This window comes from Zootoca vivipara, chromosome 7 (assembly GCF_963506605.1).
Source record: "Zootoca vivipara chromosome 7, rZooViv1.1, whole genome shotgun sequence".
Taxonomy (NCBI): domain Eukaryota; kingdom Metazoa; phylum Chordata; class Lepidosauria; order Squamata; family Lacertidae; genus Zootoca; species Zootoca vivipara.
The window spans coordinates 72,991,845-73,063,933 of record NC_083282.1 but is presented as its reverse complement, the minus strand read 5'-3'; the positions used below and the strand labels follow the sequence as shown (position 1 = coordinate 73,063,933).

At 44.6% G+C, this 72,089-nt stretch overlaps 1 protein-coding gene and 1 non-coding gene across 2 annotated transcripts; both read left to right on the top strand.

Moving 5' to 3' along the window:
- The first annotated feature begins 5,866 nt into the window (after positions 1-5,866).
- On the top strand, positions 5,867-5,940 carry TRNAI-AAU (transfer RNA isoleucine (anticodon AAU)). Its single transcript has one exon. It is a non-coding gene; the product is annotated as a tRNA-Ile (tRNA).
- A 10,681-nt stretch (positions 5,941-16,621) lies between these two features.
- Positions 16,622-36,202, top strand: MAFB (MAF bZIP transcription factor B). The gene is made up of 3 exons (XM_035123601.2): positions 16,622-18,367; positions 31,880-31,941; positions 34,769-36,202. Exons 1-2 carry the CDS (start codon positions 17,397-17,399, stop codon positions 31,890-31,892), a joined length of 984 nt encoding a protein of 327 aa, XP_034979492.1. The 5' UTR covers positions 16,622-17,396; the 3' UTR covers positions 31,893-31,941; positions 34,769-36,202.
- The last annotated feature ends 35,887 nt before the right edge of the window (positions 36,203-72,089 follow it).

Here is a 72,089-nt window from a genome sequence, read left to right as displayed (position 1 = left end):
CCCCAAACTGTGGCCCTCCAGATGTTTTGGCCTACAACTCCCATGATCCCTAGCTAACAGGACCAGTGGTCGGGGAAGATGGGAATTGTGGTCCAAAACATCTGGAGGGCCGAAGTTTGGGGATGCCTGGACTAGACCATGTGAAAAATGAACATAATATTTTAGCTGCAGTTCACTCATTTTCAGCTTTGTATTCTTGGTATAAAAAGTGTGCCTAGACATTCCATTGTTGCGCCCATTACCAAGGTTTAAGCTGCCATTTAGCTCCTAGCTTTCATATCTCCATTTCGAACACTGCTCCTGATTACAGGTCTCACTATCATCCTTCTGCTTCTGATGTTCAGGCTATGAATGCCATTGCTTATGATGCCCAGATGCTGGAGGATGGAAGTGGAAAGCAAGGGGAATGTGGGTGGGGGACATGGAATAGATTGGCTGGACTCTGAAACACCTGCATTCCGTGTTGCAAGTCCCACTTGTGGAATTATTTACGTATGTTCCTGTATGTCCTTTCCCCCCCCCCCACTAGTTCCACTTTTATTTCATCTCACTACCGGGAAGTCTGAGGAATAGGTGGCAACATTGCTGCTATATATAGAGAGAGGTTGTTTTTTTTAACCCACCTGTAAGCAACGATATTCCCACAAAAAGAGTGATTGCAAGGTGGGGCTTGGGGAGAATTAAATGAGACAGACAGAAGTAAGTGATAACCTGTGCAGCTAATCCAAGCAGTACACTGCAGCCTGCAAAGATCGATAAGAACAGGCTTAATGGACCATCTGCAGCGGAAACCCATTTTATGCCTCCTTTTCTCTGAGAAACCACCAACCCCAATCCCACAACACTTCTGGTTTAGCATTAAAAACAGCATGGACTAAACAAGGGGTAGTCAACTGGATGCCCTCCGGATGTTCCTAGACTCCCATCAGCCCCAGTCAGCATGTCCAATAGGTAGGCATGATGGGAGATGTAGTAGGACTTGGAAGCTTCCATGTCCACTCCCAGGCAAGGCTCCATATCATGACAGGTGGTGGGATGGGTGGGTATACATTGTCCCCTTAAAGGTAAAGGGGCCCCTGACCATCAGGTCCAGTCGTGTTCGACTCTGGGGTTGTGGCGCTCATCTCGCTCTATAGGCCGAGGGAGCCGGTGTTTGTCCGCAGACAACTTCCGGGTCATGTGGCCAGCATGACAAAGCTGCTTCTGGCGAACCAGAGCAGCGCACGGAAACGCCGTTTACCTTCCCGCCAGAGCGGTCCCTATTTATCTACTTGCACTTTGATGTGCTTTCAAACTGCTAGGTGGGCAGGAGCTGGGACCGAGCAACGGGAGCTCACCCCGTTGCAGGGATTCGAACCGCCGACCTTCTGATCAGCAAGTCCTAGACTCTGTGGTTTAACCCACAGCGCCACCTGGGTCCCCTGGGTCCCACCTGGGTGGGTATACATTGTCCCCTTAGCCATATGCTAAGTTGCCATTCAGGTGCTACCTAAACTACAAACCCACATCCATAAGAATATAAGAAGGTCCCCGCTTGTTGTTGTTGTTGTTGTTGTTGTTGTTGTTGTTGTTTAGTCATTTAGTCGTGTCCGACTCTTCGTGACCCCATGGACCATAGCACGCCAGGCACTCCTGTCTTGCACTGCCTCCCACAGTTTGGTCAGTCTCATGTTCGTAGCTTCAAGAACACTGTCCAACCATCTCGTCCTCTGTTGTCCCCTTCTTCTTGTGCCCTCAATCTTTCCCAACATCAGGGTCTTTTCCAAGGATTCTTCTCTTCTCATGAGGTGGCCAAAGTATTGGAGCCTCAGCTTCACGATCTGTCCTTCCAGTGAGCACTCAGGGCTGACTTAAGAATGGATCTTCTTGCAGTCCATGGGTAGGTTTGATCTTTTTGCAGTCCATGGGACTCTCAAGAGTCTCCTCCAGCACCATAATTCAAAAGCATCAATTCTTCAGCGATCAGCCTTCTTTATGGTCCAGCTCTCACTTTCATACATCACCACTGGGAAAACCATAGCTTTAACTATACAGACATTTGTATGCAAGGTGATGTCTCTGCTTTTTAAGATGCTGTCTAGGTTCGTCCTTGCTTTTATTCCAAGAATCAGGCGTCTTTTAATTTCGTGACTGTAGATCAGACCAAAGGCCCATCTAGTCTAGTATCCTGTTCTCACAGTGGCCAACCAGACACCTATGGAAACCCCACGAGAAGGGCTGAATGCAAAAGCAGCCTCTTCATGGCCCCAGCAACTTGTATTCAGGCCCATACTGTCTCTGACATGTAGGTAGAATAGTCTTATCCTCCACAAATTTGTGCTGGGAAATCCTCTATTTGTAATTTAATTGCAGACCAGAGGAGGAGGGCTTGGTCATGGAAAAATCTCATGGAAAAATCCTAGGAAAGGGGGGAAATCCAGAAATGACATTAGAGTAGGCACCAGGTGAGTCTTTCTCTGGCGAGAATGTTCCATAACCCAAAGAGGGCACCTCCTGAAAAGGCCCTTTCTCTTCTAACCCATCACAGCCACCGGATTCTGTTGTTCAGCCACTGTGGATTAGGATCAGGGGAGAAATTCAGTTCAGTTTGGATTTTAATGCAAATCTACCTAATTAGCATTATCTGAAACAATATGCAAACCAAAACAAAACTTGCCCTTTAAAGTTTGCCCTTCTCTGAATTTTGTTGTGCCATTCTTCAACTGAAAAATATATACAGATAAATTATGCAAAGGAGTGCAAAAAAAATGCATCATACTAGTGAAAATTCATTGCCAAAATGTGCATATCAGGCAAAATTGCATACAAAAATGTGTACATTAGAAGAAATTGACACTAAAGTATTGACAAGTTTTCATATTTTTTAAAAAAATTATTTTAATTGAAACTAAAATAGAAATATGGAGAGATGAGGTTTAAGACTAGAAAATATGAGCAACAAAGTGAAACCAAAAGGAGAAAGAGAAGGGAATGGAGAGAGAACAATGGGACAATTTGTAGTGGGCCCAGAAGAATCCTTGACTTTGTTCATGTGAATTACTGGGCTGAACACAGTCAGTTAGAAGCTCTCCCATTGTTTGAACCAATCCTCTAGAGCAGGCATCCCCAAACTTCGGCCCTCCAGATGTTTTGGACTACAATTCCCATCTTCCCCGACCACTGGTCCTGTTAGCTAGGGATCATGGGAGTTGTAGGCCAAAACATCTGGAGGGCCACAGTTTGGGGATGCCTACTCTAGAGTTTAATTAAATTGATCCTGACAAACTTAACTCAGGGCATAGAACCAAAGAGCCAGATGTACATGTGCATGAGGATAAACACAGGCAGCCTGAAAAATAGAGCTCAACCATCTTGATTTCTCAGTCTCCCAATGGTTCCCCTTGATCATAGAATGTAGACTGGGAAGGTAAATGTGCCCACTGTCTTTTGGAACACCCATGGCAGATTCTCTCTTGGGGCAATAGCAGGTTTAAGAAGAGGGTATGAGGACTACCACAGAGAGGAGAAAGTTTCAACCCTCAGTTGGGTCATCGTTCCATCATAGCCTATTCTTTAATCTCCCCCACCCCACCACAGAACATAAATTACACTGGTTTTCTGCATATCCACCCATCCATAATAAAATCTCACCTGTTCATTCTTGCACAGCCATGACTGTTTCTCAGTTTCATAAAGGCATCTCAAAGGGTTTCCCCCTTTTGGACATCATATTTCCATGATAGGTTATTGCAAGCACAGCTGTATGTCTGAGAGTATGTCTACAGTCACTGGTGCAGGTAGGTAATTGTGGACTCTGGACTTTAGAGGATGATATGTATTGCTACACTTCAGGGCTGACCCAATACACTTTGGGACCTGAAGCAAACCACAAAATGGCTCCTTCCCCACACCGGGGAAGAAGAGATGAGTAAAGATCCACATCAGGTACAAGGGGGGGATTTACATCAGGATCTGCTGCCCCTGTGGATCCTGATGCCTGAGGTGGTCACCTCTCTTGGCCTCAAGTAGGCTGGCCCTTCTACACTTCCTTAAACAGGCGCTTGCTGCATTGGGGGGCCCTGAAGCTTATTCTACTGCATGGGGGCTCTGGACATCTGCCCCCAAATCCTGACCTAGCAGCACCAGTGTCTAAGCATGGAGGGGGCAGTTGCCCTGGGCACAAAATTCTTAGGGGTGCAAAATTTCAATACCTGGTGCTGCATCAATAGAGTTATGTGCTTCCGGTGCTGAGCTCTGTTGAAAATGGCTTCTCTATCTGAATCAGGAAGTGATCTGTCTGGACAATGGAACAACTCTTTTTTTTCTTATCTTTGCAGCTACAATTAGGCAGTTGAATGTGCATGCATACTCCATTCCCCCCTCCCCCCTCCCCCCAGCCCCGGGCACTATCAACCCATGCTATGCCACTGGTGTCTGTCACTAAATGCTTGGGGGGGGAGTGATCTGTGAGCCCCCCAATGAGTACTACAAACATCCAAGGAATGAGGGCCAAATCGACACATTTGGTTGTCTTGTCTGACCACATCCAGAATCAGCGTTGTACTTCCAGTGCAGCCACAGTCTCTTCCTCCTAGATATCATTTAACAATGCCCATAATTTATATACCCAACAAATTCAAGGTAGCCTTTTGCAAAAAAGAAAAAGAAAAAAGAAAACATCTGACCCACTTTTCCTTCTCATTTAGGCTCCTTTCTAAATATATACTGGGAGGGAATGAAGCAGAGTCAGGAGAATTGTGCTTCATTAGGTGAAAAGGGAGCTATGTGAGAGTATAAGGTGGGCACCCCTCCCTCTTTCCCCCATTGGGGACAATAAATCTGATCCAACGCTCTCTGATCAACACCAATGCGAAAATTGCAAACCTGTCCAGTACATCAAACAGGAGTTTGAAAAACACTTTGTATGGGGGGTGCTAACTGTGCATCCTTCTCCTGCGACTGCACTGATATTAAATCTGGAAATAGCTCACAGAACAACCACCACCACAAACACATAGACACAGAAGCTGTCAAAACAGAAACCAAACAAAATCCCTAATGGGGACTTGGGGTGAAAAGAGCAAAATAAGAAGAGTAAGCAGCATAGGTTTATGATTATACAGTATTTAAATCTTTAGGCAGCAGATATGGGGGTTCCAAAATTCTCTCTGTCTAAGCAATTTTTGCAACCAATGAAAGGGAATTGTTAATCAGGCTGAGTGCAAAGGCAATTTCCAGAGGACACTATACAATATGATATGGACTTGCCATTTGTTCTATGAGCAGCCTGCAGGATCTCTGAGTTGCCCTCTGCTTTGATTTCTATGTGCTGTGAAATGATATAGAAAAGCTTCTTTGAGATCCTAGAAAGCTTGCAAACTTCTTCCAGAAGGCTTCTCAGCAAACCTATGGTCAAAGACTTGGAATGATCCAGCGAAGCATCCAATGCAGTTTTCTTTCACTTCTAACGCAGGGCAAAATCAGCACACAAGGTGCTGAACAAATTAATGGAGGACAGATCTAGCAATGGCTTTTGCTAGTCATAACAGCTGAGACAGAAACTCCCTTGATCAGAGATGAGCTCCATGGTTCTGGTGGTCCGATGCTGGGCAGACAAAAGGTGCTACCGTTCTCAGGCCATCTTTGTCTGCCTCACAGATCCCTCTACCCAGCCCACAAGGCCAAGATTTAGCTCAGGACTGCAGCTTAAATGAATTTGCATGGAGCAAGTTGGAATTCTCCAGCAAAATACTTCAATTTGTGTCTGCTCAAAAATCAGACACACACAAAAATCAGACATATTCTCCAAAGCTTAATGTTCTCAGCATTACCAGTTTTAAGTTGTGCAAGACATATGATTGTTTTTTTTTTAAAAAAAGGCATGTTAGCCTGGTTAGCTCAGTTGGTTAGAGCATGGTGCTAATAATGCCAATGTCGCAGGTTCGATCCCCGTATGGGACAGCTGCATTGCAGGGAGTTGGACTAGATGAGCCTCAGGGTCCCTTCCAACCCTACAATCTATGATTCTATGTGTAAGAGGACCATGTTTGCGCCAGAATCGCTGTCTGTGGACAAATGCCGGCCTGAAAGCGAGATGAGCGTTGCACCCCATAGTCGCCTTTGACTGGACTTAACTGTCCAGGGGTCCTTTACCTTTTTTACCTTTTTACTAGTATCCTTAAATTTGACTAAGATTTAAAAGATTGAAGTGTTTTTAATGGAATATTCCAAAAAGGAAAGTCTCTGAAGTGAAACTTGAAAATGCTCAAAATTCAAAATATCACTTTTTTAAAAAATCATTTTATAAACAAAAAACAGAGCAACAACATGTCAGACAAGCACTTGAGAAATCAAAAAGTCTTTATTAACATTTAACATGCAATTAAAGCTTCCAAATAATACTGAGAGTTGTCATTTATCCCCTGAAGTGCCTAGTGTCCTTCATAAACTACAGTTCCCAAGAGTCTTTGAAGGGAGGAATGTGATTTAAATGTGTGGTACATTCACAGCCTGGATAAACTATATTTCAAATGGAATAATTGAGGTGACCTGGAGGGCTTCACTGGAGAAGTAGTTCCATAGCTGTAGCACCAACACTGAGAAAGCACCAGCCTGGTTACCAAGAGAACTAACCATAAGGAATTTAGTAAAGGTTCTTGAGATGTCTATTATTGGGCCAATTCTAGTTTAAAGTTGCAAGCTGTAATGTCACCCTGGAGTCTTCTGTAGAAATTTTTAAAAATATGGATTTGTGCATGATATTTCCTCATGGGAAATATCCATGAAAATGTGTCTACATGAAAAGTTCAGCTTCTGTTGTGTTGCTTCAAATGTCATTCTCCAACATTGGCTAACTGAAACAGGCATGCAGCTGCAGACAAACATAGCTGTCCTTGTTACAGGCTTCCCACACACCATAAATCAGAAGGTCTTGTGAAGAGGCAATCTTCCCTACAGTGTGAAGAGTTGGAAAGGTGTGAGAGAGAGAAAGAGAGAAACTGACCATCATAGGTTTTCTTCTGTTGGACATACAGCATTAAAAGTCTATAGTTCTATACTGTAAAAGAAAAGCTGCCATTTGGTGGATCATTCCTCTGCACAAATGGAAATACAGAGTTTGTAGTCATGTCAATAAAAGATCTGTATGGAAACTGTTGTTATAGTTGTTATAGTTGAGCTGCTGGTCCTAATGGTCACACATCTTTTCTCATCAGTGTTATGAACCATATTGATTCACGTGCCTTAAGAATGTCAGGTGCAAAATGTTTGCAGACAGCCCCATCCACACTGCCCAACTAAAGGATTTGGGTGTAAGCTGCTACAGCCCCAGTGCTTTTCAAGGGGAATTGAAGGCCTCAAATCCAAAGCCTTTCACTTAAAAAGGATTGTGGACTGGGCCGAGAATATAAAGGTGTGTGCTTATGCGTCCATATTCATCTATATTAAGAGGCACTGACTAGCATTTTTCTCTTACTGGGGATCTACTGCAGCTGATTTTTTAAAAAAATGTTAAAGATTTTCCCCTAAATGTTAAGGAGATGGAACCATGAGGACTAGAACCATTTTTAAATGCAGCTAAAATGTGAAGGAGTGCTGCAGGAGACTCTTGAGAGTGCAAGAAGATCAAACCTATCTATTCTGAAGGAAATCAGCCCTGAGTGCTCACTGGAAGGACAGATCCTGAATCTGAGGCTCCAATACTTTGGCCACCTCATGAGAAGAGAAGACTCCCTGGAAAAGACCCTGATGTTGGGAAAGATTGAGGACACAAGGAGAAGGGGACGGCAGAGGACAAGATGGTTGGACAGTGTTCTCGAAGCTACGAACATGAGTCTGACCAAACTGCGGGAGGCAGTGCAAGACAGGAGTGCCTGGCATGCTCTGGTCCATGGGGTCATGAAGAGTTGGACATGACTAAACGACTAAACAACAAAATGGGGAAATGAGAGGTGTCTCTTAATCAAAAATATTCCTCGTTTCCCTGATTTCATTTGCAAGATTCACACATGTGTGTTGTGTTGTGCCTTAAATGGCTGTGGTGCCATTATCCACCTTCAGCCTTTTGAGAAATCTAGGCAAATGCAATAATCTAAGCAAATGCAAAAATAATGTTGCACATACCTTAGCTTGTGGCAGCTCCTTGAGTGAGTGTAAAGCTAATATTTCTAATTATGGGTGGAGGAAGGACAGAGGAAGAAAAATCTGTGGGGAGATGTTTCTGATCATAGCTTAGTTCACTCAGGGAGAGCCCAAAACAGTTGACACCTGCAGAGGAACCTCCTGGAGGCAACCCAGACTCCCAAATGAACATATATGCCTGAACAAACAAACAAACAAACAAACAAAACCAACAGCAAATCTGGGGGTTTAAGGTGCACTTTCTAATTAAGCTTAAGCGCATTACGCTAATGAATTCATCAGTTACACACAAGCGATATTGCTGTGCCTTTAAATATCTGCTTGTGGGGGGGGGGGGAAGCTGTAGAAGCCTAATATTGTTCATCCTCGGTTCATTCTGGACAATGCGAACGCCTCGGGATAGCTGGCCTTTTCTTCTCCCTCTCTTCCCATAGGGATGCTCCACCTGCGCGCTTGCAGATGGAGATCTGGTGCTGGGTCAGTAAAAAATAGTAAAATGTAAAAAAGCACGTGGATGATTCGTTTACCACGAGACATGACAGATCCTACGCTGGTTGAAAGGGTTCTGTCCGACCTCAACACCATAGCAGCCAAGTTTTCCCTTTTCTCGCGAGGAAGCCTATTCAGCATAAGGGAAAATCCCTTTAAAAAAGGGATAACTTGGCAGCTATGCTCAACACTTCCAAGGATGCCATCGGGCTGGGGGTGTCAGCAGGCCAAATCAAGGAGGAGGAGGAGGAGGAGGAGGAGGAGGAGGAGGAGGAGGAGGAGGAGGAGGAGGAGGGAGACAGAGAGATTTCATACCTAAATTCGCGGGCCATGATGTATCCGAAACGTGAAAACCTCCACATTCCCACCCACCCCGTCTTATATACGCACAACATACACTCTTATCTACAATTGATTATTAACCAGAGCTGTTTTTGCTTTACACGGGAAGCTTGGGTGAGTGGGGGGAGAGACAAGCACAGCAGAACACGTCGGTTGCTTACACAGGTTTTGAAATGTACAAAGGCAGCAAAAAGTGAAACCTTCCTTCCCGCCCTGAGATCCCCTCCCCCCCCATTTTCCCCTGTTCTCCCCTTTCCCCACCTCCCATTATCAGATCTTGGGAGACGCAAAAATGTCTCTTTAGGAACAAGTTCCTGTTCCAATCAGAACACACGACACACTGCAGACTCTCTCTCTCTCTCTCTCTCTCTCTCTCTCTCTCTCTCTCTCTCTCTCTCTCTCTCTCTCTCTCTCTCTCTCTCTCTCTCTGTGTGTGTGTGTGTGTGTGTGTGTGTGTGTGTGTGTTATCTAAATGGAATGCGTGTAGGTAAGTAACAGGTTAGCAAATACAGAGGTGTGCAAGGAGGGAAGGCGCGATAAGTACTGAGTTTCATCATCAACACATTTCAAACCACGTTCCACTCAGCTGAAGGAAACAGATTCCCCCCTCCCTCGACGTGATTTTCAGCTTCGGGGTGTTCTTAATTGTTCCTTTATTTTTATAGACTTTCGCCTTGATCCTGACTCAGCACGTGGTCTGGGCAGTGAAATGAGCTTCCCAGTAATTCTTGTTAAGCGCCTCTGCAAAATACGGTAAGCTGCCTCGTCAAGGCACCGAGATCTACAGGTACGTCTCCGCTGGAACTAATGTGGGAGACAACTTTGCGCGTTGGGAGCTAACCGGTTGCATAGGAACGGAGAACGTACTGAGTCAGACAATTGGCCTATTATCAAGCTCAGTATTGTCCACACGGACCGGCAGAGGCTCTCCAGGATTTCGGGCAAGGCGACGTGCCCAGCCCTTCCTGAAGATGCTGGGAGTTGGATACTGGACCTTCTGCACGCCAAGCAGATGCTCTGCCGCTGAGCCACGTCTCCTCTCCAATTTACTGAGACATGATTGCCACGTCCCTCCGAATTTTCAAAGGGGTGGGGAGTCAGAAAGAATAGGAAGCTGAAGAAGCAAGGAGACGTTTTGCATTGATCCTAAACACTTTTTTCTAAATAAGGAGGAGGGTTCGAGGGACTGTGCTCATTCACACAGCCTCGTTCTCCTTACGCGCACCCGCAAGCGCATCCGCGCACACGGATCTATGCGATGAAATCCATTAGCCTTTTTTGACCTTTCCAGGGTGAAACCAAAGTGGTGGTTTCAAGATCTGTACACTTCCTTTAGGAATTCAAAAATTAAAATAAAAAATAAAAGTCACCCTTTACTAATCTGAAACTTGGACTTAGTCTCAAATTCGCTGGGTTTAACCTGGACGGTGCCCTACAGAAGATTTAGATAGAATCATAGAACTGTAGAGGTGGAAGAGATCCCAAGGGTCATTCTAGTCCACCCCCCTGCGATGCAGGAATCTCAGCTAAAGCATAGATAGATAGATAGATAGATAGATAGATAGATAGATAGATAGATAGATAGATAGATAGATGATAGATAGATAGATAGATAGATAGATAGATAGATAGATAGATAGATAGATAGATAGATAGATAGATAGAAAGGTATAGATAATCCGGAATTTAATCACCATCAACTGGGACTCCGGAGTAAGGGGCGCTTTAATCCTGTCTTTTGCTCTCTTTTAGAATTGCCTGCGTTTCTTTCTCGAAGGCCAGGCGCTCGTTTACTTCGGAGTCTTGCCTGGTTAATTGTTTATTGAACCTCTTTACTGGGGACGTGTGCGGAGACCAGAGTACCACGCACACCTCTCCTGCGTCCCAGCCATGTCGGCAGCTAGAGCATCCACAGATGGTCCGGCTGCGTTACTTAGGTGCAAGCTCTTTCGCGAGAACTTTCTGGCCAGCAACAAGTGACGCTGAGGATCGAGCCTTGCCTGTCCCATATCGCATTCTCCCTCGGATCCGGCTTCGCTCTTTGCCACCGCCAGTGAACCAGATTCAAACCGGGGTCATCCCGTGCGCTTTCACGATGAAACTCAGACGGGTTTCACATTTCGGTCGAACAGGGCTGTGGATCAGGTCGCTAAGCGAAAGGCTTCTGGTAGCGCCCAATGTACAGCTCCAACCTCGTAAAAGGGATTTAGACTGCAATCCTTAATCCACTATTAAATCCTTAATCCATTTACTGAATCCACTACTGAATCCTTAATCCACTTCTCAAGGTAGTGGGACTTACTTCCGAGGAAACATGCACAACCTTGCTTTTCACGGCAGCTCCTCAATTTTAGCAAATCTTTCTTATCCCAGTGAAATCAGTGGGGTTGGCTTCCACCAGATGTATTATTTTCCATCTGTGTGGTCTTTCCAAGTAAGGGCAATATCTGCTGGGAAATTCTCCTGCGCAAGCACCTTTACAATGAATTTGCTCCTGCTTTCTTGCAGCTTCCATGGGGGGTGAATCGAGCAGCGGGGAAGAGGGAGAGGACTAGGTGTCTTAAATCCTCTATGTGTTCATTTGATTATAGGATGCGTTTAACCATGCTTAACTTCCTTGGAAATAAGTTCGAATAAAGCCCAGATCCTAAACTTATTCCACTTGGAAGTAAATCTCAAGTGTGACGTGTGTAGAAATCCCCAGAGTCCACGTTCACAATCAGGGTGCGATCCCCACCACATTAAATTCTGCGGCCAAACTCTCCCTCTTCCTCTCTCTCTCTCTCCGTCATTGTAAATAGCTCTGGATTCGCCAGAGTGAGCACAAGCGGATCGCTTTGAAGCGATTGCATTGCGATGGATCTTAAACTCGCGCCTAACTCTCCCATTGTGCTTAATTTTGACCGGCTGGATTGTGCACGACGTACCGTATTTGGGATTCTGGGGTTCCCTTAAATTCAGGTACTTCTGCTTAACTGGTTTATGGCGACTCTGCATTCCCTGTCCGTCTCTATTTCTGACCAGAGAATAGTCCTTCCTGCTCATCACGTATCCTGCTACTGATGAAAACTTTAGCGACCTTAAATAAATAAATAAACTCGCCCACTAAACTAAACCAGCCTTTAAATACGAAAAAAATCGACGGAGCGCCTGAGCTCCGCTTTTTAACAAACCCGCGCTTTTTGCTTTGATTTTGTCCCACATGATAGCACGTTTTGTAGGATGTCTCTTAAACTGTTAATGGGGAGAGATAAAAATGGCTATTAAAGGGGGGGAAGCGGGGCGGGGGTGGTGGTGTGGGAAAGACTCCTTTGGTAGCTGCCTGGATAGTTTATGAGGACCGAAAAGGGCTCAGAGAAATGCCCACGGAGGCGCGTTCGTTCCGGGGTAGAAAGAAAAAACAGGGAAGAAAGTGATTGCTCGCGGTGGGTGGGTGGATTGGGGGCAGGAATCAAAGATTAAGCAAAGCAGCAAAATTTTCTCCTAGGGAAACATCCGCTCAGCCTTTTTCCCGCAGCCTTTCAGAGTCTCCACCTCGCAAAAGGATTAAGTAACAGACTCTATTGTTAAAGAAGAGCAAGTTAATGCAAGGATCGCGCTCTAATATTAGCTTGCACAGGGTGGGGAAAGAGGTTGGATGCGCGGAAAGGGGTGTCCGGGGGGGGGGAAGAGGCTCTCCTCCCATGGACCCTTGGGTCAACAGGATCCTTGCTGGGGGAGATTACCCCACATCCAAAAAAACAACAACCCTGTTTCTGAGGTTGCAGACTCTTCTGCCCCCCTAAGCAAGGGAATAATGGAGGGAGCGCGCGCCTTGCACTGTATTCCACATAATGCGCATTCCATATAAAGTGCCGCGTGAGCGAAAACGGCAGAGCATCCGCGATGCCTCGCCAACGAAAGGGACTTCGGTGGGGATTGCAACCCGCCCTTCCTTCTCCAGAAACGTGCAGCGAGGTGCGTTGAATTATAAATGCTTAAACCGGATGCAGGGGAGAGAGAGAGGGAGGGAGAGAGAGAGAGAACCACTCTCACTCTCTCCATCATAATCATAATCATCTCCATAGAAAGTGTGGATAAAATAACTCAGCAATCTGCAAGGGCTGCAGCAGGGGTCCTATGCGGAAGGGCCGCGTGGGGAGGGGGCAGCAGCTTCCTTCAGGTAAGGAGAAGGGATCAGATGGCTTCTTCTTCGGGATGAGGAGCTGCTTCACGGAGCAGTTGTGCCTTGGTTTGATCTCCTCTTTCTGCTTTCCCCCACCTTCGGATGGCGGCAGGCCGCCAACTGCTTACACTGGAGTAGACACCTGGCTCTTTGTATTCCAAAGAAAGGGTGTGTGGGTGTGGGTGTGCAAACACACACACACACCAACCAAAATACTGGTGTAACTGGTGTAGGCCGCAGCTCAGCGGCCCCAATCCAGCGGCCCCGGCTGACGTGGCAAACCTAAACAGAGAGATAAACACGATAGGTTAGGAAGGAAAGCAGTCCCCAGAGTCTCAGTGAGACTTACTTTTGAGTAAGCGCAGTTGGGGATCGCGCTGTGGAAGCCAAACAGTGAAGAAAGATCCGGCAGAAATTTTGCTCCCCCCCCCTTTTAAGCCACAAAATTAAACAACGTCAAAATGTTCAGAGGGTGATTTACTCTCCAGTAAGCGCGGGTGCGCTCCTGTTTATACTTCAACTCCACTGAAATAAGGGCGACCGGACTCACTTTGAAATAAACTTGCTTAGTAGAACGATGCCAGGCTGCTATAGCAAGCTTGCTTCTGGTTTATCTTAAGGCCCCAATTCTAAAGACACCGTTTTACAAACAAGTCCTCCTCGTTTCTGCGGCTTTTACTTCCAGGTAGGTATGCTTAAAATCGGAGGACGGCGGGAAAAACTATCCTGGTTGCGCCGAACTCAAAGGCATTCGATATGAATTAATTTACACGTCTGCTATTACACGTCTGCTCAGAAGCCCATTGAATTGAATGGGGCTTTGTCAATTACAGTTGCAGCCTGAAGCGCGCCTTCGTGCTGGATTGTGGTTATAATGTAACAGCCCGCATTGATTCTATTGCGTTCTACTTTCACGAAATGAATTTGGGCAGGGGGGCAGCCCCAACCCGCTTCTCCCACCCTTCTTCTGTGATTTGAGTAGACCCGGGGATTGAGCGACCCAGGTCAACCGCCCGGCCCCAGCGGAATCCGAACTCAGGACCTCCCGGTGCTTTTAAACCGAGAGCAGTCCATTCATCAGAAAGCAGCATGAGCGATTTCCCTCGGTGCTTGCGCTCTCTTCTGGTTAATGTGCACGTCCTTGTTGATTGCGGGGGGGGGAGGGGCGGCGCGGAGAGATTTCTCTCTCCCTCTCTCTTCCTGGATACGATTGAACGGAACAGGAAAGCAAATCTCAGAGAACTTCAAAAACAAGGAAGGGGAGCCGCGGTTCAAAACTGCAACCCTCTAATTGCTTGGGCGTCTAAGTCCGGATGAATTTTGTTTTACCAGTTACGAGTAACGAGGCAGAGGATGTTTACCGAGGGTTCTTGGGCCAGGCACGTGGAAAGATGCAAAGCAGTATTGATTTTGCCTGGGTGTGTATGTTTTATGGAGAATTGCATGTTCTGCAGATGCCCTCGTTCGTCTAATTTTCTCTCCACACACTTCAAATAGCAAGGAGAGGAGAATCCCTAAATTTTGCAAAACAAACAACAAAAAACCCCACCACAATTCAGCTGCTGCTGTTTGATTTGGGCTACCATAGCACGCAGAAAGCTTCTAACTTTACGCCTGCATCCTCGTCCGCCTGCATATCTCTCTCTCTCTCTCTCTCTCTCTCTCTCTCTCTCTCTCTCTCTCTCTCTCTCTGACACACGAACACACCTCTCTTCCTTCCCGGAGAAACAGATAGAGTTTATTTAGGTGGATACAATATCCTTCTCGCAGAGGCTGGTGGTCACCTGGCCCCACGGAAGCCTCTGTCCTAGCTTTCCAGGGGGCTTTCTTCCCCCGTGCCCTCATCTCCCAGCCTCAGGAGGTTCTTGCAACAGGCTCTCCCCTCAAATCCCACCACCCTCGAGTTCCAGTCCAGCTGATTGCAGTTGAAGAACCCCAGTTCCAAGCGAGCAAATTCAAGGCAATGAGATCCGTTGGCATGCCCTGAAATTCCTTTGGGAAGAGGCCTGCGTGGAAGGCGGAGGTACCGGTAATATAAAGCCAGCGACGGTCACCCTCGTGTTCTTGTAGTGCCTGGGCATCGCATCGTACTTCCATGACAGCTGGAGATTTCTGGGCTAGGATAAACTAAAAAGGAAACTGCACTGAGCTACTATCCTATTCAAAGTTTTGATCGCATTTTTAAAAGAAATGGGGGCGGGGCGAGGAGAGGGTAAAACCTGTGTGCATCAGTAACTAGCATATATCCTCCTCTGAATGAAAAATATCAGAGGTCATAGAACATTTGATCAGTCAGAGGGTGTGTGTGAAATACCCTTTCTGTGAGAAGACGGCAAGTGGGTGAAGAAATAACCCAACAGTCTTTGGTGGAAAAGGATCACTTGGATTTAAAACGCCGAGGTCCTCCCGATACAGATTTCACTTCGGTTGCCCCTGCCGTTTCTGTTCCTCATCCATACCGGTAGATGCTTTCGTCAAATTCGCCTCCTGCTCTGATCATTTCCCCCTCTCCTTTACAGATGGATGCTATACTCCATATGACCACTTGGGGTCGCGCTTTATGCCTGTTTGGGGCAGAGCTGCTGAAAAGAGAAAGAAGAGCGAGCGAGCACCTTAATCTCCCTTAATCGTTACAAAATGTTCAAACAAAAACAGTGGTCCAAAAAAAGAAAGAAGAAATCTTGCAAAATGTGTTCTTGCATGCAGTCACTCGCGGAGAAAGGGAAATCACAGGCCTATTCCAGGAGTGAAATGGAGAGTTCTAGTTCCTCCCTGCCCCCCCCCGTCCTGTAGAACTCATCCACCACTGCAAGGATGCTCTTTTTTAAAAATGATCTCTAACTTGGGATCTCGCTCCCCCGCTCCATATAATAAAGGCAGCTAGTCGAGGCCGTGCAAAACATGTCTGCAACCCCCTTCCTTCCCATCCTGCAATATGCATGCATGCACGCGCACACACCTCACCCGGGCTTTGCCATCTCTTCCTTGTGCAATAAACCCCATCTCTTTCCTAGGCACCATAAAAACAGGGGGAAAGTTACAGCCCTTTATTGGCACTTTCTCTTATTCCCCCTCCCCCGCGAAGCAATTCTTTTTTTGTTCCCTTTCCTATAATGGGACGGTGCGTGTGACGGGCTGGTGGGGGATTTATTAATTAAGGATAATTAATAAAGGTGTGTGGATCTAGGGCCGGGGGAGGGTGACTCGCAAAGCCATAGAGAGGCGCGGGAAGAAGAACCTGGTGGAGAGATGAAAACATGAAAGGCCCCCCCAAGCCCGGCCGGGAGCTCGGCTGCGCTAGCTGCTTCTCCAGCTGCGAGTCAGCTGACTGGCTGCGAGCTGTCAGCCGGGCTTGGGAGCGCGGGCCCCGCCCCCCGGCTACCCCAGGAACTCCGCGCCCGGGCCGGGGTTGGTCGACGCGCCCCGCCGGCCCCGCCCCTAGCGCCTGAGTGTCAGCCAAGCGAGCGGTATAAGTAGCGAAGAGCTAAGGCGCGCCGAATCACAGCTGTTCAATCGGCGCTGGAGGCAGCGGCCGCGAGCCGAGCGCAGCTTGCCGAGGAGTGGGCTGCGCGTGTGTGAGAGAGAAAGAGAGAGAGAGAGGGTGCTGCTCTTTTTTTCTCCTTTCCCCTCCTCCTCCTCCTCCTCCTCCTGCTCTCTCTCCTTCCCGGCCTCTCTCCCATTTCCCAGCGCGATCGCAACTCTGCACACAAAAAGCAGCAACTGCAACCAGCCGCCCTTCTCTGCTGAGCAGCAAAGCGAGCGAAAAGTTGCTCCAGGTCGCGAAGGGAAGCCGGACTTACAAACCAGAGACTGAATCTTATCCTTGCAGATCGCCGTCTCTCTCTGGGAGAGGAAGGAGCGCGCGCACGTACGAACAGCTTCGAAGGATTTCCCTCCCCGCTGCATTTTTCCTTTTTAAAAAAACCTGCTCCTTTTTTGCCAGCGGGTTTCTGGCAAACAGGAGAAACTGACAGCTCTCTCTCTACTTGCATTGCATTGCATTGCCGGCACCGTTAAGGCGAAGGAGAACGAAGACCCTCAGCCCCCTGAGGGAGAGAGAGAGTGTGTGTCTCTCCGGCTCTGGCTGTTTCCCGGACTTGGCTTGGCTGCGGCGAAGCGGCGGAGAAAGTTTCTTCCGGGCTGGCTGGCAGCACGGAGGGTTGGAGCGTGGAGTGAGCCGACGAGGCGGTGAGATCCGTCCTCCTCCTCGTCGCCGTCGCCGTGGTCCCCTCTCCTCTCTCCGGCGGGAGAGGAGGCTCTTCCCCCCGCGGAGCCCAGCGCAATGGCTGGCGAGCTGAGCATCGGCCCCGAGCTGCCCACCAGCCCCCTGGCCATGGAGTACGTCAATGACTTCGATCTGATGAAATTCGACGTGAAGAAGGAGCCCCTGGGCCGAGCCGACCGCTCGGGCCGCCACTGCACGCGCCTGCAGCCCGCCGGCTCGGTATCGTCCACCCCGATCAGCACCCCCTGCAGCTCGGTGCCCTCGTCGCCCAGCTTCAGCCCCACCGAGCAGAAGACGCACCTGGAGGACCTCTACTGGATGGCCAACAGCTACCAGCAGATGAACCCCGAGACGCTCAACCTCACCCCGGAGGACGCGGTGGAAGCCCTCATCGGGTCCCACCAGGTGCCCCAGCAGCTCCAGGGCTTCGAGAGCTTCCGGGCCGCTGCCGCTCACCACCACCACCATCACCACCAGCATCATCATCACCAGTACACCGGGGTCCCCCACGAAGACCTGTCGGGCAACGGGCACCCTCACCATCACCACCACCACCACCCTCACCATCACCAGGCGTCGCCCACCCCTTCCAACGCCTCCAGCTCCTCCCAGCAGCTCCAGAACACTCACCAGCCTCACCCATCGTCCTCGTCTTCGTCCTCCTCGTCCTCCAGCAGCGTGGAAGACCGGTTCTCCGACGACCAGCTGGTGTCCATGTCAGTGCGGGAGCTCAACCGGCACCTGAGGGGCTTCACCAAGGACGAGGTGATCCGCCTCAAGCAGAAGAGGAGGACCTTGAAGAACAGAGGCTATGCCCAGTCTTGCAGGTACAAGCGGGTCCAGCAGAAGCATCACCTGGAGAACGAGAAGACCCAGCTCATCCAACAGGTGGAACAGCTCAAGCAAGAGGTCAACCGGCTGGCCAGAGAAAGAGACGCCTACAAGCTCAAGTGCGAGAAACTGGCCAGCAATGGCTTCCGAGAGGCCGGATCCACCAGTGACAACCCGTCTTCTCCCGAGTTCTTCATGTGAGTCCTTTAAAACAAAAACAAAAAAACCCACCAGCCAACCGAGATATGTTTCTCCCCCCACCCACCCCCACCCGCTCCCCAGTTGTCGTTCCCCCTCTCCCATCCTCTGACATCTCCATCCATCCTTACCCTCTTGAGCTGAGAGTCAGAAGAGCAACCGAGGGGCCTGGGAAGGGGGTGACGCGTTGGCCTGTTTAATCCGTGACTCTGCTAATCTTTGCAGATCCTTGTCTTCCTCTAGATGAGCTGCGAAGATCCAAGCGGGAGGGGAAGGGTCGCAACTTTTTCATCTTAATTGGCCAGAGACAGAGATGTGTAGAAGGGGAGAGAGAGAGAGAGATGGGGCGGAAGGGGGTGGGGTGGGGAGAGAAAAGGACTGTTTTAAACAAACACACACGCAAAATGTTTTATACGAATCGGTTGCTTGCTTGTAGAACTTTAACCTGGACTTTTCAAAGCAAAACGATGGGCACTGGACAAGCCATCTAGAATTACCTGCTTTGGAGTGGTGGTTGTTTTATAAACGGAAGGAAGAAAACAAGAGAGAAGGGAGGAAAAGACCCAATTTACCTGGAAAAAGAGGAGAGGACAATATATGCAGCCTCCTCATATATTGCCTGCCTATGAGAAAGTGACAGAGTTCAGATGGGACGTTGCCATGAGAGAGAGAGAGGGAGGGAGAGGAAAGAAAATAAAAACTCCTCGGTTTTATTGCCTGCTTGATTATATAGGGGATAAAAATACGGAAAAAAATCTGCATTAAAAATATTAATCCTGCATGCTGGACATGTATGGTAACTTCTATTTTGTACCATTTTTCTTGTTTAAACTTTTCGCATGTTGTTGATCATCAATCATAGCTTCTTTTTCTGTTCCTGTTCGGTTTTTTTCCCTTTTCAATGAGTGAGGAAATGTCACAAGTATATATATATATATAAAGCCCTCTTTTTTAACTGCTCATGCAACTGTTTCTCTATATTTCTTTTAAAAATAAATAAATCAGGGCTCATTCCATCAGGAATTGTCCTGGGCATGTCCCTTTGGAAAGAACAGGGCTGCTCTTGGTGGATTGGGCCCCCTGTTAGCTTGTAAATATATATCAGCCATATCAACCGGCGCAGGGGGCAAATCACAATAACATTTCAGCAGGCTGGCTTTTGATGGTTTTGGTCGTTCTTTAGGGAAATAATAAATTTACACACACACAGGAGGGAAAAGAGAGAAATTCTGGGCATTTTGCATTCAGAAAGCAACTTTGTATATTTGGTGCACTTTGAAAAGCTGTAACTTTTTTAAAAAAGTTTTTAGTTTTCATTTTGGTTTTTGTTGGGGCAGAGAAAATGACAAGCCTAACCTCCACCCCAATGATCTTACTCTAGAAGTTAATTCTTCCCAAATCAGCGGAGTTGACCTCCCGATCTATGCGGTTAGAAAGGGCCAAGTTCGCCCTGAATTAAATTGGACTTTACTTCCAAGTATGTGTAGTGGTGTGTCCTTCAGAAAGCGAAAAGGAAAACAAGTAGCCCAGGCAGAATATTATTAATGTGTGACAACGCTTGGATCCCGTGCTGGGTCTCTACTGCAGTCCCCAGTAATCTTCCGTTTGGGCTACCTGAATTTATCAGACACTCAGGAAAAGTAAGAGATTTTACAACTTGGCGATTACTTCTCCCCGCCCTCACAAACCCCTAGCAACAATTGGCCGCTTCACTTCTTAACGCTGAGAGATGCGAGTCAGTTTCAGTGGCTGCGTCCTGCGCAACTCACGTGCTCGCGCTCTGATTGGAGTTAAGTTAATCAGTGTAAGAGTAGGAATAGATTCTGAATGCATTAAAAAACCACACCTCTCTTTTATTTTATTTTTAAATATTGTTTTGGAGGCAGACACTTCGCTTTTTCAAGTATATTCTTTTTTGCAATGTTTAATCTGCTTCTTCATGCAGCCAGTGAGAGTTTAGCCAAATTTCTTCGCAAATGCTAATACTGTAGTTAATAATCTGGAGTCTTATGGGTGTGTTTATTACTTTTTCTTCTTCTTCTGGTGTTTTTTTCCTCCTGCAGGTCAGTAAAAGGATTTTATGTTGCACTGACAAAAATACCAAAATGAAAACCTTTATTTTTTAGTTTTCTTTTAGGGTTTGCTGGCACTGCTGGCCGGATGCATTTTAAGTTTGTATTAGTTTATAAATTAACAGTAATACCAAGAATCGTGAAAAATGAAGAGCATGGTGCTTGCCGTTTTAAATATTGTGGATATTAATAGTCATGCATCAGGAAAAAAAATACACCTCTGAGCTTTTTGGGTTTTTACGGATTCAACTGTGTTGAAGTCGCAACATTGCAGCAGCAGAGAGAGAAAAAAATATTGTTTTTATTTCATGTAAACGTTCTGAAGGGATCAATTTAAAATCCTGCTTATGATATGAAAAATATTAAAAAACACCTCTTGGTCTTATTGTAGTTTTATTCAGACTGGTTTCTGGTTTTTGTTTGTTTATTAAATTGTTTCATATTTTTGCTTACTAATATCATTGAAATGGCATTTTCTTTGGAGGGGGTACTTCTCTCACTACTTGGGGGTTGAATCCGTGGAACAATATATTTGTGACTGTTATTATTATTTGGGTCCAGATTCACCAAATCAGGGAACTGCTAGAACTCTGTACTTCCAGCCCGATCCATTATCAAAATTCTTATTTTTTTATTAAAAAAACCCCCTAACAATAATACCTGCTGTCTGAGAGAATGTGTATTTTCTCGGAAGTACGTTTTAATGTGTTAAAAGGGGATATCTTCCACATAAATGCCCTAAGACACTTAGTCCCAGACACTTGCTTTCAGAGGCAGCATATATATCACTGTGCCTTAACCTGTATATGATAGATCAAGTTGAGGCCAAATGATGATTTCAGCAATATCGTTGCACCAAGATGTGTTTTAGTCTTCATAATATTCTAGTTTGTCTGGAACTGGAGCTCTCATTTCTTCTTCTAAAAGCATGTAACTTGGAAGCGAATATCTTTGATTTTAATGAGAGCTTCCATGGGGAAACTGTTCAGGCTCAGGATAGAACATGGAGGTTTTGTGGCTTGCTTTAGTGTCCAACCTTTCAGTGTCCTTAAATGAAGGGGCCACAGCATTGGGGGGGGGGAAGAGATGCCAAGACCACGTCCTTCTGTAAAATGGACAGGCCTCTATGGAACTTTGGCCTGAGCTCAGCAGTACATCCCCCTGGTCTCAAAACACCCAGGGATCGGGAACTTTTCGCTCTCTGCAAAGATCTGTTTACCTGTGTTGTTTCCAAAGAGCCCCAAACTCTCCATGCGGTTGAAAATAGTTGCTTTTTCAATTGGACTGAAATCCTTCGGCCTGTCTTACTGCCCCCCCCCCACACACAGAGAGAGTGCGCTTCCACACCGCAAGGCAGCTCCGAGGGGTGGCGTAGGAAAGGCTCGCAAACTTCATCACATCAGGCTTTGGGGGGGGGTCTCTCTCAGGTGGAGGAAAGTGACCTGCGGCGATCGTGCTGAAACACAGGCCCAAGAGCTTAACAAAAAGTGGGCCTTGTGTATCTGTGTGTATACACAGAGCGCCATTCGAGTTCCCCGGGGAGGAATGGGGGGCCTCTTTGTTGTTGTTATTTATTAGTATTCAACAACCCGCACGCCCCCTCCCTCCCAGGCAAAACCAACTGCGAATGCATTCGTAAAACAGAAAGCGCCTATCAGAGCAACGCTGACCCAGAGAGTCCCGGGGGGCTACCCCTTGGACCGTCCTTCGCTGCATCCTCATTTCCCCACAAGCCAAAGTCAGAGCTGTGCATTTCCTGATCTAGCCAGCTTCACCTGCCTCCCACAGACCCGTCCCTCGGTTCCCAGGAGGTGATCTTCGCCTCCGCCACTCGCCACCGCAGCTGATTCATGCTTTCACTCCTCTTCTGTTAATTCACTAAGTTTAGGCTGATGGTGGAGGTGACTAAAAGAAAAAGCCGGCGGCGGCGGTCGATGTCCTCTCCCTCCTTCCTGATACAAACAGCTGAGTCGCCCAACGCTCAGAATCAGCGCAAGTGTAAACTTTTTCCAAAACAAAAACCCAACCATACAGAATTTAATTTGAACCGATTTAGGTACGCTCGAGGTGAGCCGAACCTTCCATCTTACTTCCATGGAAAGTGTAGGAAGAAAGGGGCGGCCATTTACGCGGAGGTAAGCTCTGTGGGTTTCTGGGGAACACGATAAAAAGAAAGAAAGAAAAACCAGTCTAAAACTCGGAAACGAAGCCTCGCTGAGTTGAACTGGGCCTGGCTTCCTGGTACGCGCCGTCGGGCTTGCAAGCCTCAGCAGGCTGACTAGGGAGTCAGCTCCCTTGACCAGCGTGAGACAGAGAGCCAGGAAACCTGATATACACTTCCAAGAGAATGTACGTAGGATCTGGATGGCAAAAGCTTTCGGATCTAGGCCTTCTGCTCTCAAATGACGGGCAAGTTGCGCAGGTAGGGAAGTGTGTGTGTGTGTGTGGTTTGGTTTTTAAACAACTTTCCACTCCTTTTCAGAACTCAAAGTGGGAAAGACCTACCGTATTTCTGTTATTCTTCCCGAAACTGTCCTCTTGTTAGAAAGGCAGAGATGGGGTGAGGGATCATTATAATCATTATAATAAGGCGTGCGTGACAGAAGGGGGTCGGGGATCAGTTAAATCTGTGAGGAGGAGACTCCCACACCGACCGCACTTGCAAGCGGAAGACAAATGGAAGCTTTGCCTGAGGGGCGATCATCCCCACCAGGCAGCGAGGGTTGTCAGTATTCGTAAGAGAAATCCCAACCCCGCACTGGCTGCTAGAGAAGGCGGAGAAGAGCCGCTGCCAGCCCGCAAGAGCAGCACGGTCTTATGGAGGAGGGGACTAGCGAGGGCTTCATTTTTCTCCCCCTCCCCACTTGCCAAGGGAGGCACGCTCGGCCTGTCGGAAGGCCTGAGCGGAATATTGTTCGTGGGAACTGCCATCGCATATTAATGTTCTCTCATGCATGCACGGAATAAATCACTGCAGCTAATTGAGCAACAATTTTCCCCCTCCAGGAAAACAGGCCTCAGAGAAGTACAAGGAGGTTCCTTTTGAGGCGCCCGGATTCCCATCAAATAACTGTGTCAGTGGGAAGGTTCAAGGGCAGAGGTCCGCTGCTGTAGGAAGTGCCCTGGCAGCAGCACTCGGCGCTCTTAATAAATGTTAATTTAGCGGATTTTTAAAAATTGAGAAAATCAAAGTATCAACCTCCTCTAGTTAGCTTGTGGGATTAAAAAATGAGTGGTGGCGGTGCCGAGGGGGTAGAACTTTAGAGCAGAAGGCGTCAAGGGTCCCGCTTGGAAGAACGAGCAAGGAGACCTCCTAACGTAGCGCGAAGTCATAGACATTATTATACCATCTAAGGAGGAAGGCTGGCGTAAGGACGTTAAAGTCAGAGCGTTTGAATTGCCTAATTGTAGGAGGGCTAGGAACATGGACAGCCGCATTATATGCCAAGCTAGATCACTGGTCCATCTTCTAGATCAGGTTTAGTGATCCTGGGATCACCTGGGATCTCTCGCATGCAAAGTGTGTTGCACTAAGGCACAGCCCTGCTAAAATCGCTTTGTTTTTTGGTGGTGTCCCTTTTTTCTTTTTCTTTTGAGGGGCACTCAGTTCTGGGCCTATGGCAGTGGGCGCAAGTTGTCTACTTGCTGACAAACGGAGCCTGGAGGAAGCAGGCACATCTTGCAGAGATGCAGTTACAGTATAACTCCGACCTCTGCAAATGGGACAGAGGGCGAGTTTCTTAGGCTGCAACCCTGCGTGTTCCAAGGCTATCAGGACACGTTGATGTACGCAAAACAGCGACTCTCTCTTCCTCTCCCCCTCCCTCCCTCCCTCCCTCCCTCCCTCTGTTTATGCAGAGGAGGCTAAACATGCGCGCACCCCCCCCCGACTGCAACCCTATGCACTATTGCTCAGAAATAAGGCTTACTTCGGAGTAAGCATGCATAGAATTGAAGCGATGCGCACATTCTCAGTCTAGGGGGTTGTATCAAAACAGACGCCCCAACAAGGTTGTTTTGAGATCAGAAGGGAAGTGAAACTTCATGCTGAAAAGGACGGAGGAGGATCCCCCCCCCAAGCTGCTCTACAAATTTCACAAGCTTTGTTGCTATAAAATCACATACAAACACACCATGAACACTTGTGGAAATTGGGGAAATGACCCTTAAAAAGGAATTTAAACATTCGCATTTTATGGAGACGACCTGGTAGCTTTAGCAGGAAAGAAGGAAAGAAACCCAACGCAGCAAATGTGAAATGCTTGTGTGTGTTTGTGTTACTGGATAGAAAGTGCACCAGAAGTCATTGCAGAGAGATGGGGTGGTGGTGGGGAAGAGGGCGCACTAGCAGAATGGATGTCTGATCACAGGGACCGGATGCAATAGATAAGATGCAGCCCCCAACCTGAGCATGTTTAACTCAGAAGTAAGCCCTACCTTATCTAATGGAGCTGACGCGCTATTAAGTAAGGCCACTGAATTCAACCGGGCTTGCTTCTCTGAGTAGGAATGGTGAGGTTTGCGTGGAATGTATGTATGCCAAATGGCAGCCTAAGATTTCTAGTGGGGCAGCTATGGCATGGGAAGAGACATACAGACTCAAATAGACAGACTGTAGCTGACACAAGATAGGCAGACGCCACTGTGTACAGATAGACAGGCTCACAACTCGGAATACAGACACGCTTTGGGTGGGAAAGATATATAGTTGAATAAAACTAGGGTGGCTTGAAAGCGCGGGGAGGTGTTATCCAATCTGAGGTTTCTCTCTTCCCCTACCCCACCCGATTTTCCCTGTGTGTGATTTTCCTCTGCACAGAAGAGAAGCAGATGAATTCAGTAGCAGAGCAAAACTGCAGGCCGCCTCTTCTCATCCCCCACAGGTTTCCTGCATAGGGACAGAAGTTCGGCCTTTTCTCTCGTTGCCTGGCCTGGAGTCTCTAGCTGGGTTGTCCTGTCCACCGTCTTTTCACTCAGCCATTTAGCCTACTCCACAATTTATTCTCTCTCTTTCTCTAAGGGCGTTCCGGTATATATATTTTTCCGTATGTCTCGATAGGTTCTCAGTTCAGAAGAACAGTTGACACAAGCATCAGCCGGAAAGAGGAAGGCAATTTTCTCTCTCTCTCTCTCTCTCTCTCTCTCTGTGTGTGTGTGTGTGTGTGTGAGAGAGAGAGAGAGAGAGAGAGAGAGAGAGTGAAATGTATGCACACCCACCCACACAAGGGCTGCCCTTGGGCCCAGTGCTTGCTTTTATATTATTTAAAACCAAACAACTACGATACGTTCCGGATTAAGCTCAAGCTTTCAACACCCACTGCTGAAACTCCACGCATGTGGTGGAAGCTAAAGATGGTAACTGAGGGGAAGGCGCTTTTTGCACAAGCTCGGGAACGCACGGCAGGAATACGCAATCTGCACATAAGCCTCGGGGACGATTTCCATTAGCTTGTTAGCCTCACACACAACCCCCCCCCCCCGCCAATATTTCCAAGCAGCTTGCTTCCACCTTAGACGGGCTGCTGATCTCGATGAACTCTCGGTCCGAGGCAGATCAGATCTCTCCTTGCGGACTTCTTAGCCCCCCCCGCTCCCTGCACAGCTTGACCCACGCGCGCGTTCATTTCCTCTCGGCTATTGATTGACAACAAAAATAGGAAGTGTTGTGCAGAGAGGAAGAAAGTGGAGTAGACAGGGAAGCGTTGGCCAGGGAAAGTAAGATGCAAGGGGCGCCATACGGTAGGGGGTGGGAGGGAAGAGAAAGGCTCAGTCACCTCCTCCTTTGTTTCAGATCACGCCTAGTGGTGATATCTCAAGAGCACTTGCTCCCCGGTTATTCTCATGCGGCACACTAAAGTAACCTTCCCCAAGAGAAGATCAAGAAACGTTGCTATGAATTTTGTTTCTCTCTTTCACCCCTCGCAACCTGAAGGGGGACTTCTGAAAGGAGATCTACGAGTCCTGCCAGAATCTTTATTTTGAAGAACTGATGTAGGAACATAGGATGTCAGACCACTGATCTCTACCCTGACCAGCAGCAGCTCTCCAGGGTTTCAGACAAGGGCCTCCTGGAGATGCCGGTGTCTGAACCTGGTACCATCTGCATGCAAAGCCACTGAGCCACGGCCGTTCCCTGTAGCCCTTCCCCTACCGTAGATCCAGGAAGGCAACGTCACCAGGCCACACTGTCCACAGAACGCAGAATAGAATGCCCCAAACATTCTGTAGGAGACGCATCGGAATTATGATTTAGGACCCATAAATTAAAGAGGGATAAGGCCTCATCCAAGCTCTTACTCCTATATGCAGTGTCAGACCTGCTCCAACGCTGCAATTTAACAATAACACACACATGAAGTGCGAGAGCGAGAGCGAGCCTTGGCCCATGTACAGAGTTCTGCCACTAACCGTAGCCAAGCCTTTCTGGGGATTAATAGTAAGGATCAAGTTTCGCCGAGCAGCATATGTAACTTCCAGGCAGGCTTCAATCTACGAAACACACACACACACACACAACTTCTTGGTGTAGAAATTAAATGCTGCTGCCCTGATATGGCCAACAAGCAAGCCATATTTTTCTGTTTTTATAGAAGCCTTCTTTGCGCAGGGTAAAGAGCAATCATGGTTATTAGTGTTCTCCTTTTATATATCAGAAACTGGGGCCAAAGAAAGCAAATTTTCCTCTGGACCGAAGTGTGAGGAGCAATGAGCGATGCAAAGGCTTGTGTTGTATCAGCCTATTGCATCTACAAAGGCATTGACTATGCAGTGGAAGACAAGCCTAGCAAACGTGTTTGTTTACTAGGAAGTATGTCCTGCTGTTTTCAATGGAGCCAGCTCCCAAGTAATGGTGCGCAGGAAGGCGGTCTTACAGCCCCAATCCTTTTACTCAAGCCCTACTCATTTTAAGCGTTTATCCTTATTTCCCAGGGTTGCAAGCCTATGCGCGCTTTTTTTAGGAGGACATCAGCGGGTACTATCTCTGAGTAAGAGCACTTATGACCGGGCTACGTAACTAGGAATCTGGATCAGCGCCCCTCCTCTTTCACGTCGCCTTTGGAGACGAAATATAGCCAAGCTATTCCACATTAGGAACTAAGCCCTGTAGATCTCAGTGGAGTGTTACTCTTGAGTAAGCATGCATGTGGCTCAGGAAGCATTACAGGACCCGATCTCGGAGTCAGTGCAACCTTCCCCCATCCCGAGGTGGGGTTGGGGTAGCCTATATAGTTCCTGGCAGAAATACAGCCAAACTCATACTGAGGCCCCAGCTCCTTCTTAAGGCGCTTGATAAGATTTCGCTACCGATTTGCAACGAACACGTGTCTTCCACTGACTCGAGTTCGAATCCCACCAACACCAACAGTTGTCACTTAGTAGTTCCATTCATTTGCATCATGGTCCGAGATCCCCCCCCCACCAGCAAAGCTTGATTTGTCCCTAATCCAATTTGCCTGTGACCTTTTCTTTTTCTTTTAAGATATTGTCATTGTAGTAAGAGCTGCATGCATAGAAAAAAAGTACAGGAGGTTTGCAGCCTCCTCCCAATGTGGCGTCTGCATCTGATTCTGCTCCTCCTGCATTCTCGAGGTGTGGTGCAGCCGCCGCCGCTACCGAGACCCCTTCAGTGCAAATCAGATTATTTTGTTTGATCTTCCAGTTTTGCTGGAGCTATTGCTAACCGCTGTAGAGAGATTTGCATTGCTCCCGGTTTGCTCTCCCTGCAGGGCAGAGAAGGGAACGACTAACAAGGTTTTGCCCCAGAATTAAACAAGAAGAGCAGGAAACGCAACGGGGGATCGCGATGGAAGGGGGGCGTAGCAGATGATGCCTGCGCCTGGGACTATAGAGGATCCCACTGGAATCATTTAAGACAGGCCTGGCTCAAAGTCAGATCACTTTTGGAATTGGGGCTTAGCAAATATATACACATTGAGAGAGACTTGTGAATGAGCTCTACTGGACTGAGTGTGACTTAAGTCCAAGCAAGCCAGAATGGGATCGGGCCGCAAGTTTATGCGCTCCTCCTTGGAAGTAACCTCTATTGAACCCAGTGGGACTGCCTTCAACATATGCACAAAACCTGCTTTATGGCTGCAATCGTTTTGTACACATACAATCTGCATAATATTTATTTTATAGCCTACGCAAGGAAATCTCACATAGAATGATTGGAAGGGACCACGATGCAGTGCAGGAATTTTTATTCTCCCAACGTGGGGCTCGAACCCACGACCCTGAAATTAAGAGTCTCATGCTTTCACCCACTAAAATTCTTATAACACTTTCAACCCACTGCCGCACTCAATGGGACTTTGTCCCTGAGAAGTGTGTGCAAGATCACAGCCTTACTTGGCAGTAACCGCATTAAATTCAGTGGGACTTCCGAGCAAACGGGCTTTAGATGTGCAGGAATGGGTTTGCGTGTGTGCAAATAAACTTAGTCCAACATGATTCATACTCAGAGTGGATCCACTGAAATCAAAGGACTTGACGTTAGTCATACCCAGAGCAGACCTATTGCAACCATTGATTTCAAAGGGTCTACTCTGAGCAAGACTCAGTCGGATCTTACCCCCGATTTTCGGTGTGTGCGCTCACCATAAAAACTCCGCAGGAAAACATCTCCCCCCCCCATGCACGTCTGATCAACTTTTGCAATCCAGTAGATCATGCACAGTACTGGTTAGCCTTGAAGGAGCCAGGCTGGCAACATTATTAGGATGAACTGGGGATTGCGAGATAACCGCTCCCAGCTGTGTTTTAGGTTTTAATGTGATTTTTAAAAACATTTTTTTTTAAAAAAAAAAATTTTAACTTGGCGAAACGCCCGCATAGTCGCTCGAGCAAGCTGGTTCCGCGGGTTGATTGACAGCGCAAGGTCACCGAGCTCTTCTGGGCGATGGGTGTCAAGTTTCAAGAGCAGACAGATAAAGCTGCCGGAAAGCTCTTTTCTCGCCCTCCCCCTCCGCCCTTTCCCTGCTTCTTCTCGCCTTGTTCTTTTTGCCATGGCGGAAGAACCCTCTTCAGACCAAAAAAGCAAGGACAACGGGCACTCTGCCCTACCTGCGCAGTTTATGCGTAGACCTTGCTTTTTTCCTGCTTAGCTGCGACACTGCGAAAAGTTGACCAAATCCCAGCCGAGCTGTATAGCTCAGGAATTTTGTCTCCCACCTTTTAGAACCAGGGGCTTGCAAGTTTCTGCTGCTTGCAAGCAGCAGCTGCAAATGTTTCAAACACAGCAGGTAAGGTTTAAAAAGTTCAGATCCATTTTGTATATTTAAGGGAGGGATTTACATCCCCCCCTTAAATACATCAAGGGTTCAATCCTATATAGATGTCTGCTCAAAACCATGTCTGACTACATTCAGTAAGGGAGCAAACTCAGACAAGGGGGTTTAGAATTGCAGCCCATCGCCAATAAATGAAAGAAGAAAGTTAACCTTTATTTTTTAAAACAAAATAAAAAAAATCCTTCCAGTAGCACTAAGTTTGTAATTGGTATGAGCTTTTGTGTGCATGCACAGTTATCTGAAGAAGTCTCTAAGGTGCTACTGGGAGGAATTTTTATTTTGTTTTGACTATGGCAGACCAACACAGCTACCTACCTGTAACTTTATTTATTTTTTTACTACATTTGCTCCTCTCTCCCCCCTTTATGGTTAAGGGTAGCCTTAGGCTCTCTCTGTGTAAGTGTCACTCAGTGCAAGTTACTACTGAGTAGATAAGCATGCAGGGGGAAATGTCCCCCCCCCCCGGAGGGGACAGAAAGGGCAAGATTGTGGGCAAATTGTGTCTCACAGGTTAACATATCTGTGAAAAAAAGCAGTGTGTATATATTAATGACAGGAGTTCATTATGACAGGGGAGGGTAAGTGGGGGATGAGCTCCTTGTTGTGGGTGTGTGGTTGCCCCCTGTCTCCCCCCCCCCACATAGACCATGCATGCATAGGTTTGTACTGCACAATTTTTGCTTTCTCTTTGACTATATACCTCCATGAATTAGTCTCTCTCTCTCCCCCCCCCACTCCATTCCAATACATTCTGTAAGGTGGACTTCTAGAATGCAACACTGGCTGGCTGTTTTATATAAGGCGGAGGGAAGGTTTCTGTGCTTGCTTTTCTCGCCGTTTAGAAAGGCACCTTAAATAAATGATACGCTTCTTGGACCAAGGCAGGAGCAAACCTTCTGCACAGCTGTGCTCTTGGAATGGAGGAACCCTTTTCTATGCTGCATGCTTTCCTCTGCACAGTGGCAATTCAGAAGTGTTAAAGGGATAGAACAAGGATATACAGCAAACCCATGCTTGACAATGATTTCCTGATGTTTCTGCTTCGCACGACCATAATTAGAATACTAAGTATATTGCAATTACAGAAGAGGGACTCATATGTAAGGCAAAAGGTACTGACACAGACTCCTTTCTCTCATCGCTCTGCTCAAGCAGTTAGGAGCAGCTTTTAGCGAGAAGGATCTGCCCTTTGAATGTATTTTATCCCCCCTTTTAAAGTTTCATTACTTCTCTCAAGCTACCCCCCTCCCAATGCGAAATGCAATGTTTCCACGCTCTGTACATGTGCTCCCTTAAAAGATTTGTTTAGCTAAGGAAACCGCTGCTAAGCTGCGAGAAAGGAATTAAATGTATAGAATGATAAGCTGCTGCTAAGACGTATAAGAACACTTAAATTAATAATAAGGACTTGTTCTGAGGCAAAATTCAATTTTGCTTCCTATTATGCAATCTTTGCATGTAAAGTTGCTTTAATGCAAAATAGCAGCTCATCAAAAATTCTGTTTTATTGATATCAAAAATTTATGATATCCTGAGGCATGAGGGGCCAGGGCGCAAGGTAGGCAAGCCATGTCCTTTTAGCAAGTTTAGTGCTTTCTGAAAAGAAATGTATTTCAAACTTGGGGGGAAATTATTCCTGAGATGACGGTATGGTGGTGGGGAAGTTTCGGTTGTGGTAAGGCTGCTTGCATGGGAAAGCCACTGAATACTGGCAGTCAGTAAGCCAGATATGGTATATTCTTTTGGCAGAGTTCAGAGATGTCACAAGCAGCTGCTATTATTGGTTGGAGAAAAAAGAAAGGGGTCTTCTGAAGTGTTACTAGGAAATCTCCAGTTTCCCAGCCTATATCCACAATTGTATATACTCTCTGACCCATTTATCAGCATATATGAATGTCTGCAGAAATGTACAAATGCAAGTGGCCAGATCTAGACTTGCTCATGCTTAGAACAGGCCCACTAAAATCAACGCGACTTCTTAGTCATAACTAATTTGTCCTATTCATTTAAATGGGTCTACCTGAAGAACAATTAAGTCTGGCTCCAACCCAAGCTGTCCAAAAATGAATCTGATCTTTTAAAAATTTATCTTTATTTTAAAAAAAACCTCATGTGCTTTTCTGTGCTCTCTTTATTTCTCTCTTAGTACCATGCTGTAAAGCACTGTGCAAGAAAACCTCACAACACACTCTCAACAGCCTCATGAGGGTAGGTAATCAATATAAGAATCTAATCGTTTTGCTGGTAGATTTAAGCTGATAGTGGCTCCTTCTGACTGCAGGGGGATCCATGGAAGAAGTCAGCATGGAAACCTGGTTTCCCATGTAGTGGAGGAAAATGAGTTGGGGGAAGGCCTGCAATGTTCTCCAAAACAGTAGGCTACTTTCTACATACACTCACACACCCCTCTCTGTCCTCCAGACAAAAGGCATTATCAGAGTCCAAGGACACATTCCTGCCAGGCGAAAACAGTCAAGGCCTGTGCCCTGGTGAGAGGTGTTGTGGCTAAGGGTGGTTGTGCACGTGATGTGGAGAGAGTCCTAAGGGCCAGGATCCTCAGCTCTGGTCTAATGTGAGAGATGCTGATGCAGAAGTCTGTCTAGAAGCCAAGCCTTCTGATCAACGCCCCCCACCAGATGTCAAAGACAACAACAACTACCAGACTTTTAGAAGACATCTGAAGGCAACCCTGTTTAGCGAAGCTTTTAATGTTTGACAGATTACTGTATTTTAATATTTTGTTGGAAGCCGCCCGGAGTGGCTGAGGAAACCCAGCCAGATGGGCAGAATATAAATAATAATAATAATAATAATAATAATAATAATAATAATAATAATAATAATATATTATTGAGGCACATGGAAGGGCTGGTTGTCAACACCCTGTGGTAAGGAAACACAGTTTGTGTATGCTCAGAGATAGTTCCATCTTTATTGCTTCCTCCAGTGAGCCATGGGGATTGGAAACAATATCTGATGTTCAGCTCAGAAAGGTGGCCTTCCATTCTGGACTCGCCGTAATAGCAGAATTAGTGCCCATGTACTGGTAGAAATAGAGCTGAGTTTGGGCTGCTGAGAAACAAGAGGAAGGCATCCTGATGTTTACAGATTTATTTTTTTAATCAAACCCTGCCACAAATATACCTGAAAGAGACACCCTCATGCATCCTAAGAGCCAAATGAGCATCGAGGATGCTCAGTGGACACAGGCACCAGTGAATAATAATAATAATAATAATAATAATAATAATAATATATTTATACCCTGCCCACATGGCTGGGTTTCCCCAGCCACTCTGGGCGACTTTCAACAGAATATTAAAAACAATACAGCATAAAAAAAGAACAATACAGCATCAAACATTAAAAACCTCCCTAAACAGGACCACATTCAGTTGTCTTTTAAAAGTAAAATATAGTTGCTTATTGCCTTGACATCTGATGGGAGGGCATTCCACAGGGTGGGTGCTACTACTGAGAAGGCCCTCTGCCTGGTTCCCTGTAACCTCACTTCTCGCAGCGAGGGAACCACCAGAAGGCCCTCGGCGCTGGACCTCAGTATCCAGGCTGGACAATGCAGGTGGAGACACTCCTTCAGGTATACAGGACCAAGGCCGTTTAGGGCTTTAAAGGTCAGCACCAACACTTTGAATTGTGCTCGGAAACATAATGGGAGTCAATGCAGATCTTTCAGGACCAGTGTTATATGGTCTTGGCGGCCACTCCTAGTCACCAGTCTAGCTGCCGCATTCTGGATTAATTGCAGTTTCCGAGTCACCTTCAAAGGTAGCCCCACGTAGAGCACATTGCAGTAGTCCAAGTGGGAGATAACCAGAGCATGCGCCACTCTGGCAAGACTGCGGGCAGGTAGGATCTCAGCCTGCGTACCAGATGGAGCTGGTAGACAGCTGCCCTGGACACAGAATTGACCTGTGCGTCCATAGACAGCTGTGAGTCCAAAATGACTCTCAGGCTGCACACCTGGTCCTTCAGGGGCACAGTTACCCCATTCAGGATCAGGGAGTCCTCCATACCAGCCTAGCCCCTGCCCCCCAAGAACAGTACTTCTGACTTGTCAGGATTCAACCTCAATCTGTTAGCTGCCATCCATCCTTCAACTGCCTGCAGACACTCACACAGGACATTCACCGGCTTCACTGGTTCTTATTTAAAAGAGAGCTAGAGCTAGAATGCCAGCTAGATAAGAAAAATGGAAGACAGCGTGGGGTGGGAAAAATGAAGGGGCAATTGAGCTGCTTGAACTCCCAATAGCTTTGTGTCTCAGAGGGTGGCATGGCTGGCTGGCTGGAACCATGAACATGAGAACTCTGTTTGGTGGAGGGTGTTATACTGCAACAGTTTGTTCTACTTTTAGCACTGGGGGTAATGAAAGACTTCTTGCTGTTGCTCTTTTTGTCTGACAGTTCTAAGTTAAGACTTCTTTAATGGCAGATTTACAAACACCACACATTTGTACTGGGCATCTGCTGCACCTGCGTAGGGGAGAGTGTTTTGGACCTGGACACCCATCAGTGGTTTGGAGTGCCTGCGTCCAGTTATGAAGGAACCCCTTCATTGACCCGGGTGCTTTGTTTGCTGGGAGTGTTCCTAGGCAGAACCCCATGCATATAGGTAGACATGTTGCATGGGGATTTTACAGCACATTTAAATTGTATTCTGCCATATGCAGTTAGAAGTAGAAATTTCAGAGTTAGGAAACTCCTAAGTGATTCACACATGGTCTGGGAAATCAGCTTTCTATGCATTGTTGCTATGACTATATATATATATATATATATATATATATATATATATATATATGTATAATAAATATATATAATAATGATTATGGAGATACAAGTTTAAGCAAGGACAGGCTAAGCAGAATCAAGCCTTCAGGATGTTTGTTTCTAACCTACTGGCTGTCTTATTTCCTTCTTTATCATTCAGAGCTCAGTTTAAAAATTGCTTTATACATTGTCTTGTCCACACAACAACCCCCATGAGAAAGGTTACTATTGTTTTTATTTTGCAGATGGGGAAACTTGCTGGAGGCCATCCAGTGAAGCCATTGCTGCGTTGGGGAGAGTGTTTTGGATGAACTTGGCCCATGGGATTGCACTAATTTCCTCTTTACAGCATGTGGCTATTAGGACTCTATTAGTGCATCATGGTGACCAAGAACCAGGAGAAGAAGCTAAATGGATTGCAAACCTACTTGAAGAGCACGATGAAAAATGGCTGAAGCATTAGCCGTGTCTTCCTCACTTCAGATCCTTCTCCCATTTTGGGGTTTTCTCCACCCCCCCCAAAAAAGTACAATGTTATTTTCAAGGGCAAGTTCATTTCAGACTCTGGATGTGGGTACATTTTGTAAATTTGCCCCATGTTAAAAAAACACAATAATCAAATATTTGCCTCCCTCTCCTCACCAATAAAGTGCATCAGGGACAAAGATTGTAGACCAGCCTGCTGCTGGGAGTGCTAGTTTTGTATGTCCAGAGGTTTCTTTCATTTTTTTTAAAAAAAGAATACAAGGGAACATTGTTTATAACTGTGATTCCCCCATTTGTATTTGACTCCATTCTACCACCTCATTGCACCACCATCTCATTCGGCTACATGGGCAGACCAGGCCTTAGGCAAGTTACTTTCTCTCACTCAGACTCAGTGTCTCCCCTCAATTCTGTAATATGGGGATAATGCTTGGTTGTTAGGCAGGATTGCTGAGCTGATGAATGTGTAGTGCTTTGAACTCTCTAAGCACTATATAAATGCTATTATTAGCACAAAACACGAAGACACAATGTGCCGTTCCGTCCACTCCAAAATATACCTGATTCACAATAAAGGTGAATCACAGGTAAGAATTGTGCGTCATTTATAAAATGAAAAGAGCTAGAGTTGAAGCCTGTCTTGAAGCCAGATTGTATGACAGGAATCAACTCTATTGTTAGAAAGCTTAATGATAGTAATGGTGAATGGAAGACACTTTGTACGTGTTTCAGGGTGCTCTTGTCTTGATTATTTATGAATGTCTATGATGCAGGTATAAGTCCGGACATTGAAAACAGGTTCTGAAACTAAGCCTGGTGAGTCTTAACTAAAATTAAACCCAGAATAAGAGTTAAATTTGCACTCGAAGAAGGCTGTGTAGTAATGTCACCCAGTTCCATAATTTATGAAGCAATTTGGATCACACTTAAACATAGCAGACTTATCATCTTGTCTCTGGAATAGAATTTAAAGACATTGTTTATAATAAATCATTGCAACTCTACATCTTTTGTCTCTTCTTTAATCTGTATCCAGTTGTACTTTACTGTAAATACATCATAATTACCGGTGTCTGGTGTTTATGTATGCAACAGCTGATAGGTGACACTCTTTTGTTTAATCGTCTGCACAGTAAGCAAAGAAGGGTTCTCTGCTGCAAATAAAAAAATCAAATCAAATCAAAGATAAATGTGGTACTTGGAGGGTTAAACAAGGTCTCCGAATCTGAGTAAATATTTATATGAAGTGCTCAAAGAAGGGAAAGGAGGGGCAAGATAACCCTTTCAATATAACTAAATATAAATTACAGAGCTTTATATTAGCTGTCAAATTATTCTAGCTCTTGCATTCAAGTACTTGTTCCACTGGTAATGCTACATGCGACATGCAGGTTTATGCCTTGTTGCAAGGCTTGGCAAGTAATTAAACTAAATTGTTTGGAGGTTTGCACAGATTCATCCAGTCTGTGGAAGAGACAAGCATTCTCCATCACCACTTAAAGGCAGGAATGAAAGCAAGCAAAAAAATGGTTCTTCTGTACAGAACTGCGCATGTAACTTCAGATCCTTCATCAATGGCCTATTTGGGACAGAGATAGTTTCCTTTGGTTTGAAAAGAAGGAGCAAGATATACTTGTGGAAATTGTTAATAAAGCTGAAACAAATTTGACACTTTCTGAATGCAGGTGTTAAAATTTCCGTTCAATGAGTGGGACCTACCAAAAGAAGAGAGAAAGTGGAGTGCTCTTGTTCAGGATTCCAGCTATAAGAAGAGCTTGCTGGATCAGGCCAATGGGCCATCAAGTGGGCCCATTCCTAAATTTTATCAACAAAACAACTATATGAAGTAGATTAAGCTGTGGGAGAGTCATAGGCCTACAGTCACTGAGCAAGCTTCATGACTTTACAGAGGGCTGAATAATAATAATAATAATAATAATAATAATAATAATAATAATAATAAATTTTTATTTATACCCCGCCCTCCCCAGTCAAAAACCGGGCTCAGGGCGGCTGACACCAACAGAATTACAATAAAACATAAAAACAATTAATTAAAATACAGATTAAAATACAGTATTAAAATTTAAAGTGCAGCCTCATTTCAAGTAGTCCATAAGTCCAAGCTGTGAGGGAGGAAACACAGGGGTCAGGCTGAGTCTAACCCAAAGGCCAGGTGGAACAGCTCTGTCTTGCAGGCCCTGCGGAAAGATGACAGATCCCGCAGGGCCCTGGTCTCCTGGGAAAGAGTGTTCCAACAGGTTGGGGCCAGTACTGAAAAGGCCCTGGCTCTAGTAGAAGAAGCAGGCTCCGTACAAAAATGATCTACTGCTTCCCAATGACAGATTTTTTTCTTCATGTGGGAAAGTTCCAGAACCCACAACTCACCCATAATTCCCACCCATAATTCCCAGAAGCATGGCACAATGGCTGGGCAGACTCCAAGCTTGGATCTACTTTGAATGGCTTGCTGTGATTGTATCTGTAAGATCCAGGTACAAAATAATGTCTGGGGTTGGGGTTGGGGAGGCTCAACTTAAGAATTTGTTTTCAGAACCAGAACTGATCTCATAGTCTTCTCAACTCCATTGTGGTGTAGTGGTTAAGAGTGGTGGACTCGTAATCTGGTGAACCAGGTTCGATTCCCCGCTCCTCCACATGCAGCTGCTGGGTGACCTTGGGCTAGTCACATTTCTCTGAAGTCTCTCAGCCCCACTCACCTCACAGAGTGTTTGTTGTGGGGAGGAAGGGAAAGGAGATTGTTAGCCGCTTTGAGACTCCTTAGGGTAATGATAAAGCAGGATATCAAATCCAAACTCTTCTTCTTGTTCTCCCCAAACAGGGTCAGAGCTTTTATAGAATCATAGAACTATAGAGTTGGACGACACACCAAGGGTCATCTAGTTGAATCCCCTGCAATCACGGCTAGAGAATCCCAGACAGATGGCCATCCAACCTCTGAACCTCCAATGATAGAGAGTCCGCCACTTTTTGGAGAGAGTCCATTCCACTGTTGAACAGCCCTTACTGCCAGAAAGTTCTTCCTGATGTTTAGTCGGAATCTCCTTTCTTGTAACTTGAAGCCATTGGTTCAGGTCCTACCCTCCGGAGCAGCAGAAAACAAGCTAGCTCCATCTTCCATGTGTTGGCTGTTTGACGATGGCTATGATATCATGAGCCAAGCTAAGGTAATTGTCTTAATCAGGAAGTGTGTGTGTGTGTGTGTGTGTGTGTGTGTGTGTGTGTGTGACATATTGCCCCAACTCCTCTGTCTGCTTACCTCCCACTTCCTTGCCTTGGCTACCCACTCAGCAAGGCTCTCCGTCTCCCCCTCCTCCCTGCCTTGCTCAGTGAAAGGCCTCAATGAGTCCCAGCAAAGTGGCTAGGCCAGGTTCTCTGCTGCCATGGTTCACCTTTTCAAATAGAAATGCTGTTGAATCATAGTAAAAAGTAACATTTTTTTTTTAAAAAAAGAACAACAACCTAAGTTTATTTTCAACTAAGAATGCCCAGAAATTCCCCCCCTGATCAATTTTGAGATGTGGTAAAATTGTTTTAAAAATCCCAACAAAAGCCCTATTCAGAAGGAAGTTGGCAACTCTAAGCGCCAACTCTAAGATGTTCTGTGACCCGCCTGAGACCTCCGGGTACAGGGTGGTATATAAATTCAATAAACAACAACAACAACAACAATTATAATAGTCCCTAAATAGAGCCCAGAGCGTAATGTGAAGACAATCTTTTAGTCTTCACTTTTTGGACAAATACACACACTTACAGTACACACATACACAAACATACATATACAGTGGTACCTCAGTTTAAGTGTACACAATTGGTTCCGGAAGTCTGTACTTAACCTGAAGTGTACTTAACCTGAAACGAACTTTCCCATTGAAAGTAATGGAAAGTGGATTAATCCATTCCAGGCGGTCCACGGAGTACTTAAACTGAAGCGTACTTAACCTAAAGCAAACTTTCCCATTGAAAGTCATGGAAAGTGGATCAATCTGTTCTAGACCGGTCCGCGGAGTACTCAACCTGAAGCGTACTTAACCTGAAGTATGAGTGTAATTGGTTCCGGAAGTCCGTACTTAACCTGAAGCGTACTTAACCTGAAGCGAACTTTCCCATCGAAAGTAATGGAAAGTGGATTAATCTGTTCCAGACGGGTCCGTGGAGTACTTAAACTGAAAGTACTCAAACCGAAGCGTACTTAAACCGAGGTACGACTGTATAAATTTTGGACAAATATATCTATTTCCTGGGATATTATGATTTTCCTCACTGACCTCAGAAGCTGTGTTATACTGTGTCAGACCATTGGCCAATCTACCTCAGTATCGTATACACTGACTGGAGGCAGCTCTCCAGGCCAGCTTTACCTTGCGATCCCAGGGCTTGAACCAGAGACCTTTTTTGCATGCTGAGCAGTGGCTCTGCCACCGAGTTTGATACAGCTTCATTCACCTAGTCCAGATGCCAAATTAAGAGGGAGTTGTGCAATGCCCAGCCAGCCTTTCAAAATCATCCGGGAGGCACAGATCTGTCAAGGACTGAAGTTAGACGACCCAACCAACAGAATGGGGTTAATTAAATTGCAACCACTATCTGCCTCTGCTTTGCCCCACCCATGCTGTACATACTGCATGGCAGAGCGGAAAGAGGCTTTTAGCCAAAAAAATCTTTAGCCCCTGAGGAAAGGGTGTGTTTGTTTCTCCTCTGAACTAACAACTCAACAGCTTCATTTCAGGAGCAGCCTGGGTTTTGTTGAGCTACCGTGGTTAATGGAATGGCTGTACCCTTTGCAAATAAAGAGATGCTTAGTGTTGGGGTGGCTTGATGAAGATGATGCTTCTCCGTTAATTAACTGCTGGGCCTGTTGAATTAATGGGATTCCTTGTAATCTCAGCTGAGGTCTTTAATTGCTTTATTTTCCCTCCCTTGCTCTGGTACTGCAAGGTTTTGTTTCTTCCATACTGTATTTGCTTTTCCCTCTGAGTTCCTCAGGCCAGAATTTCTTATGTTCTCTTATAGTGGTAAGTTGCCCTCTGTGTGAACAGTTAAAAGCTGTGGAATAGCAAAGAGTTCACTTCCCCTCATTTGCTAACTTTTTCACAGGCCAAGGCCTTCTTTCTCTCCCAAAGGGCATGCCTGCTGGGGGAAGCCAATTTTAAGTATACAGTGGAACCTCGGTTTATGAACACCTCGGTTTATGAATTTTCGGTTTATGAATGCCGCGGACCCATCTGGAACGGATTAATTCACTTTCCATTACTTTCAATGGGAAAGTTCGCTTCAGTTTATGAACGCTTCAGTTTATGAACAGACTTCTGGAACCAATTACACCCATGCTTCGGGTTAAGTACGCTTCAGGTTGAGTACTCCGCGGACCCATCTGGAACGGATTAATCCACTTTCCATTACTTTCAATGGGAAAGTTTGCTTCAGTTTATGAACGCTTCAGTTTAAGTACCCTGCAGACCGTCTGGAACGGATTAATCCACTTTCCATTACTTTCAATGGGAAAGTTCGCTTCCGTTTATGAACGCTTCAGTTTATGAACAGACTTCCGGAACCAATTGTGTTCATAAACCGAGGTACCACTGTACATTGTGGAGCAGGGGTGGGGAAGTTTAGGCTCAGAGGGGGGCGGCGGCAGATATGCGGCCCTCCAGTCCTCTACATCTGGCCCTTCAGACTCTCTGCTGGTTACACATCTGCATCAGCTATCTCTCTCCCCAGACCACTTTACTTTGTATCACCCTTGAGTGTTGTTGCCCGTCTGGAATGTGTCCCTAAAATAACACCAGCACCAACACAATTAAATGTAATTGTGATTATAAACATCGAGGATGGGTGAGTGGGAAGTCATTAGTATTATAGAATAAGGATTATAACTGTTGAGTGATACATTGTAACTTTGAATCTTGAAATAAAAGAATATTGAAAAAGAAAAAAGAAAAGGAAAAGGAAACCTGAAGAAATCATAACCCCCTTTCATCCACTGGTGGAGGAAGAGGAGTGCGGGGGGAGCGCACCGCCCCCTGCAGCACGATCCTGGTGGGGTGCCATCGTGGCTGCCCTCCCACCCGCACTGGGCGCCATGCCCCACAGGCAGCGTGCCACGCCCCCAGGATGCACGCCAGCCCTGCCCCCGCCTGCTCTCCGCCCCCCAGTGCCAGAGCATGAAGCTCCGCCACTGCCACTGGTTTCATCCCCTCCATCCTGCAGACATACAGAAATTAAAGCAATAAGAAATGAAACCACTTGATTCTGGCAAGATCTTGTTGATCTGAAGGCATAGCTTCTAGGCAGCACCAGCCTCTCTCATATATGGGGTAAGGCAATCTTGCAGGTAAAATGGTCCCAAGTTATCTGTTTATATCTTGCAGGAGCTATATGGTCACAACATAGGCTAGTGGCCTAATGGTTTCAGTTCCATCTCGTTAGGCCCCCAGTTTTTGCACAGCCTGAAGCTGATTGGCTGTGATCCCTTGAAAACCACCTTGGAGTCAAAGCTTGCACCTCCCATGCCTTGATTAAAAACTGAAGGGCAGCAGTGACATTGCAAAAGGGTAGAAAACAGCTTTAGAAATACCATGCTAGCCTGTCTGGGGAGTTAATGGGCATAGGAAAGTCCTGGTAACCATTCCGAAATCTAAAACTTCTGTAATAGATTGCGCTTAGTTCAGCAAGAGCTTCACCATTGTTATATTTTCTTTTCACATTCAATTTAAAGTGGCAATTCCCTTTTCTCGGCCCCTTTCTTACCTGGTAGCTGTGTAGATTAAATCTACAATAGAAAAATGCTATGGAATAGATCTGTGGATGTTCAGGGATGGAGGACAACTTAATGAAGCAACAACTGAAATACCATAAGTACCCAATAGCTTTAATTTATACAAATATTATCTTTTACAACATTCATAACATGATACAGTAGAATTTCAGGGGCACAAGTATAGAGAGATTCTGCTTTTCAATATTATTTCATCCAGTTTAATGTTGAGGTTTGAATCCAGACCAATTCAAACCTAAAGAGCTACAAAGAACTGTGCTCTAATTGTTGGAATGGACTAGCACACATGAAAATCACACTTGTTCTGTGTATCACTCAGAAGGAGATGGTCAAATTCTGGATTTTACCACTTCAGACTGTAGGTGAGGGGTATATTTTTGTTCTCTGACATAGAAAGCTTTGATTCCAGAATGAGAGAATGAGTTTAGGTTAACCTTCCCCAACCTGGTGGCCTCCAGATCTTGTGGAATACAATTTTCATCTTCCATGATCATTGGACATGTTGGCTGGGGCTCATGGAAGTTGTAGTTGTAGGCCTGGTTATGGAAATTTTTTTTTTTTTTTGCATGAGCTAAAGTGCCTTCAAAGGGAAGGAGTGTTGTTCAGTGGTAGAGTACCTGCTTTGCATGCAGTGTTTTCCAGGTTCAATCCCAGGTCTATCTCAAGTTTGGTCTCGAAAACATGCCCTGAATGAAACCCTGGAGAGTTACTGCTGGTCAGTGTAGACAGTGTTGAACTAGATGGACCAAAAAGTCTGACTCAGTATAAGGCAGCTTCCTATGTGCATGGCCTCGATCCCATCCTCAGGAGTGGTTTAGTCTCCCAAGAGAGGTGTGGGTTCAAATCACACTCCTGGCAGTCTTTTAAAAACCTTCACCATCAACTGGTATTAGCAGTGACAGCCGAATGAAACCTCCATGCTAGAGGCAGCATTGCTCTGATTATGTGCACGTGAGCAAACAACAGCCAATGGTTTTTGTTTGCATGCCCAGATGCAGGCTTCCCAGTTGGCTACTGGGGAAAACAGGATGCTGAACTAGACAGACCCTTGGGCTCTTCTTATGTTCTTATATTAGACCAACAGAAAGCATTTGAAGATAGCTGGGCTGTGCTTTGTAGCTGCTGCCACTATAAGAAAATATGTGGATTCTGTTGAACTCTCTGTACTTTGGCTCAGTTCTGTTGACGTTACTCGGAGCATTACAGAGGTGGGATTTAGGACATTGTAGCATTTGTATTGTGTTTTGTCCAAGAGTCCAGAATTTCTTCTCCAGATTTTTATTTCGCAAAGCACATTAGACTTTCTGGGGGAAATGAGATGCCAGAAGGCTTCCTTGTTCTGAATAAAAGCATGGTCTGTTAGTTAGAAAAGGAGATGGCTTTTCTTTATACTTCATCCATTTTCATGATTTGTTATAGGCCTGGAATCACTTGTTTCTTCATAGACTGCCAAACGTTTGGTCTGATTTTAACCCTCACCTTCCATATACACAGACTATAAAAATCTCACTCTGCCATCAGCGTTCTGTGTCAAATCCTACTCAGCTGTTAGCGTCCCTCAAACAATTAGAGTTGTGTGACAGAAAGTGGGGGTTAGGGATGTAAGAAAGCATTGTTTTTTTGTTTCACCCTGTATTCATTTCATGCAGCGCTGCTTACATTCCACTGCAGTCCACCTTCCCCACAAAATATGCTATTCATCCTGCTATGGCAATTTTTTTGTAATTTATGTTATTAATTATGTAAATTATATCATCATAACCCCAACCCTTTGTAATTATAGACCACACAACTTTTCCCTCTTGGTATGTTTTATTGTTGGCATCCATCTGCCTTGATAGACAATGGAGTGTACCTCCAGGGGTGAAGTCAAAATACTGTGTTAGCAACACTAAAGTGACCTCTCTGAGATGCAAGCCTGGACAGTGTCCTGAGTTGCCCAGACCACAAGACCCACCTCTCAGCCTCACTGATGTGGTCCAAAGGAAAGCAGAGCAATGTGTTTGGTACCAGCTTGGCCACAGAAATTGCTGCAAGGAAGCGTACAAGATGTCATTCAATGGGATTTGTGTAGAGTTTACTCCTTAGTCATTTTTTCTCCCGAAGATATCCCACAAGGCAGTGGAGGTTTAGGAAAAGAGTATTCCTTCTCCTAGATGGATGGACTACCTTCTCAGGTTGATGAGCTCCATCTGCTCCTCACTCTTTACGGCACATGTGGAAACCACCTTCTTGACTGCTGGACCCACTATTGGTCTTGTCTTGTCCATTCAATCCACTGGAGCCTGTCTTTGCATTCAGAGGAAGTGCCTAACTCACTGAGTGTTTGAGACCCATCACCTGGTTTAGCCAGCCAGTCGAAGCCATTCCTGAGGTGTGGCCACTGTCACATGTTGACAGCTTCTAGGAGCCTCAGGTGAGAGCTCAGTGCAGGGTGGGGACCAAAGATGATTAAACTACCCCAGAAAGAGCATGGTGTGTCTCTCACCAGAGGTACTAACTTCCCCTAATACTCCCCACACCCCTATGTTTTATTATTGATTCAGTAAATTTCATAGCTGTATCCTATACTTTGTTGGTAATTGTGACAACTTACCTTTTTAAAAGTATTTTTTCTATCATTTCTTTTTTTCTGTAACTTGTTTGTTATTAACATTTAATAAAAACTATTTGTTCCTCATTTATGGAATGCCCTCCCTGGTGAGGTGCACCTGTCTCATAATGAGGCTTCCAGAGGAATTTTAAAACATTCCTGTTTACCCATGTATTTGATGGCTGAAGAGAATGTTTTATTTTCAATGTGTTTGCTGCTATGATCTCCTTCGGGAGGAAGGGTGAGACTACTACTGGTGAAATAAATACAGACAAATGCTCTCTCCTCTTTCCTATAAAAGCCCTATATAATGGAACCAAATTGCAGGTTAGATGCAGTTGGCAGGGACAGCTATCAAATAATATTGAGATGAATAGGGGGGGGGGGTGAGACAGGGATGTATCCTGGCACCCACATTGTTTTGCTTATTTATAAATGACCTAGAAGACTGCCTAATGGACCCAGATGGACACCTTCCAAAAACAGGAGTGAGAAGGACCCCTTTGTTGCTCTATGCACATGACACGACCATTATTTCACGTTCTAGACCAGGCTTGAAGCATCTGCTGAGGAAGTTTTCTGAATACTGTCTTGGAAAGGGTTTAACCATAAACTATGGAAAATAAAAAATCCTAGCATTCGAAATAAATAAATACTCCTACCTTTGAATATAGAAGTTAGCTGTCCACCCAGCTATTTGCCATTGAAAGCTTCACAACCCTCCCACATCCATCTTCTGCAGGTGTCAAGATATATTTTCTTAAAATAATAATAATGAGAAAAACCATCACTTATCAACAAGAAAAACTAAGTATTGCACTAAAACAATTGACAGCCTGGGAGTTGCCAAAGCCTATTTCAAGCCTATAAAATGCATGGCATTTCCAGTAATAAGCTCACCATGCTAGGGTTTCCTCTTCATGACAATGACAATCTCCTAATTTCTGTTAAGCAGCCACCTGAATACCTTTCGACTCCAGGCTTGCTGTCCTTCAAACTATTGCTAATCCAGTCACTTATTTCATGAATAAACGAGTTATGAATATGCATATCAGCCAGAGTAGAGCAGAGGCTGTGCTGTCACCTTACATCCAGAAGGTCATGGACATTAATCTTCCCTGATGCTAATATTCCATCTACCTCGGCTACATATTGAGCTCCTTCCCAGTTTCCAAGCGCAGTGAGAAAGCGAGAGATCATAATTGGGTAGAAGCTTTCACGTCCTCATTCCCAGGTGGTTCTTTTTGAATGAAGTATGGAAGAAAGGGAGAGGCTAAAGTTAAAGAATGGGGTTAGAAAGAAATTAATATGCCAGACAATCACTGGTAGCTCATCAGTCACTTATGTGGATGGAAATGTGATGTCTTTTCCAGGAGGCTGACAAACCGGAGGCCTGATGTGGGGAGTTTTGCTGCTTCATATATGACCAGCTTGACTTGTCTTGCAATAAGACGCCTCCTGCTCCCTCCCCCCCACCTCAACCTCACTTCTGTACTCTGCACCCAGAGAATACATGCAACAAACTGGCAATTAACTGAGATTATTGGATTGGGTTTACCAGCTATTTGTCTTCCCTTTAAATGGCTGGCTAAGTACGGCAGGATATCCACTTGGAAAGGTCAGTGAGGCTTGAGTTACAACCCAGCTTGTCCCAATGGTGCTTTTCTTATTCACTCCTCAGTTTCCACTCTCTTCCTCTCTTCTCTCTTGGCAAATTTAAATAAATGGGATCTCCCCCTTCTCTGCCTCTCCTGGACCTAGGCTGGAACATGCTGGGACATAGATCTCTTCATTTGTTTACTCTTTAGCGTCTTCTCTGGAACAATCCCAGACCTTCCTTATCAACTCGGAGATTAGAATCTCTGTATCTACCGGTATGTGTCTATATTTGTCATGTTAACTAAATCAGGAAGAACTCTTGGAGCTTTACAGGCATCAAGCATTTCAGAAAGACAACTCTTCCCTATTTTGCTTTTAAAAAAGCCTTTCTACTTTTCTTTAAGCCCAGGGAGTGTCAAGAACTACAGCTAACACTTAATTTCCCCCCAGACTGGAGTGTTTTGGAGAAGAATATCATCTGCATTGAACATTTGATTATGTTCCTAATAAAAGCACACATTTGCTTTAAGCATCTGTACAGATGTTTCCATTGAGCCTCAGAAGCAGGTCTTGCCTGAATATTAACTTTAGTGCAAGTGAGGAGAGGAAATGCACTATCCGCCTACCAAAGTTCATCTTTCAGTGCAATAGGATTGTCATAGGAAGGAGCTGAGGCATCTGGTTGGAAAACAGGATGTTGGAATAGATAGGCCTTGAATCTGCTCCAGCAGGGCTCCTTATGTTTTAATTCATTTTCATTTTAAATTTGTATACCATCTACATTATTTTACAACCCACAGAAATGTCAAATGGTACAAGAAGAGCAGAAACATCTGGATATCTTGTAACAATTCAAACCATAACTAACAATTATAACCTTAATTCAAGAATCAATTATATACAATATCACTAGCAAACTTGTACCTGGCATAAAAAAACCACCAGTGCAGTTTTGAAACCAGTGCCACCTTGGTTCAAAATGACATCCAAATGTTTCCAGACATAATTGAAAATATGATTCGAGCCTACCATTTACCTCTATACCTCCAACACCTACCTTGACTACCTTTCAGAATTTGACCTCAACTCCACCTTCCAGTTTCACCTCACTCTTTTGACAGACAACTCAATCAAAACATCTCTGAAAAACACCTAACCCTGCAAAGATCCAGACAATGGGTAGGCAAACTAAGGCCCTGGGGCCGGATCCAGTCCAATCGTCTTCTAAATCCGACCCGCGGACGGTCTGGGAATCAGCGTGTTTTTTACATGAGTAGAATGTGTGCTTTTATTTAAAATGCATCTCTGGGTTATTTTTGTTGTTGTTTAGTCGTTTAGTCGTGTCCGACTCTTCGTGACCCCATGGACCATAGCACGCCAGGCACTCCTGTCTTGCACTGCCTCCCGTAGTTTGGTCAAACTCATGTTCGTAGCTTCGAGAACACTGTCCAACCATCTTGTCCTCTGTCGTCCCCTTCTCCTAGTGCCCTCAATCTTTCCCAACATCAGGGTCTTTTCCAAGGATTCTTCTCTTCTCATGAGGTGGCCAAAGTATTGGAGCCTCAGCTTCACGATCTGTCCTTCCAGGGAGCACTCAGGGCTGATTTCCTTAAGAATGGATAGGTTTGATCTTCTAGCAGTCCATGGGACTCTCAAGAGTCTCCTCCAGCACCATAATTCAAAAGCATCAATTCTTTGGCGATCAGCCTTCTTTATGGTCCAGCTCTCACTTCCATACATCACTACTGGGAAAACCATAGCTTTAACTATACGGACCTTTGTCGGCAAGGTGATGTCTCTGCTTTTTAAGATGCTGTCTAGGGTTATTTTTGGGGCATAGGAATTCGTTCATTTTTCTCTCTCCAAAATATAGTCCGGCCCCCCACAAGGTCTGAGGGACAGTGGACCGGCACCCTGCTGAAAAAGTTTGCTGACCCCTGACCCAGACCCGTCATCACCTGGGAGGCAAAGATGCTATATATGGTGGTGGTGAGGACCCTTTTCACCTGGGCAACCAGCAGCAGCCAGTGGGGCAGCATGGGTGGAACTGTGTTGCTGTCTTGGATTTGCAACACCATGTGTCACTGCCAAGAGGAGGGCAAGGTAGTGTGGAGCTCAGCAACTGCAGTGGCACAGCCAACCCAACACTTCTGCCGCAGTGCCCACGCTATGCCAAACTACCACTGCCTTGCACCTCCCAGTAAGAGGCAGCAACACCCAGCATTCAGAAGCCAGGAGAGCAATGCAGCTTCACTTGTGTTGCCCACCCACGATGGTGGCCAGAGGCAGAGTCAAAGGTGAGCAGAGAAACAAATGTGCATTTTATTTTTGTACAGGCGGCTAGTTTCTACACGCACTCGCCTGCCCTACTATCTTGGATCCAGGCAACCCAGAAGCATTATCAGAGTTCAAGGCCACATTCCAAAACACTCAAGGAGCTGAGCTGTGTGGCCTGGTGAGAGGGTGTGTGAGGGAGGAGGAGGGATGTGGCTGGGGACAGTCCCAAGGGCCAGGCAGAGAAGCCTGCGGGGCATATTTGGCCCCTAGCCCTGTGTTTCCTCACCCCTGCCATAAAAAGTGGACACAATAGATTTTCATTTACAATTCCAGCACTGAATTGAGATAAAAGCTTGACTGTTGAATATACTCTTTGACTTAGGCACATACAGTCATACCTCGGTTTAAGTACGCTTCGGTTTGAGTACTTGGAACGGATTAATCCACTTTCCATTACTTCCAATGGGAAAATTCGCTTCAGGTTAAGTCATAGCTGCCAAGTCTCCCGTATTCTCCGGGAATTCCCCGTTTTTCCAGCTGTTCTTAGCTGAAAAAAACGGATTTTTTTTTGTTTTCCCCCGGTTTATTCTGGCGCAGTGGCCATTTTGGAAGTGGGCGGAGCATGTTCAGAAGCGACTTTTGATGCTGCTCTGCCCAGTTCCAAAATGGCTGCAGTGCGACTTCTGGCGCGGTGGCCATTTTGGAACTGGGCAAAGCAGCATAAAAAGTCACTTCTGAGCATGCTCCGCCCAGTTCCAAAATGCCGGCAGCGCTACTTCTGGCCTGCTACTTCCGGCCCGGTCCCTTATTTCTCGGACAGCAACTTGGCAGGTATGGGTTAAGTATGCTTCAGGTTAAGTACAGACTTCCGGAACCAATTGTGTACTTAAACCACTGTATTGCCTTGCTTGGGAGTGAGGATGGAGGAGAAATGGTGACCTAATTCACATTTCCTTTAAAAAATTTTTGGTTGCATTTATGATAGATTTCAATACAAGCAAAAAACAACCCCCCTCCCCCAAAAAAGGTGGTGGGAAATGACAATTACAATCAAAGTAAAAAGAATATAGTCATTGATGGACTTCCCTTCTTCTCCTTCCTCTCCTTCCATGGTTCCTTTCATCTTCTACTTCCTCTCGCATTTTCTTAGTTTCCCCAATCTTACTCTGCTCCTCCCGTTAACTCTAGTTCTAACTTAAGCTGCTGAAATTATTACCATCCTGCTAGGCTAATTGTCTGTTTATAATAATTTTTCATATAATCAATAAATGATATCCGGTCCTCCTTATATCTTTTATCCCATTTGTTTCTAATTCTAGTGGTCATACCTGCTAACCCCCAAATTCTAACAGTTTGAGATGTCACTCTTCTTTCATTGGTACATTATCGGCTTTCCATTTTTGTGCTAATAACACACACGTGGCAGTTGTCGCATACAGGAACAAATTTATCTGTTTTGGGGGGTGGTTTTTTTTTTGGGTAACTTCTGTTGTGATTATCCCGAACACAAAGGATTCTGAGTTTTGGGGAAAGTTTTTTTTTGAACATTTAAAAAAGTTCATTATAAATAATTTCTCAGTAGTCCTTCATTATGGTATACTGCAAGACCACCACATGTGGTAGAATGTTCCTTTTGCCTCCTTACATTTCCAACAATTACCCCTTATTGATTTTGACATCTTTGCTAATCTGTTTGGTGTTAAATACCACCTATACATCATCTGCATGAAGTTTTCCTTTAGTGTGTAGCAGGCATAGGCAAACCTGGCCCTCCAGATGTTTTGGGACTACAACTCCCATCATCCCTAGCTAACAGGACCAGTGGTCAGGGATGATGGGATTTGTAGTCCCAAAACATCTGGAGGGCTGAGTTTGCCTATGCCTGGTGTGTAGCATGCAGTAAACCTTAAATTATTTTCCCACAATTGCTCCCACCCATAAAGCAAAGTCAATATTGTGTCCCACATCTCTAGCTCAAGTTTTCATCAATGATTTCACCATTTCCTGAAACAATATGTAACTGCAGCTACCCTTCAAAATTCTCACTTCTTCGAATTTTGCGGTGCATTCGCCAACCAAGAACTGTGTACAAAAATGTGCCTGTTAGGAAACAGTGTGCATATTTGGTGCATATATTAATGAAAATATCATACAGAAGCGTGATGTGTTATGGGCTTGCAAAATTGTGTATACGAAGAGAAATGCGCACTAAAATGCTAACAAACTTTTCTGAGGTTTTTTTTTTTATAAAAAAGATATCTCAAAGTGATATGAAAATCACAGAATCATGGAACTGTAGAGTTGGAATGGACCCCAAAGGTTGAACCCCTTGCAATACGGGAATCACAGCTAAAGAATATTTGACAGATGGTCATCCAACCTCCAAAGAAGGAGAGTTCAACACCTCCTGAGGCAGTCCATTCCACATCTCTTACTGTCAGAAGGTTTTTCCTAAAGTGTAGTCAGAATCGCCTTTCTTGTCATCTGAATCCACTGGTTTGGGTCCTACCCTCTGGAGCAGCAGAAATTTGATAAACGGAACCTCAAACGGAAATGAACAGAATCGTCCATCCCTACAGGAGCTGTGTGCACAAGTGGGTGCCAAAGGAGGCTGCCCTGCCTGTCCCTTTAATAGCAGGACTCAGGTGCATAGCTGCCAGGTTATCCCTTTTTTAAAGGGATTTTCCCTTATGCTGAATAGGCTTCCTCGCGAGAAAAGGGAAAACTTGGCAGCTATGCTCAGGTGTGCAACAGGTAGAATGGAGCACGTAGAGTCAGCAGGCTACTCTGATACTAAGCAGCACTGAGTGAGTGAGGCACATTTTCAGAATCTGTGGCACAACTTGTCCCACAGTCCAATAAAATATTTTCAATTCAGGACCAAACTTGGGTATGCAATTTGAAATTGCTCTTGGAAAAAGCTGGCAAACTGGGCTTGCAATGCAGGAAATAAGCACAGGCAAGTTAAGTTAGCCCCCTTTCCCCCACCCCATGACTGACTTATGAAGCCTGTGTCAAATATTTCCTCATACTCATTTCAGAGGGAAAAAATGGTATCCCAATCCACTTTTGGCTTATATTACATATTATAGCTGACACATCAGAGTAATTCACAGCCAATGCTACTGTCGTTTTTCAAGAGTGTGAATAGCAAAGTCTCAGATCTGAAAGCTACTGGCTATATTACAGAATTAGCTGCTAGATTGTCTTGGATCTGCCAAGCAATTATGGTAACGGTTTGGTTCCTTTGAAAAGGCTGCTCGACAATGTGTTTAGGACCAACAGTTGAACTGACTTGAGATTACATACTAACAAGCAAAGGAGGCCCCTTTATTTTCAACGAATACATAGCTTCTGCTTGCTTGCTTCTTTCAAGTCTACTGAACAGTAAGAAATAGAATTTAAACCACACATGTGGTTGATTAATGTCTCTGCAATGCAACCATCTGGCCAGCAAAGCAGGCACAGGCCACATTCACACCATGCATTTAAAGCAGTACAGTAGCACTTTAAAAAGCCATGGCTTCTCCCAAAGAATTCTGGGAGCTGTAGTTTGTTAAAGGCATAGAGACTGCTCAGGAAGCCTCCTATTCCCCTCATAGAGCTACAATTCTCAGAAGAGGGACTGGTTCTTAAAACTACTTCATGAAATTGTAGCTCTCAGACGAGGGAATTGGGGTCTCCTAGCACTCTTAACAAACTACATCTCCCAGAATTCTCTGGGGGAAGTCATGACTGCTTAAAGTGGTATCAGGGCTTTAAATGTTTGGTGAGAATGTGGCCACAGATCAATTAACTATGTTGGTGTTATGAATATGGGAGAAGTAGGCCAGGGCCAAGCTAGCTGGGATAGTAGTAGACTTTTTTTTTTTTTTGAAGAATTTGGTCTGCTAGCTATAAAGCAACTAAAGCATCCATGGCAGATGGCCATCCAAGCTCTGCTTAAAACCTCCAAGGAAGGAGAGTCAACAACCTCCTGAGGGAGTCCATTCCACTGAGAGCCAGTGTGGTGTAGCAGTTAAGAGTGGTAGACTCATAATCTGGTGAACCGGGTTTGTGTCTCTGCTCCTCCACATGCAGCTGCTGGGTGACCTTGGGCTAGTCACACTTCTCTGAAGTCTCTCAGCCCCACCCACCTCACAGAGTGTTTGTTGTGGGGGAGGAAGGGAAAGGAGAAAGTTAGCCGCTTTGAGACTCCTTAGGGTAGTGATAAAGCAGGATATCAAATCCAAACTCTTCTTCTCTTCTTCTTCTTCCTGACGTTTAGTTAGAATCACCTTTCTTGTATTGAAACCATCGGGTCCAACCCTCCGGAGCAGGAAAAAACAATCTTGTTCCATCTTTCACGTGGTACCCCTTTAGATATCTGAAGATGGCTATCATATCTCCACTGGATCATGACCACTGGTCCCATCACCTCCTGGCAAATAGAAGGGGAAGAAATGGAGGCAGTGAGAGATTTTACTTTCTTGGGCTCCATGATCACTGCAGATGGTGACACAAGCCACGAAATTAAAAGACGCCTGCTTCTTGGGAGAAAAACGATGACAAACCTAGACCGCATCTTAAAAAGCAGAGACAGAGGTCTGTATAGTGAAAGCTATGGTTTTCCCAGTTGTGATGTATGGAAGTGAGAACTGGACCATTAAGAAGGCTGGTCGGCAAAGAATTGATGCTTTTGAATTATGGTGCTGGAGGAGACTCTTGAGAGTCCCATGGACTGCAAGAAGATCAAACCTATTCATTCTGAAGGAAATCAGCCCTGAGTGCTCCCTGGAAGGACAGATAATGAAGCTGAGGCTCCAATAGTTTGGCCACCTCATGAGAAGAGAAGACTCCCTGGAAAAGACCCTGATGTTGGGAAAGATTGTGGGCACAAGGAGAAGGGGATGACAGAGAACGAGATGGTTGGGCAGTGTTCTCGAAGCCACCAACATGAGTCTGACCAAACTGCGAGAGGCAGTGGAAGACAGGAGTGCCTGGCGTGTTCTGGTCCATGGGGTCACGAAGAGTCGGACATGACTAAACAACAAAATCATATATCCTCTCAGCCTCCTCTTTTCCAGGCTAAACATACCTAACTCCCTCTACCTTACCTTATAATGCTTCCTTTCCATATCCATGACCATCTTGGTTGCCCCCCTCTGCACAAATTCCAGCTTGTCAATATCCTTCTTAAAATCGGGGTGCCCAGAACTGGACACAGTACTCCAGGCCTTCCATTGATAAGGTCACTATACTTTCAATGATGCAGCCTAGAACAGCATTAACCTTTTTTTGTTGCTGCATCACACTGTTGAGTCATGTTAAGTGTGTGGTCTACTAAGATCCCTAGATTGAAGAACTGATGACAAGTAATGGGAGGAGGAAGTGACGGACCAAGGAACAATTAGGATAATTCAAGGAATGTTTTCTTTTCTTCTTCTTCTTCTTTAAAGATCTTGATAAAGCAGATGTTGTCTATGTAGATGCTGCTGAACATGTCTTATGGTTGGATAATCAGGACTTCTCTCATATGAGCGGCTTCGGTTCAGAGAAAATTGTTTATCTTGTAGAACCTTAAGACTCACACATCTATTTTTTCCTTAGGTTTGGTGAACTCGAGTCCACTTCTTCAGATGCATGAAGTGAAATCTTTCACGGCAGATATCTAAAGGAGAAAACTGTAAGGTGGAAGTTGAATGGCAATGGGATACAGGAATCATTGTATAATTAGTGCATAGATATATAATTAGAGTATAAATGTATGTTAAATAGGAAGACTTTTAACCCACTGCAGTAGCAGATTGGTGATAATTGCTGAGATTACTGTATTAGTACCTGTGGTGAGGAACAGAAATATTTGCAAGGAACAGTCATAGATAGCACTGGCATTGTTCTCCTTATTAACATGTGTTGGGTGATTAAGAACTATGAAACTGTTTAAAGAATTTGTGATTAGTTCTAATGGTTTCAGTAAATTGCTTTTAATGACATTATATGTTTTATTGTTGTGCAATGCCCTGATGTTTTATATGGCAATATATAAATACTTATATAAAAAACAAACACACAAACAATATTTGGTCTCAAATTAGCCTACACTTGATGACACTGAACTTCTTAATGAGGTTCTCTTTTTGGAGGTTCACTGATGTGGCTTTCATGAGGTTGCCACCATTGTCAGAGATAGGACTGGCTCCTACAAGAAACATATTTTTTCTGCTGGTGGCGCTGTCTGTAGAACTCCCTTGCATCTGAAATAGGCCCTTAGTAGGCCCAAGGGACATGGGTGCTGCTGTGGTCTAAACCACAGAGTCTAGGGCTTGCTGAAGGTGGGCGGTTCGAATCCCTGTGACGGGGTGAGCTCCCATTGTTTTGTCCCAGCTCCTGCCCACCTAGCAGTCCGAAAGCATGTCAAGTGCAAGTAGATAAATAGGTACCGCTCCAGCGGGAAGGTAAACAGTGTTTCCGTGCGCTGCTCTGGTTCGCCAGAAGCGGCTTAGTCATGCTGGCCACATGACCCGGAAGCTGTCTGCGGACAAACGCCGGCTCCCTCGGCCAGTAAAGCGAGATGAGCACCACAACCCCAGAGTCATCCACGACTGCACCTAATGGTCAGGGGTATCTTTACCTTTACCTTTAGGCCCTGTTAGGAGAGCTGTAAAGACTTCAGCCAGTAAGCAATATTGGAACTTTCTTATCATCTTGTATTCAGTGGGTTTATTGATCATATAATGCTTAATGTTTTGTTCTCTGCACAGTCTATTTGTCCTTCTCTGCCTGAGACCCAGTTGCAAAGTAGTCTGAGTCTCTCTCTCTCTCTGTGTGTGTGTGTGCGCGCACACACACACACGTATATATGTATGATCCCTAAGTCAGTGTTCTTCAAGATGCCGGGGGGCTACAGCTCCCATCATCCCCAACCATTTGTCTGCATAGCTATCACATTAGGCCTGTATGTACAGTACCTGTGTGCCCTTTGATTCTTGAGTTCAAAAAACTTCATGTTGCTCCCCCTCAACTGGCAAATGCCCAAACATTGTTCTGTTAGTACCTGAAAACTTGGCCAGACCAAAGAGGGAAACATGAAGTGAACTTGCTGCAAGTTCTCCTTTCTCCTTGACGTAATCATTGTTCCAGATGGCATCTCCATCAATGTTCCTTAGGGGACAAGGAATCCATTTTATCCATTATTGAGTTCAATCCAAAAGTTTTATAATAAAAAGGCTTAAAGCTCAGCCCAGTGAGAACTCCTACTGGGACGGTTCATTAAACTACACGTTTGTCACCAAAAATGCACTCGTGCATCTCACTTCTCCTTCTAATTAAGGAAACAGGTGATATGGCATCATCCTGAAGTGTGCTTTTCTGGCTTCACCAACGGCAGCCAGTCAATAATGCAGATCAGGGCTGGGAAAAACACATAACATGGCAACATTACAGAGGTTTCCTTAACTCTGAGAGGCGGGGAAATGAGACTTGTGGGTGCAATTTCTGGAAGCAAAACTGCATCTTCGGTAATGTCTGGCTTGAGCTTAACTCTGAATCTCTATGGAAATAAGTTCTGAGGATAATAGGGATGGAGTGAATATTGCATTAATCGGAAGGAAGAACTAAACAATCAACATGCACCTTGGAAAAGATCACTTCCAATTTAAGTTGGGCACAGCTCCCCTTCAAGCAGAGCCCAATTCAAACTGGGGCTTCCATCCCATTTCCATTGCTGCCATGCTTTCCCTGCCAGTCCCTCCTTCCTTAAGGTGAAAAAAAAAGTTCTTGGGCAATAAAACTTCACACCCTTTTGTTAAGATTCCCCCCTCTTATGTTCAGAAATAGTGTAACAGCATTCTGACTTTTCAGCTGTCTGCTATATTTCACAACACAGTGTGAGTCTGCTTCACCTGCCAATGGCTGCAGCTATGAAACAGAATTTTCAGTTGAGATCAGTGTTATTTTGCAGCATAGCGTTGGCTTGATCTGTAACACAGTTAAAGGGAAGAAGCAGGAATTGATTTAACTGTTTCATTTTCCCCAAGATGAGTCCCACTTATTTGGATGAAACTTACTTCCAAGTTTGGACCTTAGCACTGGAGCATAACTCAATTCTTCGATTGGGGAGGGAAAGGGGGGGAACCAAACATCCCCCCCCCAACTTGCACAACTTTGCTTTGTTGAGTGTACAAATTCTTTTTTTCTATGAAGTGAAGGGGAAAAAAACAAGAAAGACCAGTCTGCAACTAGAAAGCAAAATGGTTTCTGTTATTGTTTCAAGGAATATAGTGAATTCAAGAACGGGTTCTGTAACTTTCCAATGGGTGTGAAATCTCACCTACCATAACCAGCTTTTTGAGGAAGCTATTATTACAAAACTGGGAAAAGAAGCACACAGTTTTAAAATATGTGTAAAGAGTGAACTGAAAATGCAAGAGCATATCAACACTTTCATTGAGGCAGAAGCATATTGTGCAGGATGTATTCTGCCCATAATAATAATAATGATAATAATAATAATTTATTGTTTATACCCCACCCAGAGTGGCTGGGTTTCCCCAGCCACTCTGCACGGCTTCCAACAAAATATTAAAATACAATGGTCTGTTAAACATTAAAAGTTTCCCCAAAGAGCTAGTGCTAAAGAGAAGATAAAGAGCAGTAGCTGGTGATCTATGGAGCTGTGGTCTCTGTTAACTGAAGCATTAGGATCATATACCTGCCCCATCTCTATAAAAGTTCAGATACTGACTTGGCTGAAATGGGTGCCAGTTTTAAATTAGACAATTGCTCCATACAAAGCTTTGAAAGGTTATCAGGAATTATCGCAGAACATTTCCTCAGGAAAGTATGGGAAATGAAAACTGTGATTAATAGTATAGTAATTTGACAGTAAATGGTTGGAAGGATAATTTAAAAGAATCCTAATATTTATGTTTGACACAAAACATCAGTTAATCCCCCCCCTCTCTCTGAATTTTTAAACCACCCACCATTCAAAAATATCCTGGCTGTGTATGCGAAAATAAATAGAAAGGAAAATCAAAGTTAAAATAACAAGAAATACATTAAGCCCATCTATAAAACCAACATGAACAGTAGCCTAGAATACTTTCCTGAACAAACCCTGGATGAATAATAAATTCTTAAGGAGATGTCTCAAGAACAAATTGTAGGGGCTGTTCTAATTTCCAGAGGGAGTTTGTTCATTCAGTGAAGTTCCAGGGCATGTGGCACCTGCAAGAAGCCCTTACTTGATGACCTCAAGGCTTAGAATCATAGAATTGTAGAGTTGGAAGGGACCGCCAAGGGTCATGTAGTCCAACCCCCTGCAATGCAGGAATTTCAACTAAAGCATCCATGACAGATGGCCATCCAACCTCTGTTGAAAAACCTCCAAGGAAGGAGAGTCAACAACATCCTGAGGGAGTCAGTTTCACTATCAGACAGCTCTTCCTGTCAGAATGTTCTTCCTGAAGTTTAGTTGGAATCTCATTTCATGTAAATTGAAGCCATTGGTTCGAGCCCTGCTCTCCGGAGCTTGAGAAAATAAGCTCACTCCTTCTTCCACATGACAGCCCTTTACATATTTGAAGATGGCTATAATATCTGCTCAGTCTCCTCTTTTCCAGGCCAAACATACCTAGCTCCCTCAACTGTTCCTCGTAAGGCCTGGTTTCCAGACCTTTTTACCATCTTGGTTGCCCTCCTCTGCACATGTTCCAGCTTATCAATACCCTTCTTAATTTGTGGCACCCAGAACTGGACAAAGTATTTCAGGGCTGGTCTGACCAAGGCAGAATAGGTGATCAGGGAAAAAATAAGTCTCTCAGGTCAGGTGGTCCTAGGCTGCTTGGGTCTTGATCTAACCCCACTAAAACCTTAAATTTGGTCTGATAGCTAAATTGCAGCCAGTGCAGATATGTTAACAGTGGTGGCAGTGAGTCACTCACAACTGCAGCCTAGCTGTAGCATTCTGCGCCAGCTGCAGCTTCCAGACCAACCTTAACAGAAGCCCCATGTAGAACATGTTGCAGTAATCCTATGTTGCAAGCCCCTATTTTAATAAGGTTATGACATAGAAAAACCTATGGATATAAATAGTTGCTGAAGATGCAGTGCTAATCAAGCATCACTGAGGCTTATGTTATGAGTCTGCTGCCTGATTTTTCACCTTTCACGCAGCAGGTTTCCAACAACGGTAATATAATGTTAAATGTTAGGTGTACATTTTCATTAAAGTATGCCCTTTTCCTGGAATATTTCCAGCTGCTTGAAAACTTGATTTAAAACAAGGAGTTTGGCTCAAGTATAGTTTTTAGAAGCGAAATAGAGATACAGCTGGCTGGCTGGCTGGAAGAGGGACCTGCAGAAAAATGTTGCAATCTCAAATGCCGCCCTCCACAATTCCAACTCTATTTCACCCCTCTTTCTATGGGTTATATCCTGTGCTAATTCTAACTCAGAGCAGGGATACTGAAACGAATGGACATGATTTACTGAGGTTCATTAAATCCAATGGGTCTACTTTGAGTCTACTCATTGTGTTTCTATCTCTTCTTTTTCTAACTGATCCATTCCATTTTCCTCATTGGGATGCCATTAGGATTCCCCTCCTTAAGATTGGTTGTACTTCTGAAAACCTTGGGCTTCCTCCAAGTCTGCTGCTGCCTCCCCTGTGTTTGTGGGTGGTGAATAAGTCAAACACTCACTTCTGAGTGGACAGATTAAAAGTACTGTATTTCCATATGGCGGGTTCACGGATTTTTCAATACGGAACTTGGCAGCTATGTCCCTGTTTTTACACTGCACAATGGCATGACAGAAAGTGCTGAGTCAGCAAATGCTCACTTCTGGCTGGACCCTATTTCCCTCAAAGAATATGTTGTGGTCTCATGCTGGCAAAATGTGATATCCCCTCAACAGAAGAATTAGCTTGAGCAAAGATATCAAGATCACTTCCCCAGCATATAACTCACAAATGCACATGGATTGCATGCACACACAGTGTGGAGGAAAGTCCTAGAGTCCAGCAGCTCTGGTGCGCATGTGAGGGCTGTGATGCTCACCCAAAGTACGGGAGGAGCAGAATCAGGGAGTGCTGCTTGTTCAATGCACCTAAGAATTTAAATAAGTATTAAAGGAAGAGTTCTGGACTCCAGCCACAATGTGCTGACATAGGTAGTCATTATCTAGCTGATAATTATTTGTTGTAATGATGCAGAAAAAAAGAGGAACTGCTAAAAACACTCTAGAAAACCCCTCCATAGCTACTAAACATCCCCTTTTGGAAATACTGCAATACTTACTGAAACAGTTGAAAATAAGACGAAATATAAACCGGGAAAGCTTTGTGGGGAAATCCCAATGAAACTATGATGAAAGGCCATTCTTAAGAAGCTGGCGCATGGCTGCAACAACATGCAATAATAAAAATATCAACATAATTCTGCTAATGATAATTGATAAAACACATTATGTTGAAATGGCAGGGTGATTAATTTGGACAGCAGGCGTGCAGGCAGACTTGTTACAAAAGAGCTACCCTAATTGTAGCTAATAATTTTCAACTCATTCTCTGAAGCCTGGTTTGGGGTTCACATCTAGGTATGGGGGCACAAACTGTGTGCAGGCTGTGGGCCTATGCACATTGCGCCTGCTCTAACATCCCCACAGGCACCTGGTTCTTCATGATGTCGTGTGACGCCACTCCCCCCTCCCCGATTCTTCTGGAGAAGCCAGTGTCTTGGAACTGTTTATAAGCTGCATAGTGATTTTTGGAATAAAGCCTTCAGAGATAATTGAGCCAAGTCCCAAGTTAGAGATGTAAAATTTCTGGAAATTTTGAAGCTACGAGAAAAAAAAACATTCTCTCCCCCATTTTTTTCTGGAAAAAAATGGAAATTTGGGAAAAATTGAAAAAAAAAGTTCAGTGTGGAGTAGCTTTACAAATTGTGTGAAATACAGTGTACAGTATATAAAAGTATTATGCTTGCAATAAAACAGGTAACCACCCCCATTTCCCTCAAAAGCAACAAAAAAAGCAAGAAACCATCAACATAAAAAAATAATCAGATTTGCCCCTTAGCACCAACAGAAAATAAAGTTAATGCCCACCTCAATATTTTAGCTCCATAGAAGGTCTATGTTTGGAGTAGTGCTTTTTTAAAAACAAACAAACAAACAAACAAAAAACAGAAGACACAACCTATACATGCACTTTATTCTATCTCATTTTCTGAACTACCACTATCATTTTCCATTTCTTCTTCCTCTTCCTCTTTGTCATTTTTCTCATGGACTTCTAAAAAACAGTTGTGGGAAAAAAATGGGGAAAAACCTGTTTTTCCCAGGTTTTTTCCCAGGCCACTCCATCTCTACTTGAGGACAGCCGGGGCAAAGCATAAGGCAAATATTTTGCATGCCAGGCCCAGAAGTAACCAACATCCAGTTACTGAATAGTATGTTGCACTAAGGCTCAAACTCTGTTTGAAAGGAAAAGGAGTGTGTGTGTTTTTAAAATCGAATTTATTATTATATATTATAAACCGCATGATGGTAAGAGAGCTTTCTAAACAGTTTACATAAATATACAACAGAACATTAAAATGATTGATAAAACACAGTTAAAAGCAGGTATTTAAGAGTTTTCAAAAGAGTGGTTAAAAGAAAGCAGTGGTTAAAAGAAAGTAAATCGCATGCAGCTTCTACATGTTCAGATGGGCTGGCCCTAACGAAAATATTCTGAGCAGTTGCCAGAAAGAGTACAGTGAGAGCACCTGCCTGGTTTCCATTTCTTTCCAAAGCTATTCCCCCCCCCCCCGAAAAATTGAAAAAATAAAATAGTGTGTGGAATATTCAAAGGATATCAAACTATTTTTTCTCCAATTTTCCCGGGGGAAAAAACGGAAAAATCCTGGGTTTTTTCTACCTCCAATTTTCTGGTTTTTCCCCAGGCCTTCCCATCTCTAGTCCCAACACTATGACCATGAGTGGAAGCATGGACACCAGCTCCCCTTTCATAGGGTTATTTAGCTTTGGGCTTGACTTGAACTTTCAGATTGAGGCTCCCCCCCAAATATCAATAGTAACTTTGGGCACAGTCAGTTGGAAAACTTTCCTGTGCATGAGCTCCACTCCTGCCGTGCTTGCTCACTCAATGGAGCTTGCAGAGTTAAGCTGTAGAATTCACTCCCACAATATGTAGTAATTGCTACCAACCTGCATGGCTTTAAAGGCAGATTAGATCAATTCAGGGAGGATCATTCTCTTAATAGCTACTAATGATGGCAGCTCTGTTTCCCTTCCAGTATCAGAAGCAGTATGTTTCTGAATGCCAGTTCCTGGGAATCACAGGTGGGGACGGGGCTGTTGTGCTTAGGACTTGCTTGTGGACTTTCTGGGGGCACCTGGCTGTCCCCTGAGAAGAGAATGTTGGACTCAATGGGCTTTTGGTCTGATCACACTCTTCTTATGGTGTACAAAGAAACCTTTGTAGGGGTGGAGCTTCATGCTCCACCACTGGGGGCGGAGAGCAGGCGCACTGCCCCCAGGGATGTGGCACGCGTTCTGGGGGCGGGACGCACCGCGCGCAGGGCAGGGCACACGTTTTGGGGGTGGGGCACGTCACACGCAGGAGCGTGCGTGCATTTTGGGGGGCAGCCGCGATGGCGCCCCTGGGATCGCGCTGCCCAAGGCCCCTATCTTCCTACGCCCCTGACCCTTTGAGACTCTCGCCACTGTCCGTTCCATGGAACCATTCTTGTTAGGACAACGGCTTCTTCATCAGGAAAGGAAATGTTGTAAATGCTGGGAATTGGGGAGGGAAAAAACTTCTTGAAGTTCAAGACTTTCTTAAAGTACCATATTTTACTTGTGCAGGAATCAATGTGCTTATACAAAATAGACCTGTATAAGCAAGTCAGCCTGTGGCAAAGGAGTACTGTAATCCATTTTATGTTGGGTGGTTTCTGTGGTGCAATAGAATGTTGGGCAAGGTTTTCTTTTTGGCAGTCCATGCTAAAATCTAGGTCACGTTGTAAGTAAAACAAGTTTGTGAACCTCAGACAATAGAGGCCACCTTGCAAAGTGGCTTTGTGATGTGCAAGCTTGAAGAACATTAAAAAATAATAATAATGTAACGACGCGACGAGGAGACGAGGAGTGTCTCTGCCTTTGTTGCATTGAACCGATTGGAGGCAGGGCATGATGTAACTCTAACACTTATAGATGATGTAAATTACACTGTATATCTGATATTTCCCCACATGGCCTTTTCCAGCCTCCTGCAGTGTAAACAGTGCACCTATAATTATTTAGCACAGCTGCTAGTTCCTTTTAAGATGAGAGAGTTTCATAAGGGACACTAGGCAGTAGAAAACCAATTCACTACTAATCCGTTCTTTTGATGCTTGCTACAAATAGAGTTTGCAAAGCTCACTCCAGTTTTCATCGTCGGGCTGGTGCACATCGACAGATGTGTATCCGTCGATCTCTCAGCACTTAATTACTCATTGCTTTATGCCTTCCCAGTGAAATGTCTACACTCCCTCCATTGGCAAGTACTGAATTTTGGATCATGGTCAAGCTGCGATGGCTCATTCATACGTGCAAGTCATCACTTGATGCTACTTGTCAATGAGCAGACATTCGGGAAATGGCACTTAGCCTCACATCAACCCTGGGAAACAGTTATGAATACTTTGGAGCTCTAGACTGAAGGTGCACGATGCTAAAGCTAAGTAGATCTAGCTGGGGTCAAAATCTGGATAGGAAATTATTTCAGCTGGTGGATACATCTATCAACAGATAGGAACACTGATGGCTATATGGATCTGTTGGGGGGGGGAATCAGAGGTTAATACACCACCAAATAACTGTTGCTGGGAGCCAATGACACTGGGGGACTAACTGCCTTTTAAGTCCTGACTACGGACTTCCCAGAGGCACTTGGTGGTTAGCCATTAGGAGAAGCAGGACATTAGACATTTGATCTAATCTGCTATGGCTTTTTTGTGTGTATCCCTTCCTATGCCACCTTGAGTTACGTTGAAGAAAGGCAAGACGTACCTGCAGTAATGAATAAAGAAAGCAGCACATTATTGTACTCTACTCTCCCCCGCTTTAATAGGTGTTGGATAGCTTTGGCAGCAATTGGCCCCCAAAGTGTTAGGCATATAAATAAACAAATATTTAAGTAGATGGCTAACCCACTGAACACCACAGAGATTAGATTGTGGCCCTTTGATCTGGAAGATTTGGCTAATGACCTCCATGTGCCTGCTGTCATTGCATATCCTGGGAGAAGTCACCCTATGCCATCTAAGTTCCCTATCTGAAAATCTAAGCAACTTTAAGGTTGGCGTGAGCTCAAAATTTATGAAGTTTGTAAAGCATTTACAAAGGTCTTTGTGTGCAAGGAATGGTGGGAGTATTAGATGAAAAGGGGAAGTGGGAAGTCTTGCCTCAAATTAATCTAGTTTAGAAGTCAATCAATTGATTTAAATTATTTTGAGTGCAAGGAAGAATATTTAAGAATGGAGTGCAAGGGATTGGAACTTGTCTCTCAGCCATTCAGTGAAACAATGGACAGAGAGGATTATGAATTTGTATCTTTCAGCAGCACCAAGTCTAGCACACTGTGTTTTGTGCAATGCATGGGCCAGAATAATGCTTAAATGATGTGCAACACACAGCATTAGTACCCCTTGCAATTCTGCAAGGCTCCTTGAATCTTCATTCACTTTGAGTTGAGAATATCCTGCAATTAAGTGAACAAAGACATTTTTATTAATAAAATTAATGTAAATGGAAAAATTACAGATAAGATGAAGGAAATAAGAGATGCATTTGTGAAATATTTCTCAGAATTGTATAAAAAAGGAAATGAAAATTTCCCAAAATAGAGCAATATATAAAAAATGCTAAACTGCCAAAAATAAAAGAGGAACAATCAGTGATTCTAAATACCCAAATAACTGCTCAATAGCCAATCAGAGATTACAGCGATTATGTCATGGGGGGGGGGGGGGAGAATTGTAATTGGCTATGTTCTTGGTAATTTGTATTGTTTAAAAATTCTTTTTCTTCAATAAAAAATATTTCTTTAAAAAAGAGAATATCATGCAATTTTCCTGAAATGCATATAATCTCCTAACTCCTGTTAACGTGCAAGTTAATTTCCAGGAAGAGGCATCTGCTATGCAAATCATCCACGCTACTGCAGTTCTGACATGCCTGACCTACAACACACCCATCCCGCCAGCGCCTGCTTGGCAGTATCTATAAATTTGGTGTGCACATGAAGAAAACATTATATCTAGGCCCTTTCTGGTATAGGGAGGGTTCACTGAGAAAGCTACAACCCTACATTGCATTTTTCACAAAATGCATTTCTAAAAGCCTCCTATTTGTGCTTCGTCTCCACATGGAGATTGTGTTTGTTTGTTTGTTTGTTTGTGTGTAACCTGTAGTCCTCCAGGTTTTGCAGAGCTACAGGAATAATCACAATGAGTGTGCAATGTGTGTGCCTGTATATAAACTGTATGAACTTCTGGCTGTTGTGAGAAGAGAATGCTGGACTAGATGGGCCCTTGGCCGGATCCAGTAAACTCTTCTTATGTACACTCATACATGTAGTGTTCAATGAGTGTGCAGTCTGTGTACAAAATAGTTGAGTTGTACCAATCTACAAGTGTATGCTGTTTCACACAAACACTAGCACACGTGTAGAGACTGCTTGCATGCATGTTCAGAGTAATATGTGAGCAAGCCTTACAGCTCCCCGTTTGTGGGATGCTGTCCCCAGGGAGGCTCACCTGGCACCTTCGTTATATATCTTCAGGTGCCTATAGTCTATAAATGGATTTTTGGCTGCTTAACACTCTATGGCTCTTTAAATGTGTTTGTGGGAGTGGGGCGATTGGTTTGTTTTTGTTTTGTTATGCATTTTGTGTTCTCATTTTGAATTTTTATGTTGTGAATCACCCTGATCTTCAGGTAAAAATTTAATAAACAAACAAATAAACAAACAAGCAAACAACGATTTTGATTGCAAACACATAACTGAAAAGGAGCACACTGAAAATCAAGGATACTGAAAACAGATTAAAGTCAGTAGCAGGCAACATGATTGGATGGTAGTGCTCACTTGCCCTCCCAACATTTGCACTGCTGCTGTCTACTATGCTGTGAGGCAACAGAGAGGTTGATGCAGTGCAAATGCATTGGCAGGAGTGCTGGACTGGCTACACTAGTCCATTTGCATCACCATGACCTTCCCACTACCTCACGCCTCTCCCTCTTGGTATGCAGCTGCAACACAGCTGTGGGATGGTCAGGTGAGCGCTGTTGTCCCACTCTACTATCTGCTTAAAGCAAGCATCCCCAAACTGTGGCCCTCCAGATGTTTTGGCCTACAGCTCCCATGATCCCTAGCTAACAGGACCAGTGGTTGGGGAAGATGGGAATTGTAGTCCAAAACATCTGGAGGGCCGAAGTTTGGGGATGCCTGGCTTAAAGTTTCTTATACTTAGGTTCAAATGAGGAATGTCTCTGACAGCATGGGGGTACTTAAGGAAATTGTACAACAATTATGAATGCAGGGGTGGGAGTTATAGCCTCTGAGCATATTGAAACTGCTCGCTTGTCTATTTTTAATTTGCATAATTTATCCTGAGTAAAGAATTAGAGTTGTACAGTATGTGTGTATGCACAAATTCTATAACAGATACACACAATATAAGTTTCCTGTTCAGATATTGACATTTCCTCCCCTTTCCCTCCTCTCTTAGCATTATTAGGAAAATATGAAAGGCAGTATTTTCATGTGCCTTTTAAGGAAAGTGTTTTTTTAAAAAAAGAAAAGAAAAAAGAGCAATGAAGCATTGAGAAAGAAATGTGTCAAAAATATTTCATGTTAAGCGTTTTAATATATCACGCTTTATTGAGACATTTGGCATATTTTCTCTAGCAATATTCCCCCAAAGACTTTGGCATGCCAACTCCTTTCCTTCTCCCAAAGTACTGCTGTGAGCGTTAATTAATCGCTTTTTAGATTTTAAGGTAGCTGGAGGCAAACTTGCTTTAACTGGGGGAAGGAAGGAAAAAAACCAAACTCGTATATATTGACACACCTTCAAGGCAGCCAACTTAGCTTCGTATTAATATTGATAAGAGACTCATTAATTAGGCAGTTGCCAAAAGAGGGTGGGGTGGGGAGAAGACAAGTTTTATGAAATTAAAAAAAAATAGTGCCATGAAAGTTGCACATTGTTCAGGATAGGGGGATGCCCGGGGCAAAAGCTATGAAGTTAATTCTGTGTATTAACTCTGGAAGTCTCTAACCACTGGAGTAAGAACATCCTGCCAGGCCTAGAGTTCCATTTGTTCAGGTAGCAAACAAATTAGCATACCCGTTTACCTTGGCTATAACGCTTGCCATCCTTTTAATTAATGTTTTATGGGACTCCCTGGCCCAGTTACTACTTATTTTACCACACATCTGTAGTTCCACCCAGTGGGGGCCACCCCGTGTTTCTTCCTGTGCCAGCTTTAATTTCTGCTTCTGCCTCTCCCTCTGACTTCGAAGCATTTATAGGTTGTCCTCACTTGAATCTCTTCAGACAAATAAAGGTTCAGTTACCTACAGTAAGACTTCAGTGTCAGGTACATAGCTACAAGGGAGGGAGAATAAAAGGATACAACCCCCTAACTTTAAAGTTAGGAGAGTTGATTAGCTTCCCTCGCTTCTTCTTCTTCATAGTCTGGGATAGCCAATCAGAGATCACAGCGATTATGTCATTGGGGGGGGGGATCCTATACAGGACAATGCTTCTTGAATAGGTAAACATTTTCATTCCCTTTTATAGCAATTTCTCCCAAAAGTGCCCAAAGGGGAGTTTAAGTACAGTGGCACCTCAACTTACGAAGACGATCCGTTCCGCGGCGCTCTTCGTAAGTCGAGGTTTTCGGATGTCGAAGCGCCCATTTTGCGCATGTGTGAAGCACGATTTTGGGCTTCGGCGCAGGTGCAGAACGCGCACGCGGGGTGAAAAGACTTCCGGGGTTGTCGACTTCGTAAGTCGAAACCTTCAGAAGTCGAAGCATTCGTATGTTGAGGTACCACTGTACACTTTCCCCAAAAAGCTCGAAGCTTTTCTACTAGGTTTAATGGGAGATGAAATAGCAAAGGGGAATCAGAGGCTGTTTATGTATGCTACAACTTTGGCGAGGACTTTACTAGCCCCAAAGTGGAAACTACAGGAGATACCGACTATTGAGGAGTGGCAAACGAAGATGATGGACTATGCTCAAGTGGCAAAGTTGACCTGCGGGAACCGAAACCAGGGAGAGACAAAGTTGCAGAAGGAATGGAGTAAATTTATTGACTATATTGAGATGAACTGTGGAAGTTTGAAGACACTTGCGGGACTGAAATAAATCCTACAATATGAACTTACGGGATTCATTTTTTTTTTTAAAAAAAGGGAACTGCGAGATGAGAGTGAGCAAAAAAGCTGAATGGCGGGAGGGAGGGAAGTCATAAGCTCGGCAGAGCGGAAAGACTGAGAATGGTGAATTTAAGATGAAATGTAATTTGTTTTGTTTATTGGAACATTTAATAAAAATTATTTTCAAAAAAACCAAAATTGCCCAGAGGGGAACAGGCACCCTTTGGGCTTAGGGAAATGTTCACCACCCACCCACCCTTTTCATCTGTGCCCCAAAACATACCTGTTTCAGAACCCTGTTGCTGTAGACTGCAGGTAGTGGGAGAAGGACTGTTTGAATGAATACCTGAATACAAAACTCCCTGTAGCTACAAAATTAGTATGTCACAAAGAATGTCCTAGCCCAGGGATAGCCAATGGGCTGCCCTCCAGATGCTCCCATTATTTCAGACCATTGGCCATGCTGGCAACATGAGAGATGGGATGAAACAACATCTGCAGGGCACCATGTTGGTTCCATTTGCTATAATCACTCAATTTATTTGGGAAGCAAAAATTGAAGTTGCTGGTAGAGGAAGAACCCTTATTCCTTCCTTCCTTCCTTCCTTCCTTCCTTCCTTCCTTCCTTCCTTCCTTCCTTCCTTCCTTCCTTCCTTCCTTCCTTCCTTCCTCAGTATCAAACATGAGGAATAATTCTCCACAATGCATACATTTGTGATTATTTAGGTGGTCCCAATAAAAGCAGAATTTTCTCTTTCTCCAGTGCACTGACATGCCTGTCTGCATCATTTTTTTGGCCTTGTGTGTGCATATGACACACTCAACCACTCGGCCGAGGATGGTGTTCCATACTATGGAGAGAAAAAGGTTTCTATATGTCAGCATTGCACTCACTTCTGTTCCACAGCTATATCTGTTCAATGGGGTATTTGTCTTCATGAGGTAATGAAGAGGCTTGTAAAAAGATTAGCTTTCTAGCACCAATTTCAAAAGCAGGCAGAGCGGTGAGTCTCTGCTTCAGGTGCCCAGTGTGCCTCCTTTGAAGATGCTGGTTTGCCTTCTACTCAGTGGGTGTTTTCTGGTTGACTCAGCTGCACATGGGCACCTGAACTGTCCAGCCAAATAAATTAAAAGGCATTCCTGTGGGTTGCCTATAGGGCCATAGCAAGAGTTTACTTTGCCTCTGCTGTGCATACAGTCCTTAATATCAATTTTCGTTAATGTATTTTTAGCCTGGGCTGAGGAGAAACACATGGGCGATGTCTGCTAAAGGCTCTGAGCCTGAATGGAGGAAGACCCTTTTGGAAGTTGCAGATTTACAATCTAACCTGCCCTTCTGTGTTCCCCCCACTCCTGACGCTTCTCATGTTCTGTTTTCCCTAGTGTCATGCCACAAATCTCTTCCACTAAAAAAAACACCAATTCTCCACCAGTTAATAAGAAAAGAAAAAAATACCAAAGGATGGCAAAATATCAATATTGTACAATGATTTCTAGGTATACAGTAGGCAAAAGGGACAACTTCACTTTTGTTTTCTTAGCGATTCACCTAATTGCAATCTGATAGTTGCATAGTCTGGTAAAGAATAAACAAAAGCCTAACTCAAAAAAATCTTCCCAGGATATTAGCACCGTCCTGCTTCTTCAGCTGATGACTGAAGACAGGAGGAGACTGGAGAGATTTAACTTATGAGCCTGTTGAAGACTTGGTAGGACTTGCCTTTGCCTCTTTCGTTTCCTGTCTTCTCCCACAGGAAGAGACAGGTGGCAGAACAGGCATGAAATGTTTGACTTCAAGCTTGCATCAGAACTTGCTTGCATCTAGTTAAGTTCTATTGAACTTTTCTAATTTTCCACTGAAATGACTCCTTCCTTTGGGAGATGGTGGACTATCTTTCAATGGAAGCTTTAAAGCAGAAGTTGGATGGCCATCTGTCATGGATGATTTAATTGAGATCCCTGCATTGCAGGAGGTTGGCCTAGATGACCCTCAGTGTCCCTTCCAGCTCTACAATTGTATGGTTCTATGAACGGTTACAGAAAAAGATGGGGAAAGGGACCCTAACATAGCAGGAGAACACACGTGTTCTCTGCAGATGGCCTTAGATTTATTTTAGATACCTATAATATCATTTCATCCTTTATATATCTGACTAATCACTGTGTTATGCAGGAGAGGACCTTCTGCAGATACCATCTCATCAAGAGGTCAGTTCTGTATGCTATAGGAATAGGGCCTTTCGAGTGGTGGAACATACCCCTTGGAACTCCCTCCCATTACCTATCAGGAAAGCACTATCTCTATTGTATTTTCAGCACCTCTTTCCTCTTTCAATAAGCCTTTTAAATGGAGGGTTTCTCCCCCCCCCTTGAGCAATTGTTTTATATAAGTTTTAATTGTTCTGTGAAATTGCTTTGAAACGCTTTATAAGCAGCAGTTCATCAATGAATCATCATGAATCAGTTACACTTTTATTCTGCCCCTCCTCCAAGGAGTTCAAGGAAGCGCACAAGGTTTCTCTTTCCACCCTCCATTTTATCATCCTGAAAACCAGGTCCATGCAGAGCTTGTCTGAGGCCTGGGACATGGCAGCGTAAGTCCGACAGGCTCCTGACACTCCCTCCCCCCAGCTGACTTATCCCTCTGAGGCCCAGAGCAAGTTGCACCCCGCCACTCTGCAAGGGTCTGACATAAGCCCTTTCAGATAGCTAAGGCTGAAAGAGAGGTAGACTGGCCCAAGGTCACTTAGTGGGTTTCATGGCTGCAGTGGGGATTTAAAGCCATGCCTTTCATATCTCAGTTGAACATTTCCTTGGAAGAAGGAAGCCTTGCTTTCTATGACACATCCAGGTAATGTTGCTTGAGAGACCATGGTGCGTAAGTAAAAGTAACTTTACATACAGATCCTCCAGCTTTAGTGTCTCTTTAAACATAGCATAGCCAACCAGGAATAATTTAATCAGGGTAACCCTGCTGTATTCTGAGTTCCCCCAGGCCTTTCAGTGGTGTGAGAGACAAGGGCAGGCCATAGGTGTGCCTTTCTAGCTTCCCTCGTCTCTGCAAAAGTTATGCCTCCCACTCCTTGTTTGCTGTAAGTCTGTCTAGTCCTCGTCAAATATGTATTGCCGCCAGAATAAATTGTGTTTAACATAACATTAAACATGCTCATTTTCTATTTTGCGAAATTTATTCAAGCACAACATTGTGAATTCATCGGAGACAGTCACTGAATTCAGTGGGGCTTACTGTCAGCAAGTGGGGATGAGATTACAGCCTTAGCTGATCTTCCAGAATTGCTTAGTAGTTGTCCAGAACTGCCTGGTAGTTTCATAAGTAAGCAGGATTTAATTGCTGCTGGATAGCATGGTGAGGAAAGACCACTGCTTGAGACCTAGGGGAGCTTCTGTCCGTCAAAGCAAACAATGCAATGCTAGATGGACACATAATGAGACAGTTTCTCATGCTTGTATATGGGTATGAGTGAGAGTTAGTGAGGAGACAAGATGTGAGTCAGCATTATGTGTATATTACTCTCTCTCCAACATAGGTATCCTGGCCACACTCTTCCCCTTAGGAAATAAGCAGCTAAACTAGTCCAACCAGTCTTCTAGCCCAAAGCAACAAATTGCTTTCTGTCCATAATATTGTAGAGAATGAATCACTAATCAAGCACTATGCTCACTATGTGCTTTCAGCTTTAATTTCTAACAGCAGCTGTATTGCCCATTAAAAACCACAATGCCCTTTGCAGTGGTGCCAAAAAGGGACATTAGCTCACAGTTAATTTCCAAATATAAACCAAGGTGATGGCTTTCATTTGGGGTATGCACGGACCACAAGGTTCAGTTGGGAGTTGGAATTTGCATTTCGGGATGCAGCCTAACATGGTTTGAGGTGCTTTGCAGGCTGCCTGACTCAGTTCAGGGCCTGCCCAAATGCACTCATATCCCCACTTCGTGATTTGATGATGACGACAATAGCTATACAATAGCCTTTTTTTGGACAAAAGTGAGTAAAAATACTCCCTGGATAAAACAATGACCCCTGATTACAGGTTATACCTGTCAGTCATGAAGAAGTTCTGCATCCTGCTGGTATTTTCCATACGTTTCAATTTTTCAAGGATGCTCCTTCTACCTGTTGCTCTCATACCCTGGTGTTTCTCTTCAAAAATAAGCTTAGATACATAATTTAGCTTTTCTGCAGCATTTTTTTGACATGGATTGCTGGGGCACTGTGAAGCACTTCAGTGTTGCCTGCTTTGACTCATTCATCCACATCTGTGGCACACCCCTAGTTTTTACTTTACTGCCTTCTCACTTTCCAATCTATGCATCTACAGTCATACCTCATGTTGCGTCCGCTTCAGGTTATGTCTTTTCAA

Bases quoted from the DNA above. Each gene is read 5' to 3' on its own strand.
- MAFB (XM_035123601.2), top strand. From the start codon at position 17,397: ATGGCTGGCGAGCTGAGCATCGGCCCCGAGCTGCCCACCAGCCCCCTG.